This window comes from Elgaria multicarinata, chromosome 3 (assembly GCF_023053635.1).
Source record: "Elgaria multicarinata webbii isolate HBS135686 ecotype San Diego chromosome 3, rElgMul1.1.pri, whole genome shotgun sequence".
Taxonomy (NCBI): Eukaryota; Metazoa; Chordata; class Lepidosauria; order Squamata; family Anguidae; genus Elgaria; species Elgaria multicarinata.
The window spans coordinates 88,504,443-88,572,988 of record NC_086173.1 but is presented as its reverse complement, the minus strand read 5'-3'; the positions used below and the strand labels follow the sequence as shown (position 1 = coordinate 88,572,988).

At 44.1% G+C, this 68,546-nt stretch overlaps 1 protein-coding gene across 1 annotated transcript; it reads left to right on the top strand.

Moving 5' to 3' along the window:
• Positions 1 to 15,696: 15,696 nt before the first annotated feature.
• CSF1R (colony stimulating factor 1 receptor) lies at positions 15,697 to 67,503 on the top strand. Its single transcript, XM_063120856.1, has 21 exons — positions 15,697 to 15,883; positions 33,335 to 33,583; positions 35,127 to 35,405; positions 37,064 to 37,203; positions 37,789 to 37,951; positions 40,717 to 40,906; positions 43,259 to 43,374; positions 44,118 to 44,235; positions 46,897 to 47,090; positions 48,255 to 48,364; positions 49,371 to 49,497; positions 50,533 to 50,637; positions 52,877 to 52,987; positions 54,522 to 54,687; positions 55,226 to 55,308; positions 57,018 to 57,133; positions 59,519 to 59,641; positions 61,038 to 61,149; positions 61,849 to 61,948; positions 63,542 to 63,647; positions 65,757 to 67,503. The coding sequence occupies exons 1-21, from the start codon at positions 15,811 to 15,813 to the stop codon at positions 65,889 to 65,891; spliced, it is 2,916 nt and encodes a 971-aa protein (XP_062976926.1). The 5' UTR covers positions 15,697 to 15,810; the 3' UTR covers positions 65,892 to 67,503.
• Positions 67,504 to 68,546: the final 1,043 nt, after the last annotated feature.

The following is a 68,546-nucleotide window of genomic DNA, read 5'->3' as shown; positions in this document are numbered from 1 at the left end:
GGCCTTTTGCTTCCCATTCCCTGCATTTAAAAGTTATATTTTGAATAGAATTCCATGAAGTCAGCTGCAAAGTATCAGTCTATCCATGGGTAAGGTTTGTTAGCCCTGCTTTAAAGCATTTCCCTAAGTTTTAGGAAACCAGAAGTGCATTAGTCAAGCACATTTCTGCAGACTTTACAGTTAAAGTAACATACAATGAACTGGTTCTGCCTGATTAACTCTGATACCAGTGTGGCACATTTCTGCAATCGGCACCTCAGTTGATAGAAACCATTGATTTGCCATTGAGAGATAGTTTCCTCTCTGTAGAGATGATTTAGTATTTGTTCCTTCAAGTGAGTCAGTTCTCTCTGAGTTGGCACTTGTTCCTGGAAAAATAAATAAATGGAGAAATAAACTTGTTTTTAAAAATCCCCTCTGGTTAAAAACACGAGTTGGACAAGGCCTGTGAGCTTTGAGTATGACTTTCCAGAATGGTTTCCTTAACTTTCTACACTCAATTCTCAATTAGGACAATTAACAGAAGAAGTGTTCATTCATTGATTGTTTACTACATTTCTGGTTCACAAATCATCGAGTAAAATTACATTGTACAATTTCTTTGAGTACTCTTCACTGCTGCGGTGTGCATTGTTTTCAGCTTGATCCTTACCTTATTCAAACATTTCTTTGTTCCACACAAGTTTTTAGGTTGAGTGATTTCATGTGTGTGTGTAAAATGTATTATTATTATTATTATTATTATTATTATTATAATCATCATCATCATCATCATCATCATCATCATCATCATCTTTTTTTACACCTTCAAGCTATAACACAGAGATATGTCTAACATGCTGGGCTCATTTTTCATTTTCTTACTTGCTTGGTATTTCAATTGTTGCAGCCATATATGTCTTAAAGAGCCATAGGAAAACACTGGATTTTTCTGGAGGTTTTGTTTTGTTTTGTTTTGTTCTGGTGCAATGCTGTTGTTGCTGTTGCTGTTGCTGTTGTTGTTGTTGTTTTGCAGGGGAGGGGGAATGCCAGGTACTAATGACACAAATTAACAAAGTAGTCAAAGATTTCCAGCTGAGAGTCTCTGCTGACACATGCTGCTAAATGAAAAGTATATGAAGAGAATTTCAGGAGGAGTGGAATGAGCATGAAAGGCGGCAACCCTTTAGTCATTCACCTGGGAACAAAATCCATTGAACTCAATGGTGCTTATTTCTGAGCAGGCACCTCTAGGCTCGTAACTGCATGAACCCTTGTTGACCTCTGGAATGGGTTCAGCTGCCAAAGGACTTGTCATTTCTTGTGTTTGAGTTGGGATGCAGTGATGTGCTAAGGAGTCAGCCTGCTCTTGAACGTGTCAGCAGTGGATTTTCATAATATTGATAATGCCCACTTGGGTCACTCATTTGTTTCATGAACATCAGGCAGACCCAAAAGGGTCTCAGGGCCACCTTAGGGCTGGATCAGGGACCTCATTCCATGATAGTCCTAGCCAGGACTCTCTCATAACCCTAGTAGAAGTGATTTTCCATTCAAATGTTAAATGCAAAATTTAGAATCTGAAATGCAAATTTGGGGGAGGAGGAGGAGTGGGGAAAATCCAGTATTTTGGGCCAAAGTGAAACAAACCACAAGTCCCTACCAGTATACTTGAATTATTCTGCTAAACCACAGCACCACCTAGAGGTGATGTAGTGGAAAGGCAGGAAAAGAAAATAACTTCATGTAGATCTCCCATCTTAATTCTGCAATGAAACCAGAAGCAGAAGCAGCAGGTTAAACAGCCTCATCTTGGAAAGCTCATAAGCCCTATTTAGGCATTATTGCCTGAACCCGTGAAAAGTGCAGGGAGGCTGACAACCTAGTCCCACCTGCAATATCTACACATGTGTGTAGATATCTACACAATATCTACACAACCACAGCTTTTAAAGCTCAACTAAAAACTTTTCTTTTTCCTAAAGCTTTTAAAACTTGATGTTGTGCAGACTTCTACTGTTACTTTCTACTGTTAGTTTTTCCCTACCCTGTGCCTGCTTACCCTTCCCTGTACCTGTTGGCATTCTCTTCCCCTCCTTATTGTTTTACTATGATTTTATTAGATTGTAAGCCTATGCGGCAGAGTCTTGCTATTTACTGTTTTACTCTGTACAGCACCATGTACATTGATGGTGCTATATAAATAAATAATAATAATAATAATGTGCCGATTCCACCTCCAGCCTTTCTGCAATGAGTGGGACGGTCTGAGGGAGAATTCTAAGCATGTTCACATGGATGCACTTTGAATCTTCCCTGTGATCTAGAACCCTGATATCACAGGAGTCCTTATTGCAAGTTACTCATTTGGGCTTAGAGCTGGCATACACAGGGGCATTGGAGGTGGGGGTCGCATGCATGATCTGCTTGTTCCTTCAGGGGCCTAGACAGAGGCTTAGTGCTAGAGATCATTTGTACTACTGCAATATTTATGTTAGCGCATTGGATATCGCCCATTGACAAATATTTGAATATTTGGCAAATATTTGAATATTCAGAGAATATTCTTCCCTTCTGCACTCTGGAAAGTTCAGGAAGTCTGAAAGTGCCAAATGACCTGGAGACATATTACAAGCCCATCTGACTTGATATTAGAGTGGAGCATGTGACTGGACTCCTTCTAAGAAGACTGTTGCAGGAAGAAACCTTAACAATCTCAGATATGCAGATGACACCACTTTGATGGCTGAAAGCGAGGAGTAGCTGAGGAGCCTTATGACAAAGGTGAAAGAAGAAAGTGCAAAAGCTGGGTTGCAGTTAAACCTCAAAAAAACCAAGATTATGGCAACCAGCTTGATTGATAACTGGCAAATAGAGGGAGAAAACGTGGAGGCAGTGACAGACTTTGTATTTCTGGGCGCAAAGATTACTGCAGAAGCTGACTGCAGCCAGGAAATCAGAAGACGTTTACTTCTTGGGAGGAGAGCAATGACAAATCTTGATAAAATAGTTAAGAGCAGAGACACCACACTGACAACAAAGGTCTGCATAGTTAAAGCAATGGTATTCCCCGTAGTAACCTATGGCTGCGAGAGCTGGACCATAAGGAAAGCTGAGCGAAGGAAGATAGATGCTTTTGAACTGTGGTGTTGGAGGAAAATGCTGAGAGTGCCTTGGACTGCAAGAAGATCAAACCAGTCCATACTCCAGGAAATAAAGCCAGACTGCTCACACTTGAGGGAATGGTATTAAAGGCAAAACTGAAGTACTTTGGCCACATAATGAGAGTTGGAAGGGGCCTATAAGGCCATCGAGTCCAATCCCCTGCTCAATGCAGGAATCCACCCTAAAGCATCCCTGACATGTGGTTGTCCAGCTGTCTCTTGAATGCCTCTAGTGTGGGAGAGCCCACAACCTCCCTAGGTAACTGATTCCATTGTCGTACTGCTCTTGGAGGATCGAGAAGAGATCCTGGCCCTCCTCTGTGTGACAACCTTTTAAGTATTTGAAGAGTGCTATCATGTCTTCCCCCCCCTCAATCTTCTCTTCTCCAGGCTAAACATGCCCAGTTCTTTCAGTCTCTCTTCATAGGGCTTTGTTTCCAGACCCCTGATCATCCTATGTGAGCTTTCTAAGGCATCTGGTTGACCACTGTTGGAGAGAGTGCTGGACTAGAAGGACCTTTGATCTAACTGAGCAAAATGATTCTGATGTTCTTATAAAATATATACTCTTGGTTTCATTTAAAGGAGAGTAACTGGGAGATCTTTATCCAGATTCTTAAAACAAACAAACAAAATCTCTGCATAGACTGTTATGTTCATGTATAGGAACCCTTCCTCAAGTTAATCTTAAACCAAAATCCTAAGGGCACATTGTTATTAAGGCGGACTAGAGAATGCCAAGCCAGTCCTAGGTTTTTCAGGAACTTGCCTTATAAACAGAAGCCTGCAGGTAAACACTTCCTAAATTAGTTTAAGTCATGAGGCTAGTTTGCATGAGAGCTTCTGTCACTGAATATGGCAATGGGTGTGGCACATTCTTTGGAACCCATCAACAGAATGCTGTATTTTTACCAAGAAGCAAACTTGCATGCCTTCTTAAAAGGTTTCCTTAGTACCTTGACTCAGAAAAGTTCCATTTTGCCTTCAGAAGGTAGGCTAAGCTGAGGTGATTTGGATAAGGAATGTTCCTATCCTCTAGTCAGCACACATGGGACTTTGGGACTATGCATCCTCTACCTATCCAGCCCCAATCTGTTGAAGTTTCATAGGTGTGCCTATGGAATTGGCTACTTAGAGCTCTCAGAAGTAAAGGACACCACACAGGAAGCACTGGAAGTCCAACTGGAAATCCCATCATAGGTGCTTAATTGTTCATTAGCAACCATTATGCTTAGGGACCTACACCCAAAGTATGCCCACAACTTCCTCTTGTACTCTGCACCTCTTTGCACTTAATACACATGGTGAGAAGACCAGGGGCCAATCTGCATGGGTGATTTAGTGCACAACATGGTCATTCATGATGCAAGACTTTGTGGCCACTCCATAGCCACCACACAGCTTCCCTCTCAAAAAAGCAAATGTTTGCAGTGTTGTTTTAGTGCATCTTTTTTTCCTTAAACACGGCTCCTGCACGGGTCTGCTGCAGTGTGCCCCATCTCCCCAAATGAAATACTGCTTAATGGGCATGCCTAGGGCTGCGTCTGTGACCTGCCTGTCATCTGGTCAAGCGGTATTTCTCTCTTGCACTGTGGGTGGGCTGTCCCTTTTTTCCCATTCCTTTCCCCACGCACACACCATTCAGAGTAGCAGCGATCACATGTCTTGTACAGTTCAATGGAGTTCAATGGGACAGCACCCTTTAGTGGGTGTTTTAGAGTGCAACTTCACCTCCATATGGCAGGAAATCCCGTCAAATAGTGATATATCTCAGTAGTCAGGTTTTCTGAGGTTTGTTTTTTATTGCTAAAACCAGGAAAAGGGGTGGGAGACTCACAGGAGCCTGACGGCATCGTCAGAATGACCTGCAAACATCCATGAGTGGCCAGTCATGAGCGTGTTATAAAACGCTCTTTAAAGACACTCATTGTCTGCTCTACGAGGTATAAATTTGCAAGAGGGATATAGCATTGCCTTGATGGCATCGTAATGATTTGACACAAGGTGTAGATCTGGCTCTGGATAACCTATTCCTGCCACGGTACACTGTGACATTTTGTCAAAGATCACATGTCAATCAGCTAAGTGTTATGTACAATACTGTACAATTCAGAGGAATATGCAATAGGCTTCAATACACACATTCCTGGCAGAATAAGGACTCACGTGTACAAATGCAGATTTCCCCCCCCCCAATCCAGATTATAAGGCTGTGCACATACAGTCCTCTTCAAAAAGTGGTTATTTGCCTATCAGGTGTTCAGAAGGGGAATCAAAAGCTGGATTTAGTGCATGCCCTAATAGCTCGTGAACACAATTATTGCTAAAATGGACTCCATACACAGAGGTAAAGCTTTTGCACAAATGCCCGGTTAGATTATAAACAAATCTCCTTAAGGTTACTTTGAAGGAAAGCTGCTTCCCCTCCCTTACTTCCCATTTTCAACTGCTGACAAAACTGAAAGTTCACCGAGGAAGGTGAAGGGGGTTCCTGGCCTATGTTTTCCCACCCTTTCCTCCCATGTTAGCCTCTGCTTTCACCTCAGGCTGAACAGAATTCAACATAACTAATTCATTTTTTAGCCCAGGCTTTACCCAACCTGGTGACCTCTAGATGTGTTACTCCCATCATTCACAGCCAACATTGCCATTGGCAATGGTAGTCCAACACATCTGGAGGGTGCAGGTTGGGGAAGGCTGATCTATAGATCATAAGACTATAAGAAGAGCCCTGCTGGATCAGCCCAAAGGCCTATCCGACAAGCCCCACATCCCATTAATGGTTGCCTACCCTTCCCTGTCTGTCCCAAAGAATTTGTATCCAGCGATAATGACATATCCCTGGTTCTTCTCTCCATTCCACCTGGTTTCCATTACGCCTGCTATATCTATTTTCTCCTTTAAATCCAAGCTCCCCCACCTTGTCTCAGAAACTTCTATTATTAGCTTACATAACGGATACATGTGCGTAGTGCATAAGTGGATACATGTGCATTTCCCATGTCAACCTTTTGGATAGCTGTCATGTCCCACTGTACGCTCATTGCCTAGTTCTAACCCAGCCCCTTTTGGGTGATCAGAAACATTTTCATACACATTCCACAGGGATGATTCATCCTGAACCAGATGCTCCTCCACGCTTGTCGGCTTCCCCGCAGGAATCAGTTTAAAGCTCCTCTGCCACCTTTTTGATGTTCTGTGCCAGAAGTCTAGTTCCTTTCTGGTTCAAGTAGAGCTTTTGTATAGGCCTGGCTTGCTCCAAAAGATTTTCCAATACCAAACAAATCCAAACTCTTCTCAACACCATTTATTTATTTATTTATTTATTTATTACATTTTTATACCGCCAAATAGCCGAAGCTCTCTGGGCGGTTCACAAAAATTAAAACCACAATAAAACACCCAACAGGTTAAAACACAATTACGAAATACAGTATAAAAAGCGCAACCAGGATAAAACCACACAGCAAAGTTGATATAAGATTAAAATACAGAGTTAAAACAGTAAAATTTAAATTTAAGTTAAAATTAAGTGTTAAAATACTGAGTGAATAAAAAGGTCTTCAGCTGGCGACGAAAGCAGTACAGTGTAGGCGCCAGGCGGACCTCTCTGGGGAGCTCGTTCCACAACCGGGGTGCCACAGCGGAGAAAGCCCTCCTCCTAGTAGCCACCTGCCTCACTTCCTTTGGCAGGGGCTCACAGAGAAGGGTCCCTGTGGATGATCTTAAGGTCCGGGTAGGTACATATGGGAGGAGGCGTTCCTTCAGATAACCTGGCCCCAGACCGTTTAGGGCTTTAAATGTCAATACCAGCACTTTGAATTGGGCCCGGACCTGGACTGGCAGCCAATGAAGCTGGAAAAGGACTGGCATAATGTGATCTCACCGGCCAGTCCCTGTTAATAACCTTGCTGCCCTATTTTGTACCAGCTGAAGCTTCCGGACCGTTTTCAAAGGCAGCCCCACGTATAACGCATTGCAGTAATCCAAGCGAGAGGTTATCAGAGCATGGATAACTGTAGCTAGGCTATCTCTGTCCAGATAAGGGCGTAGTTGGTATATCAACCTAAGCTGATAAAAGGTGCTCTTTGCCACTGAGTTCACCTGTGCCTCAAGTGACAGTTCTGGATCCAAGAGCACCCCCAAACTATGGATCCGATCCTTTAGGGAGAGTGCAACCCCGTCCAGGACAGGGCAAACATCACCTTGCAGGACAGATGACAGTACCTCCGTCTTGTCTGGATTGAGTCTCAGTTTGTTAGCCCTCATCCAGTCCATTACCGTGCCCAGGCACTGGTTCAGAACAGCCACTGCCTCACCTGGGTTTGGTGAAAAGGAAAGGTAGAGCTGGGTATCATCCGCATATTGATGACACCTCAGTCCACATCTCCAGATAACCTCCCCCAGCGGCTTCATGTATATGTTAAACAGCATAGGGGATAAGATAGAGCCCTGCAGAACCCCATGGCTTAGGAGCCACGGCACAGAGCAATAATCCCCCAGCACCACCTTCTGGAATCGGCCATCCAAGTAGGAGCGGAACCACTGCAACGCAGTACCTCCAACTCCCAGCTCAGACAACCTATCCAGAAGGATACCATGGTCGATGGTATCGAAGGCCGCTGAGAGGTCCAGGAGAACCAACAGGGTCACACTCCCTCTGTCTCTCTCCCGACAGAGGTCATCCCACAGGGCGACCAAGGCAGTTTCCATTCCAAAACCAGGCCTGAAACCCGATTGAAATGGATCTAGATAATCCGTTTCATTCAAGAGTGCCTGGAGTTGTCCTGCAACCACCCGCTCAAGCACCTTGCCCAGGAAAGGGATATTAGCCACCGGCCTGTAGTTGTTAACATCTTCCGGGTCCAGATTAGGCTTCTTCAGGAGTGGTCTAATTGCCGCCTCTTTTAAAGAGGCCGGCACCACTCCCTCTCTCAAGGAGGCATTTACAACCTCCTGGACCCAGCCGGCGATCCCCTCCTTATTTGATGTAATGAGCCAAGAGGGGCAAGGGTCAAGCACACAGGTGGTCGACCGGACTTGGCCAAGCACCTTGTCCACATCCTCGGGCCTCAATAACTGAAACTCATCCAATAAAACTGAACCGGACGGCACTCTGAATGCCTCTACTAGTGGAGCTGCATTAAGTGTGGTGTCCAATTCATGACGAATCTGAGCGACTTTATCTTCAAAGTGGTGTGCAAACTTGTCACAGCATGCTACCGAGGGTTCCACCATCTCTCGCCCTGGCCCAGAGTGTAACAGGCCGCGAACCACTCGGAAAAGCTCCGCCGGACGACACTGAGAAGATGCAATGCTGGTGGAAAAGAACTGCCTCTTTGCCACCCTCACCGCCACAGAGTAGGCTCGATAGTGAGCTCTAACCCGTGTTCGATCAGACCCAGCATGAGTCTTCCTCCACCTGCGTTCTAGCCGTCTCCCCTCTTGCTTCATTGCCCTCAGCTCAGGTGTATACCAAGGAGCTGACCAGGCTTTGCTCAGAGGGAGAGGACGCTTGGGCGCGATCGTGTCAACCGCCCGAGTCATCTCTGTATTCCACAGAGCGACCTGGGCTTCGACAGGAGCTCCGGCCATATCAGCAGGAAAATCCCCCAGAGCCCTCTGGAATCCATCGGAGTCCATTAGCCTCTGGGGGCGGACCATTTTAATAGGCCCCCCACCCTTGCAGAGGGGAAAGGCCGCCGAGAGTCTAAACCTCAATAGGAAGTGATCTGACCATGACAAGGGGGTAGATGTTAGTTCCCCCACTTCCAGATCGCCATCCTCCTGTCCAGTCGAGAAAACCAGATCAAGCGTGTGCCCCTTTGCATGTCTCATTCATACATTCAGCTTCATCTGTCCAGCCATTTTAAAGAAAGCAATCTTAGACATCTTGGGTTTTAACTTCCTACCCAGCTGCCTAAGTTTGGCTTCCAGGACCAGACCCCTTACATTTCCCCATATCATTGGTGCCAATGTGCACCACGACTCCGAACTCTGCCCCTGAACTACCTACCACCCTATTTATAAGAAGCATGAAAACCGATACCTTTGCACCAGGAGGGCAAGTCAACATGTGGTCTACAAATCTAGGGTGACCATATGGAAACACATCTTTCAGTTCTGAATCTATTCTAGGGTAATCATATGGGAAGGAGGACAGGGTTCCTGTATCTTTAACAGTTGTATAGAAAAATGAATTTCAGCAGGTGTCATTAGTATGCATGCAGCACCTGGTGAAATTCCCTCTTCATCACAACAGTTAAAGCTGCAGGAGCCCTGTCTAGAGTAACCTGATACAAAAGAGGGCAGGGCTCTTGCAGCTTTAACTGTTGTGATGAAGGGGGAATTTCACCAGGTGCTGCATGCATACAAATGTCACCTGCTGAAATTCCCTTTTCTACACAACTGTTAAAGATACATGAGCACTGTCCTCCTTTTCAGATGGTCACCCTATAAAACCAACCACAAACCTATTTTTCATTGAGTTTCAAATGATCAAATCACCCATTACTAGGGGTGGGGGCAGCCATGGAAAGGAGGGCAAACAGATCCCAATGTAAAAGCTATGTGGTCACCAAAACAGCAGGAGCAACCAAAGTCACATGGGGGGGGGGGGTGTCAGGCAAAGAAAATGTTGCTGGGTCTTGCATATTTAGAACCTTCCCACACCCAACATCTCTCTGTTTGGTCTGCGCTATCTGGTCCTTAATAGCCAAGCAAGCATATTTAGGGAGGATGTTCTGGACTGCAGCCTCCGTGTTACTTTCTCCCCACTTCCCCAAGCGGTGAGAGATTCCAAGGGGCAGCAGAGCTGGGTTTAATTTCTTTCGGATAAGAGCGAGCGCAGTTGTAATCTGGAAACAGAATTTGAACCCAACACTTACATTCAAACATTTTTATAAGGAATAAGGTTTTTTAAAAAACAACAACAACAACTCCCTCCAAGATATAATACATGTATAATTTAATTCTTTCTGACAGGATGTGTTGACATTCTTTGTTTTGTTTTGTTTTAAACTTATTTTTATTATAAAATTTCAACAAAAGAAATGTCTATGTAGATTTGAATAGATCAATTTCAATGCAAGATAGGGAGACTAACAACAGGTATAAAAAAAAAAAATAAGCTAAACATTTCAGCTTCAGCCCTCATCAGTAGCTTTGCTTATATAGCTCTACCTATAAACAAAAAGTGTGTGTGTGTGTCACGTATGTCCGTGAAAGTTTACCCACTTCCACATGAGTTGGAAACTTGAAATTTGACACAGTGCCTAGGGTGACCAGATGAAAAGGAGGACAGGGCTCCTGTATCTTTAACAGTTGTATTGAAAAGGGAATTTCAGCAGGTGTCATTTGTATATATGGAGAACCTGGTGAAATTTCCTCTTTGTCACAACAGTTAAAGCTGCAGGTGCCCTGACATCCTTTAAGTGTGGTCTCTCTAGTATAGCTCCTGCAGCTTTAACTGTTGTGATGAAGAGGGAATTTCAACGGGTTCTCCATATAAACAAATGACACCTGCTGAAATTCCCTTTTCTATGCAACTGTTAAAGATACAGGAGCCCTGTCCTCCTTTCCATATGGTCACCTTAACGGTGCCACAACAGCATGGGAGCAACACAGGTAATGCTCCCATGCTGGTCCATGTATTGGACCCTGCTCTTCACAGTCATTTTGTCCCTTGTCACCTAGGCTGCACTGCCCCACCTCCAGACTCCACTGTTACTTCCAGCATCTGAACACAACTTCCAATTCAATCCACACAATCTCAACGACGTTTTCCCTTCCCCCTCATCGGCTTTTACCTCTCACCTCTCTTTCTCTTCTTCCCACCTTCCCAGTTTCTACAGTTTAACTTCCTCTTTCCCCAACATTCAAATCACCTTAGCAACAATGGCTGGGAACCATTGATATTCTCCTCACACCTCTCACCCTTCCTGGTTCATATTTCTTTAAGCATTTATTTCCCATTTTTCTACACCAAGAGTCTCCACAAAACAGCCCATACCAAAACCAAACTAATATACATTTTAAACCATGCCATAGAAACAATGTAAACTATAAAACACTCATGAAATATGTGAAACCAGAAACAGCAACATTGAGAAACATCCTACTTCTGTCCGGTAAAGATAAAAACACTGACAATCTGCCACACACAGCAAGTTTAGTAAGAGTGTTCAGGAATGCAGCATCAATGTTTGTTATGCTCTTCCCACTTCCCCAAGCACTGAACAGTAGGGATGTAGGGATTTTGTGAAATCCATTCCATCTGTGTTTTGCGGGTTGTCAGCCGACTTTCGGTCCCGTCATCTGATTGTTGACAGAATCGTATTTTTAAAACCAGAATTCCGTTTTACTTTCACTCATTCACATTAGCACTAATTCACATTTGTGAACTTGTGCAGGTGCACATTAGTTAATGCAAATTAGCGTCAATCACCCCAAAAAGGTTTTTTTTAAAAAAAACAGTCTGCAGAACCCACGTGTCAAAAAATAAAAGCCAGTCCAATGCAGAATCCACAGTCAAACACATCGGAATCCCAACTCATTTGAATCCATTGCAGATTTCTCTGTTACCCAAGTGAGACGTTCTGGGATAGCCCAGCCATTTCTTCTGGATGAGAGAGAGCTCAAAAATTTATTGGGGCTGTATGTGTGTGTGTTATTTATATTTCCGTGAGTTTTCTGCATAGTTTACAAAAACAGCATAATACATTATCCTCAATCTCACTTTCCTTCCTCCCCTCTATGTTCTCCCATAGGAAAAAATGGCTGTCGTCATGCAACAGTGATGGATCCCTTCTCATCGTCTTCTTCATCTCAGGAGGGCCATTGCTGTGGTAGGGTATGCCACTTTTCATTTACCAGAGAGAAAACAGTGGTTGTTTGTTTCTATACATATCAATTCATTGTTGTGCGCTATTCTGAAATGTAGTTTTTGGAATATATCAGCTGGGAGCTCCATGCCCTTAGCCTCCACACATCCAAAGGTCTCATGCGCATAGAGACTTTGCACATACTTTAAAATGTGCATGGGCTTCCATACATGTTACCTGATACCCTAGGAAATAGAGAATTCTAGCTGACTCACATGGAAGACTATTTTTGTTCAGGTGTATGCATACCACATGAACGTCATGCATGCAGGACCCTTATATATGTGGAAGTCAGGGACATGGACAGCAGACATGATTCCCCACCACCACCACCACCACCACCACCCCAGCACCAGCATTGCCTTCCATATGTTTATTTATCCCTAAATGAATACCCAAGCAATGCCATTGTTCACAAGTGATCACTTCTGATTATAAATAAAGAATGAAAGCCATGAACATGGGCAAACCTGCCCTATAACTGGCAGGAGAGTGCTGTTGCTCTCATGTCCTGCTTCTGGGTTTCCCGTGGGCAGCTGTTTGCCCACTGTGTGAACAGAATGCTGGACTAGAAAGTGTTTATCTGGTACTAAACGGGCTAAATCATCTTGCACTGAAGAGGCTGCTTCTAACTGAAGATAGTTAATTTGATCTGAGACAATTGAATGACCTGAATGAGAGTTTTAGGGAGCCATACAAGAAGACCTCAGAAACACATTAAGAAGACCTTGTACTTATATTCCAGACCCCTGGCCCAGGGGTATGAAGCCTTTGAAGTTTTGATTCTATGCCAATTGGTGTTATCTAACTAACTGTGGGCTCATCTACACCTAGCAGGATATTCCACTATGAAAGCAGTATGTATGTGATATATAAAAGGCAGGAGCCACACTACTGCTTTATAGCAGCATTAAAGTGCGCTGCAGGATCTACACCATTGCTTTATAATGGTACTGAAGTGCACTGACAATTGATGGGGCCCATGACAGCTCTACACCAAGCAGGATATAACACTATGAAAGTGGTATGAAAGCGGTCTATGGTATGTGTCATGGGCCCCAACTGTTGTCAGTGCACTTCAGTACCACTACAAAGCAGTAGTGTGGCTCCTGCCTTTTATATACTGCTTTCATAGTGGAATATCCTGCTTGGTGTAGATGAGCCCTAAGTCTCTAAGACTTACAGGATTGGCTTTGAAGAAAAGAGGGGGAAATTAAGCTGACTTTACAAGCGGCTTCACAGAGCTTGTGCTGGCAGAGTGTATGAGTGAGACAAAGTGAGCATGCTCAGATGCCCACTAAGAGGAGGAAAATCGTTGTTTTAACATTATTATTATTATTATTATTATTATTATTTATTTATTTATTTATATAGCACCATCAATGTACATGGTGCTGTACAGAGTAAAACAGTAAATAGCAAGACTCTGCCGCATAGGCTTACATTCTAATAAAATCATAATGAAACAATAAGGAGGGGAAGAGAATGCAAACAGGCACAGGGTAGGGTAAGCAGGCATAGGGTAGGGTAAAAATAACAGTATAAAGTCTGCACAACATCAAGTTTTAAAAGCTTTAGGAAAAAGAAAAGTTTTTAGTTGAGCTTGGTGTGCACCTACTGACCCTTAATCGACACTAGTTGAGCACAAGCAACAATTGGGAGGAGGTGTTCAAGCAGATAAGACCAAATATGACAAGCGATGAACCTGAATTCAAAGAAGATGTACCAGGGAGAAATGCATCAATCAATCAATCAAGATAACATGCCCAGATGGCAGACTGCTACCTATTAGGGTGACCATATGGAAAGGAAGGAAGGGTTCCTGTATCTTTAACAGTTGTACAGAAAACGGAATTTCAGCAGGTGTCATTTGTATGCATGCAACACCTGGTGAAATTCCCTCTTCATCACAACATTTAAAGCTGCAGGAGCTATGATCACCCTACTAGTAACCTTCAAATTAACCCATTGTTGGTAATTGCAGAGATATTCCAAAAAACACAGGGGATGTTGGGGAATGGGTAGTCTAATTGGAATGGGTAGTCCGATTGGATAGTGTAATCACTCATACATCCCATTCCTGGTTGGAAGATGGTGGTCTCATCACTCATTGGGGGCCCCACCTTTGACCAGAACAGGTGTATAAAAGCACAGGTAGTGAGGGCTGCAGCTGGTTTAACTCTTTTGCTGCTTCACCTCTGATCTCCTCTGGAACCACGGACCTAAGGATTTGGGTAACTATAGACCTCTTTAGACCTTCAGACTTTCGGACTTAGAATATTTTCTGAAGTTAGGATTTGGAGTTATTTCTGGCTCTTGGGTTCTTCCTTTCACCATATCTTTGACTTTTATTCTTCATATGCCTAGTCATGCTTTAGCGTAGCTTTTATATTCAAGTAATATACAGGAAGAAGAAAAAGGAGAGTTGACAATTATGTTTGAGTTTAGTTTTGTTTTAGTTTATCTTTAAACCGCTAGTAGTAAGCAGGAGAGGATAAGGAGGAGTCATTACAATGTTAAAAGCTCAAACCATTATCTTATTAGCTAAATTCATTCCAGCTGTGGCAATTGCAGTTATTTTAATTAATAAGACCATAAGAAGAGCCATCTAGTCCAGCACTCTGTTCACACAGTGGCAACCAGCTGTAGACCAGGGAACCTGCAAAGTAGGGCACAGTGCAACAGCACCCTCCCACCCATGTTCCCCAGCAACTTGTATTGGTTATTACCTTTAAAGCCCTACATAGTTTGGGTCCAGGTTACCTGTGGGATCGCCTTCTCCCGTACAATCCACCCCACAAACTCAGGTCCTCTGGGAAGAATTTACTTCAGTCAGCCAAAACTAGGCTGACAACTGTTACCCAGAGGACCTTCTCTTTTGCCGCTTCTAGACTGTGAAATGGCCTGCTGGGAGAGATTCACCAACTTAACAATCTTTCTGAATTTAAAAAAGCTATAAAGACTGATCTCTTCCAGCAGGCCTACCCAGTCGAATTTTAAGATGCCTGGCTGTTATTTTAAGAATGTATTGGTTTTTATATGTTTTTAATCTGTTTTATGTATTTTACTGTATTTCATAGTATTTTTGTATTTAATGTTGTTCCCCACCTAGATCCAAAGGGAGAAGTGGGTAAGAAATAAATATGTTGTTGTTGCCTCTGCTCCTGGAGGTAGCACATAGCCATTTGGACTAGTAGCCATTGATAGCCTTCTCCTCTCCTATCTGATATTTTTGTTGCATTCTCTTTCCCTGTGCCTACAGGGAAAGTTTTTAATGTTCCTATAACCATCATGCAACCGCTTACCTTTAATTTTGTAATTTTCTAAAATAAAATGAATAGGGATCTATTTATTTTAGAAAATTACAAAATTTGGACCCGCTTGGTTACCCACTGGGTTGTTTTGGACTCATTTGGTGTCGGTTCTGAAGTTAAACAGGACCAGATTTATAGATGGACCTTTGGTCTGATCTAGTATGACACTTCTTCTTATGCTCTTATGTTCTTATAAGAAGGGGAAGTCCTTTAAATGGGTCGCCATGCAGCTGCACCTCCCCTCCCCGTCTGTTGGTGAACTTTATGTCACATGCTGACTCCTCTTTTTTTCTTTTCTTTTTTTTGTCACTAAAAAGTTTCCTAATGTTTGTTTGTGGTCACTTGAGAAAAGAAGAAGTTAAGGAGGAGGACGTTGAGCAGCAGTATCCATCTCTTTTCGGCTGTAGAAGATCCTCTGGGCTAAGGCACTGGCATTTCTCTTGACGCCACAGCACACCTGATCTGTGCTGAATGGACCTCTTTACTCCAGGGGCAATGGGCCCAGCTGTCTTCATGCTCCTGGTCGCAGCTGAGATCTGGCATGGTAGGTCTGCTTTTTACCAATGGTAGATAGTGACAGCTAGGGAAGAGGCTAGCCCGGTCTTCCCCAACCTGGCACCCTCCTATAATGGGAGTTGCAGTCCAATACATCTGGGAAGCCCCACGTGGAGAATGCTGGGCTAGATATACCAATGATCTGAGTATAAGGTAGTTTCTTAAATCTTTTCACTAGAAAAATCTTTGTATCAGCTCCCAGTGAGTTTTTACAATGACTTTAAGGTGTCTCAAAAGAAGCCACATGATCCTGTCAGAATTTGTTGCCTTTCTTTCCCCTCAATTAAATGGGATATTGGTGCCAGTACAAATGCATCTCCTCTTTCTCTGAAGACTGCAGTTCTTTCATAGTTAGGTCATACTGACGCTTTGTGCTTGAACAGAATAATTGGTTGAATATTCAGGTGTGAAGCATAGGCTTTCTATATGATGACCATTTTTAAGAAATGTGCTATGGGAGTTTTCATATGTTTATCAGTAGGCCATATTGTGGACTTAAGATGAAGATGAACTGAACTCATGTAAGATGCAGGGCCAGCCCTTCCATGAAGCAGGGTGAGGTGCCTGCATCAGGCAGTGGAATTAGAAGAGCCAGCAGTTTTGGAACTCTGTTCTAGGAAACTCTGGGGTTCCTAAGAAGCTTAACAAGCAGTAATGGAAGATGGTAGAGTTAGGAAAATTCCATGCATGAAAAAAGCAGCCCAAAGGTGTGTGTATATTGACTATACAGAATAAAACTTACATTTCTGTTTTCTCATCTGTATAATTGGTAAAAAAAATATTGCAGTATCGAATGGCTGAAACTAGGAATGTCTTCACTCAGGCCAGATCTACACTAAGCAGAATATAACACTTTGAAAATGATTTGTGGAATTTGTCCTGCATGTGAACAGTTGTCAATACCAATATAAACCATTATAAAGCAGTAGTGTAAATCCTGCCTCAGTCTCTAGTTACCTTGCCAAATCCATCAATAGATGTCTTCCCCCACACACTATGTATTCCCCTACATTTCCTATGAATGTCTCCTTTCTTGTCCCTGTTCCAACATGCAATAAGAAAAAAAATCCCTAGTTTCAAAACTCCAGCTTCAGCAAAAGAGAAAACTACTGATCATAGAATTTAGCATATTGATTGATCATCCATTCATCTATTGCACACAATAATGTAGACATCCCCATCAGGTGGGGGGCATCAAAGGTTTGCTGCAGTGTTGTTCAGCCGGAAAACTTCAACCTGTGTAAAAACTTGATTTTGCTGGTTTAGCTTTCAAGCGTAGCAGTGGTCATAGTTCAAGATGAAGAAAGGACATGCCTAGTTTTCATGATTCTGGTGGAAGACTGAAAGAGAATGAGCTTCTAACTATAACTGAAGGCCACTATTATGCAATGTAAGAATGTGGTAAAGTCAATAGCCAGCAGTTACTGAAAGTGGTAAGGAAGTGGGTGAGAGAGTGTGCGGGTGAAAAATAATTCTGGTCAGCATTAGAAATGGGAGCAGTCGTATTCCTCCATATTTGGAAGAAACTGTGGAAGTTGGTTTTACATTCGCATTGGTGCCTGTTCACTAAATATCTATGATCTAATAATACCACTCTAGCTGAATGATAGACCTGTGCAAAATTATGCATGGTGCGGAGAATATGGATAGGGAGACATTTCTCTCTCTCTCCCTCTCTCAAAATATTATATCCCAGGGTCATCCCATGAAGCTGATTGGTGGGAGATTCAGTACAGATAAAAAGAAGTATTTCTTCACAGAGCATATTGTTCAGCTACAGAATTTGCTACTACAAGATGTAGTGATGGCCACCAATTTGGATGGCTTTAAAAGGAAGGTAGATAAATTCCTGGAGAAGAAAGCTATCAATGGCTACTAGTCCTGATAGCTATATGCTACCTACAATTGCTGATGGACATGTTGCACTCGTGTCCTGCTTGTGGGTTCCTGTTCAACAGCTGGTTGGCCACTGTGTAAATAGCCACTGTGCTGGGCTAGATGGACCTTTGGTCTGATCCAGCATGGCTCTTCTTATGTTCTTAATACCACAAATACTGCAAATATTATTGGGCTGTGTTGATACATTAATCACAGTTAACACCCTCGAAATACGAATAGTAGCAGTAAACATGAAAGAAGAGTTAAGTACATGAAAACCCAAATGCTAGACCCCACCCAACAATTCTAAGAGCTTTTCTACATGTATTGTGCACTTGTCATTCCTTATTTGTTTACGGGTTCTTTAGATGATGTTGTGACCCTCCAGTTCCACTTCTGTTTTTTAAGAGACCTTTTCTGGATTTTTGTAGTGTGGGAAAAATGGGGTATTATGGAGGTTATAATGTAACATGGAGTGGAGGAACGTAACGAGATTTACTTCAGAATAAATATGCTTAGGAATGCATTGCACACACTTATTTGGTAGGAGAATGAGGCATAGTCTGGGAAGCACAGGGAGAAGTCAGATAGCTTCCTCCTCCTAGGAGTGTCTGAACTACCAATATCATTCAGTATCATTAAGCACTGTGTAGTTAGCAGCCAAAATGACTTCATTACTGATCAAAGGAAGACCAAAATGGATCTGCCCTACTTGATGGTTAAATAAAACCAAGCTGATGGGAAAATACTCTCCAGATTTGCTGCATATGGACATGCTGTTAAGTACATGGTTGTGCAAGTGTGCTCGTGCACACTGCCACAAGTCTTCCCCACAAACTCCCATGCAATTTGGTGTCCTTTTTAAACAATCATATTTTGTTTTCATTGTTATTATTAACCTTGAGAATTAGTGTTCCCTAACTGCCCCACTACTAACAACAAGCAATTACTAGCCATCTAGAAAACCCTTCCACAATTGTAGCAAACATCAGTAGTGTTTTTCACACACACACACACACACACACACACACACGTTTGCAATCGCTTCTGAAAATTTTTTTGACCAGGACTTCTACTTATCCATCAAAGACATAGTCTAAATTTAATTTGTTCTAGCTCAGCAGTTTTGGAGCTGTGTTCTAGGAAACCCCAAAGTTCCTTAGAAGCTTAACAAACAGTAATGGCAGATGGCAGAGTTAGAAAACGTTCATGCATGAAAAAAGCAGCCCAAAGTACTGTGTATATTGACAATACAGAATAAAACTTATATTTCTGTTTTCTTATCCTTATAATCGGTAGAAAAATTATTATAATATCAAATGGCTGAAACTAGGTAAGGGAAAATATAGTAGCTGTACTTCAAGTATATGGTCTCACTCAATTCTAATAAACTTCTTCATTTGTTACCCATTCAAAATTAGACACAGCCAACAATTATAACAATGAAATACTTTTATAACCTTTACTAGCTAAATTATATTTCATCATATCATTAAAAAAGAACATTTCTTCCAAAAAAAAGTCTATATTTGTTGCCCAACAGTATTCATATTAATTGTTTCCGCTACTTTTCATCTAGCTTCCAAGCGTTCACTTACTCTTCTTCCAGTGTAAGAGTGGATGGTTCATACAATTTCTTGGCAACTAAAATTCAGAAACAAAAAATCATGGTACTCCTTCTGAACTGTGCCACCCAAATAGAAAAGGACACAAGGAAGAGGCTGATTTATCATAAATTCTCGTTAGCAATGTAGCACGTTGCCCATCTGGCACAGTATTGTCGGCACTGACCAGCCATGGCTCTCCAGAGTTTCAGGAAGCCCTACCTGGGGATGCCACAGATGAACATGGGTGCTTCTGCATGCAAAGTGTATTATGCTCTACCACTGAGCTCTGGGTCTTCCCCACAAAAGGAAATGTTATGCCCCAAACTCTTTGCTTTTGGACAGCTCCACTAGATATAAAGAAAATCAGAGTTACGTTCTATGCATTTGCCAAACCCATGCCCATTCTGCATATCTTCCTGAGGAGTTAAGGACCAGTGATGCATATCTCCCGTAGGGATTTCCTTTATCCCTACACATGGCAACCTGTGCTAGACAATTTGTATAACTTGAGTGCTGAATGTCATTGATCCCTGATGTCGTCAGCATTGCCCCCATCTTTTCTTTTAGCATCTTCAAGAGTAAGCAAAACCTGGCAGTAAACCAAATGAGGTTTTTATTGTGCAATCACACAATGACTCCATCACAGAATTTTACACAGGGCACAGACAACATTGTCTTCCACTTGTAACCATCCCGTGTTTTCCCACCGCAGCTTCTCTTTTATTTTCTTTCCAGAAAACACACACACACACACACACACACTAGGGATGTGCTCCGCTCCGATTAGGAGCGTAGAAGCAGTAGCGGATTGGCCTGCTCCGCCTTACCCAGAGGCGGAGTAGGAGCGGACCGCGGACCCCCTAGAAGCAAGGCGAAGAGAAGCGACCATTTTTCGGAGCTCCGAGTTCAGTCGGAGCGCTCCGGTCGCCATCTTGAAAACATTTCGCCATAGGATTGCATTGCGGCAAATAATCGCGCATAACTACGTTGTTTTTGAAGCTATCGTTCTGGAAATTCTTGTGCACAGAGAGTCGTGGATGGGGGTCATTTTGAGACCACTCTCACCTCTCTGCGTGCTGTGGTTCACGTGCAATATTTTTTTAAAAATCGGGTCAACCGCGGGGCTCAAACTGCGTTTCGGCTTTTCGCCCATAGGATTGCATTGAGGGAAAGAATCGGGGATAACTGGGGGGGGGTTTAAGCTATCGTTCTGAAAATTCTTGTGCACAGAGAGTCGTGGATGGGGGTCATTTTGAGACCACTCTCAACTTTCTGCGTGCTGTGGTTCACGTGCAATATTTTTTTAAAAATCGGGTTAACCGCAGGGCTCAAACGGCGTTTCGGCTTTTCGCCCATAGGATTGCATTGAGGGAAAGAATCGGGGATAACTGGGGGGGGGTTTAAGCTATCGTTCTGAAAATTCTTGTGCACAGAGAGTCGTGGATGGGGGTCATTTTGAGACCACTCTCAACTTTCTGCGTGCTGTGGTTCACGTGCAATATTTTTTTAAAAATCGGGGTTTGGGTTTTTTTTTTTTATTATTATTATTTTTTTGGAAGCGATGACAGGCACATTCAACTCCCAATCCTGATGAGAATTCATCTCCTCAGAAAGCATCCTCCTCCAATCCCAGCGTTGGAGGGGGGACTAAGGCAGACCCACCCTGAGAACTTTCTGTTTTGTGTCTCTTTGTGGGTTGGCGTTCGTGGAGGGAACACTTACTTAGCTAGTGCTCCTGCTTTGGAGATAGATTAATTTAATATAGGTTTAGTTTGGCGCGTGTGTGTGTTTGTTTGCTTCTTTCTGACTTGTAGCTTAGTTTGCCCTGTGTTTTCCCCTTACTTTGATTTAATATAAACTTTATTTTTGAATTTTGGAGTGTGTGGTTGGGTTGGTTGCCCCCCCCTTCCCTGTATTAAAGCCTGACTGTTCTGCTTTTGTGAAAGCTTTCTTTTGAAAGCATACACACACTTTTTGTCCCATTTCCCTACATTTATATTCTTAAACATATTTTATTATATTCTTTCACATAGTCCATTAGTATATATTCTCATACATATTATATTAGTATTCATATTTTGTTCTTCTTATAGTAGTGGTTGGTTCTTTTTCCCCCTCCCCTCTCTTAAATCCTGATTGTGTTTCCTTCTATCTTCTATATACCAAATATACCAAAAAAATTGGATTCTCTTTTTCTTCTCTGTGTAACTTCGACGGAGTGGGCTGCTTTTGTCAAGTTCAACAGGCAGCCACAGATTGAGCATTTTGGGGAAAGCATACGCACACCATTTCCCTATTCTTAAACATATTATTATTATATTCTTTGACATAGTCTTAGTAGTCTATTAGTATACATTCTCATACATATTAGTAGTAGTATTCATATTTTGTTCTTCTTATAGTAGTGGTTGTCCCATTTCTTGTCCCATTTCCCTACATTTATTAGTAATATTCTAAAACATATTATTATATTCTTGTAGATATTCTTAGTAGTATATTCTCATACATATTAGTAGTAGTATATTTTATTGTTCTTGTCCCATTTCCCTACATTTAAACATATTATATTCTTCTTATACATATTCTTAGTAGTACCTTATACATAGTATTAGTAGTATTAATATTTTGTTAGTCATCATGAAAAGAGAAAGCAGGCGTGCTGAAAGCAGCAAGGCTCAGTCTGCCAGCAGGGCTTCCTCTCCTCCTGTGAAACTCAAACGGGCAACTCCTTGGCTGACTGCTCCAAAACAGAAGCAGGACAAGCAGCAGGCAGAGCCACTCTCTTCTGCAACTTGTGCCCGGCGTTCTCTTTTTGAGGGTGGGAATGGGAAAAGTGCCCGTTTGCAAGAGGCACGTGGCAGCAGTGCCATTAGAGGAGGAGGAGTATCCCCAACTCCTTCATTCTCCTTTCAGCCCACGAGCCCGCTGATGGACCTAGACGAGGTCCTCAGCACAGTGGAGGGGGGGGAGGAGGAGGAGGCGGTGGGCCTCCAGGATGTGGGGGCTGAGGAGGAGCAGCAGCAGGCCGAGGCTCTCTCCCCAGTCTCATCCCACACCCCTGTTTCTGTGGCAACACCAGAGAGCTCAGGCGGGCAATTGGTGGTGTCACCACAGAAACGAAAGACAAGCATCGTGTGGGACCACTTTGAGTTGGGAGCGGATCCCCGCTTTGCTGTCTGTCGCCACTGCAAACTCAGCCTAAGCAGGGGTTCATCGACAGGGCATTATGGAACCAGCAGCATGAAGATGCATCTTCATAGGCAGCACCAGGCGATCTTGCTGGGGAAAGAGGCGGGCAAGGCGACTGGTTCCAGGGGAAAGCCGAAGGCTGCTGCTGGCACTGCCACTCTAAGCTCTCCATCTCCCATCCCCACAAGGGTTAGGCAGGCAACCCTGCAGGACATGGGGTGGGGGAAGTATTGACCCACAAGATGGCGTTTTCCAATGCCCACCCAGGGTGCTACTGTGTTGGGGCATCTGCCGGGACTGACTCCTCCCCAATACTAGATCTATGACATGTCACTCTGCCTGCCCCTCTGCTAGCCTGTCCTCCTCGGTGACCGACTCGCTGGGATGGTTTGCGTTTGCAATGCGTGACTAACTGCAATGCTGGCTTAGAAACCAGCCATCACTTCCTTGTGCCCCCAGAAATGCCCGCAGCCTGCCTGCCTGCCTGCCCGCCTCCCCCGGGGTGCTGCTGTGGTGGGGCATCTGCCAGGACTGACTCCTCGCCTACTCTGCCTGCCTCTCTGCCCGCCTGGTGCCTGGTTTGCTCCCAATCGTCCTCCTCTGTGCCCCTCAAGGCGTAACTGCTGGCTTAGAAAGAAACAACCAGCCATCTTTGCCTCACTTTGCGCCCACTTATGGGTTGGTTTGCTATGCGTTAGTGCTCAAGCCATCCTTGCGGCACTACAATGCATGCTGCCTGCCTGCTTTCCATTGATGGTGCTATATAAATAAATAATAATAATAATAATAATTCTCCCCTTCCCGCCTTGCAGCGATGGTGTATGTGTCTTGCTTTGACTCAGGGGAGAAGTCCTTCCTGCGCTCACTTAGACTTTATCAAATTCAATAATCCCTTTTTCAAATGTGCCAGAAGATTTAGGGTTATCTCGTGGCATGTTGGGATTGCCTTGGAACTGGCCCCATTGAGCTGTCTGCAATTGCAACTTTAAATCCCTGACATACTGGAGTGTTCAAATTTCAAAAGTTCCCCTAACATCAGGGGATGATGGGATTGCCTTGAAACTTGGTGTCCATGGGGACACATGGGTAAGCTGTCATGGGACCAAAGGATAGGTTTCTAACGTGCAAATTGACGTAGTTGTAGAATGGGACTTGATTTGGGGTGAGTTAAAAAGTTTAAGCCGCGCCAAAAATCAGGGGATGATGGGATTTGCTTGCAACTTGGCGTGCATGTGGACACATGGATAAGCTCTCCTGGTGCCGAGTTTGAGGTTTCTAACATGCAAATTGACGGAGCTATCCCAAGGGGTGTGAATGGGGTGCCCGATTTTCATAAATTCCCCAAAAATCAGGGGATGATGGGATTGCCTTGAAACTTGGCGTGCATGTGGACACGTGGATAAGCTATCATGGTGCTGAGTTTGAGGTTTCTAACGTGCAAATTGACGTAGTTGTAGAATGGGACAATTTGGGGTGAGTTAAGCCATGCCAAAAATCAGGGGATGATGGGATTTGCTTGCAACTTGGCGTGCATGTGGACACATGGATAAGCTCTCCTGGTGCCGAGTTTGAGGTTTCTAACATGCAAATTGACGGAGCTATCCCAAGGGGTGTGAATGGGGTGCCCGATTTTCATAAATTCCCCAAAAATCAGGGGATGATGGGATTGCCTTGAAACTTGGCGTGCATGTGGACACGTGGATAAGCTATCATGGTGCTGAGTTTGAGGTTTCTAACGTGCAAATTGACGGAGCTATCTAAAGGGGTGTGAATTAGGGTTATGGGAGGTGCGTTAGAGGGTAGAGCCGCGCCAAAAATCAGGGGATGATGGGATTTGCTTGCAACTTGGCGTGCATGTGGACACATGGATAAGCTGCCCTGGTGCCGAGTTTGAGGTTTGTAACATGCAAATTGACGGAGCTATCCCAAGGGGTGTGAATGGGGTGCCCGATTTTCAAAAATTCGCCAAAAATCAGGGGATGATGGGATTGCCTTGAAACTTGGCGTGTGTGTGTATACGCCCATGAGGTGTCATGGTGCCAAACGTGAGGTTTCTAACTTCAACGGAAAAAAAGTTGTTTACTTTTTTAGCTTTCAATGCAAGCCTATGGGGGGGCAAAAACGGAGCTCCGGATCCGATCCGGAGCTCCGAGCGGAGCGGAGCGGAAGTGGGCGGAGCGGGGGCGGGGCGGAGCGACCCGCTCCGAAAAATGGCGGATCTGCAAGTGAAGCGGAGCGGGGGGTCCGTGCACACCCCTAACACACACACACACACACACACACGAAGCAATCCTACAGACCCTAGAATAGCATCTGAGAGGCCATAGGATATTTTATTTTCCTTTATTAATCAAATGAATATCCTGCCTTTCCACTAAAAATAGTGCTCAAGGCAGTTAACGATAAAATAAGACAATACAGAGTCATAACTAAAGCATAAACATGTATAAATTAAATATATAAGTTAAAAACACATCTATTAAAACATGTTGTTGTTTATTCGTTCAGTCGTTTCCGACTCTTCGTGACTTCATGGACCAGCCCACGCCAGAGCTTTCTGTCTACAAAATCTGTCACTGCCTCCACGTTTTCTCCCTCTATTTGCCAGTTATCAATCAAGCTAGTTGCCATAATCTTGGTTTTTTTGAGGTTTAACTGCAACCCGGCTTTTGCACTTATAAACAGCACCCACCAGGTTAAAAACTACTACAGCAAAAAACAAACCCCTGCCTAAATAAAAATGTCTTTGCCTTCCAGCAGAAAAACAACGAAGATGGAGCTAATCTGTCCTCCTTTGGCAGAGAGTTCCAGAGTTTGGGAGCAGCCACTAAGAAGACCTTCTCTTGCATTCCCACCAAATTTGGCTGCAATGGTGTTGGGGCAGAGAGAAGGGCCTTTCCTGATTATCTTAAAACCTGGGCAAAGGAGAATGCAGTCTTTCAAATAGTCTGATCCCAAGTTGACTAGCAGGACGATTCTACCCATGTCAACTGAGAAGCAAGTCCCACTGAGTTCTATGGGACTTACTCTCTAGTAAGTGAGTATAGGATTGCATATGTATATGCAATGCTGTACGTGTCTACACAGGCGTAAGCACCATTAAGTTTAACCGTGTTGCAGCTGCAGTACTAAAACAATCAAATGAGAAGGGGATCAATGTTGCTTTTATGATGCCATTGCTTTGCCTCTTTCACAGAATTTTATGGGGATCCAGAGAACTTTTTTTTAATCTTTTCAGCACCAGGTTAAAACTGCCCTCTTCTCTCAAGCATTTGGCAGCATATAATGAGTTTTAATCAGATCCCAGATCGTCTTTGGCTGACGGTTTAAAAATTGTTTTCTGATACAGGATAATAATAATAATAATAATAATAATAATAATAATAATAATAATAATAATAATTTATTTCTTACCTGCCTCTCCATTTTGATCGAGGTGGGGAACAACAGTAAATATAAAATACATAAAAGTGAATTAAAACATAATATACATTGTTAAAACATCCTAAAAACGTTCTAAAAACACTTGCCTGTGTGTGCATGCTTTGTGTTTATATGTTGTTACATAATGGTTCTTGTATTTCGTATATATATATTTTTTTAAAAAAATTGTGAACCTCCCAGACAACTTTGGCTATGGGACAGTATAAAAATACAATAAATGAAATGAAATGAACTTTGTCTTCTGCTCGAAACACTCCCATGTTTCCCCCTTGCTTCTTCTGACCTTTTTCTTGCCACTGAAAATCTGTGAGGGAGAAAAAGACGGAATAGCTTCATAATCCCTTCTGATTGTTAGCGCCAGGAGCTGTCCGTCTGGAAATGTCTTAGGATGCCCTCTGTGATACCATTTCAATCAGAGCTAAGGTGCCTCCACTGAAACAAATTCTGAATTTGTTTAGTGTTGATGTGTTGTTGCTGTTTAAAAAAATGTAAGTAAAGAACATTTGTGGCATGGAGGCCCATTAGCTCTGATTCAAATGGTGTCACAGAGGGCATCCTAAGACATTTTCACAACCCCTTCAGATTGCTAACGCCAGGAGCTGTCCATCTGAAAACATCTTAGGATGCCCTCTGTGACACCATTTGAATCAGAGCTGATGTGCCTTCATGACACAAATGTTCTTTACTTACATTTTTAAAAAAACCAACACATCACAAAAACCAACACATCACACATCAACACTAAACAAAGTCGGAACTTGTTTTAGTGGATTGCCATGAACGTGCAGAGCAGATCCCCCTCCTCACCATAAAACCTTTTAGATCGCGAGTGAAGTACAAAAAGCAGAAGTGAAAGGATGGCAATTCCAAGGGGCTAAAGAGGGGAAAGAGAAAAAGGACCCACATAACCCAGAGCAGAAGCAGCAGACATCTGAAATGTGTTTCCTCTGCTCCAGAAGGGCCCTGCCGAGGTTTTTATTCGCAATCCCTTACTCAGCACATCTGAGGCACTGATTCAGTTTTCACTTCCCTATCTTCCTATTATAAATCTTTTCAGCGGTCCAAAGAAATAGCTGACAATGCAAAAAGGGAACTGCCTTCTTTCTTCGACCCAACACAGCCATTGTTTCAAATATTGTTCCTTCCTTCCTTTCTTTCCCCTTTGATTCAAGTTGAGGATTGAGTAGAAGCCAGATTTAATCCTTATAAAATAATAAAACTGCCATCTAAACCCAAAACCGGATCCATTGCAAAATTCTGCGCCTCTGAGATATTTATGGGCTACACACTGAGGCTGCAGTCCTATGGCCAATAGGCACTGTCTAAATGGCCATAGGATTTTTGTTCTCCAGCTGCCCTGCATTGGATAGATTTTGGAGGCTGCTGACTATCTCCATAGGATTGTGCCCTGAAGCACTAATTGACCACCATTTCTACTTTGGGCAAGATGAATAACAGAAATCTTCAAAAGGTTATGATACACCTGAAGATCAATCCAGGTTCTCTGGTCCTAACCCTGTGCAGGGCTCTATGATCTTCCCCAACCTCTTGCTCTCCAGGTGTGGTGGACCGCAGCTCCCATCATCGCCAACGAGTATGCCCTCAAGCCAGCTGGCTGGGGATTATAGGAGTTGTAGCCCAACACATCTGCTGGGAGGGCAGCAAATTGAGGACAGCTTCTATAGACCCGAGCCCACAACACACTTAAAGCTGATCTATTTGGTTTTCAAAAATTCTGGTACTTAAGAATATAAGACCCCTGTTGGATCAGACCAAGAGAATTTTCAGATGTGGGGGGGCAATTGTGTTTCCTTACCGTCATTCTGCTTCGTGCTTCTCTTCCACACTAGAAATGAGCATAATAACATGGGGAAGAAAGCAGTAACCACGTGGCCCATTCATTAAGTGGGAAGGAGCCCTCTAGTGGGTGTTGTATAGCACAACTTCTCCTGCACACAGCAGGAAATAGCGACAAATATAGTATAGCTCAGTTGAGTTGGATTTTTGGAGTCTTATTTTATAACAAAAAAAAAAACAGCAGAAGGAGCAAGAGGATCACTGTGTCATCCAAATGACTCGTGAACATACGAGCATGTTGTAAAACCGCTGGTCTAAAGAAGTTCCAAAGGCCTAACTAGTGCCTTATTTCGTTTCCTACAGTGGAAAACTACTGTTACAGGTATAAGATCAACCCCATAGGTCGCAATGGCTGAAGCACCATATTGCTCCACCACCTGGCACCCTGTAGCCTTGAGCTCACCTCTGGGCCAGCTCTACACCAAGCAGGATATGACACTTTGAAAACGTTTTGAAAACTGTGTATGTGGTGTGTTCTGGGCCCCAGTAGTTGCCACGACTGTTATAAACTGTTTTAAAGCAGTAGTGTAGATCCTGCCCTTAGCCCAGGAGGCAGCTGCAGAAGAACCACACTCCTGCATTCGGTAGTGTCATATGCAGTAGTGTGTGAAACAACACCCAGGGACTAAACTCAACAGTCTGGTGCCCCAGTGTGGACGCATTAGTCACACCCTTTGTCGAGTAATTGTGCACTGGAAACAAAGCTGCTGACGTTTGTGTTTTTAAATATTAAAATGTTTTATTCAAAGTATAATAACCCAGAAATTGGAACCTTGGCCCATTCACATTTCAAAGACTGGGCTTCAGTCTTTTACAAATTACCTTACTTCATGGTTTTACAGAAGAGCATCAGAAACCCAGTCTCACTTTTTTATTTCTCAGATTCCATAGTATGATCAGAAGCTTTCTGGTCTGAGTTCTAGTCTAAATGTGGCAGCATCACTATATATATATATATATATATATATATATATATATATATATGTTTTCAAATAGAAAGAGGTCTCTGGCTACTTCTTCTTTAACCACTAATTTGGATGTAAAATTCCACCTGTGCAATCTGGAACCAATTTTAGGGGACTCCTTTCAGCTGAGCTTCCATAAACCGCATATTCTTACTGTACAGATCATGCAGCCTGTGCAAGTAAGTCCTTTCCTTTCCATTCTGAATACTGGTTGTACATCAGGACTATGGGATAAGGAGTGGTCCAAAATGAGGATGAGAGGTGATGAATTTGGTATCAGTTTGTTATGCCAGCCTTTACAAACCACATTTCAGGAAAATATTGCTAATAGAGTGTATTTTGTTAAGCTCATTTGGTAGAAACAGAAGCCCTCTCAGAGTCAGACAGACAGCCTGAGTGAGCTCCAATGCCACCCATGGGTTGTCTCAGTCCTCTCAAAGTAATGCCTCCTATTTTGTCAGTTGATAAGCTTTGTAATAACTCAACCAATTTGGTATTGCCAGGTCTTTATTTATTTATATCTTAACCTGGGCTTTTCCCCCTCGTGAATAAATCTATTGAAAATGCCTTGTCAGGCTGGTAAATACCTTGGGGGCGACCATGATATATAAAACTTGGGAAAGGATGTAAGTTTAGAGAGCAGTGAAATTTAAAGTGCTTACAGATTGTCCTAACCATGAAAGATTAATTGGTTTCCATCCTTTTATTTCCTGCTGGATTTGTTCCAGGACAGGTTTGTAGTTTAACTGTAACTGGGCTAAATTTTAGGGCATGCAGATCTGTACGTCCTTAATTGATTTTGCACAGAACATTAGACCTGTCAATTTTCTAATTTATTGCAACACATAGAGTCCTGTTTTCAAACAGAGTACGTCAGACATGAAGTAATTAATTCTGAATCCTGACATTAGCCCAAATCCCCTCAATTTTCTCTTAACTTCGGGGATAGAGGTTAGTGGATCAGTAAAAAATAGAGCCACGTCATCTGCAAACAGGCGTACTTGAACCCTTCACTTTTTGCATTTCTACCCTGTGTATTTCCTAAAGGTTCCATGCATAGTGCAAACAAACGTAGGAAAAAAAGGCCTCCTTGCTTTGTGTTTCTGCAGAGAATACTTTTTTGAGAATCAACTGCATTCATCACTTTTGAGATCTGGAGTATTTAGGAGGTGACCTTAATTATTTGTTTCCTGTTGTTGTTGTTGTTGTTGATATAGCCAATCTTTTAAAGGCTTTATGTGTATCTAACCTTTAAAAGTGAGAGGTTTGTTGTTGAGCCTTCAGTAATGGAAAGTGTTACCTGTCATCTGAGAGTTGGCAGTGGAACATGAAGGCTGCTTGATATTATGTAAGATGTGATAAACATATTAATTGTAGCTGCCAAATGGCTGCATAACAGAGGATAATGGGAACTGTAGCACACAAAACCTATAATGATGTCTCCAGGTCTTGTCGCATCACTGGGCTTAGACACTTAGGACTTTGTGTGCCCTTTTAAAGTCCAGCTTTAAAGGTCTGGGGCTTGTCTTGATGAGGGATTTGCCCCGGGGTGGATCTGGAGTGGCAGCAGGTCATCTATATGATGCAGCTATCATCCCAAAGCCATCCAGGGGCAAACCCCCTAAACTCTGCTTTTAAAAAGTCAGGCACTTACCCCAACTTTTTTTTAAGTGGAGGCATGCCACAGCCGATGGTGCCCCCTGATTGGTCACCATCGGCTTGAGGGCCGGTTCGGGGGCTGCATGTCCCTCTCTTCCTTCCCCTCCAACTGCCACATTGCTTCTCCCCTTTTTAATTTTTTAATTTTTTTTTAATCTGTAGATGTGATAAACATCTACAAATTAAAAAAAATGGGGGAGGAACAGGGAAACCAGAGGGGGAGAAAGAGAGAGACGTGCAGAACCGAACCAGCTCTCTGACCTCCCTCTGGCTGCCCCCCCCCCACATTCCTCTCCCCCACCCTTTTTTTTAATCTGTAGATGTGAAGGCTCGCATCTACAGATTAAAATAAAAATAAAAATGGGGGTGGAGGAACGGGGCAACCAGAGGGAAGTCACAGAGCCAGCTGCCCCATTCCTCTTCCCTCCCCAGTGCTTGGCCTCACAGCAGCAACTCCACATTGGTGCTCCTTCCTACTCAGATGCCAGGAATGAGTGCCAGTGCAGGAGCCTGCAGCTTCGCAGCGCCAACACGGCGCCATCAAGACAGGGGCCTGGAGGCATCGGGGAAGTTTAGAAAACTATGTAGTCAAAAAGACAAATCCATCACCTCCCCTTCTCTGACTCAGGTATGCTATGGACACATACATTTATATGTCAAGTGTAATTTCCCAGCTCCTCCAAGTTTAATTTCAGGTCCACATTGGCTTTAACACACATTTTAATGCTATCCTCATGCTTGACTACACATTACATGGAAGATGCAGCTAACAACTATATTGAGTGTGTCTTTCTTTCCTTCTTTTTTATGGGGGTGGGTTTCCCAATGTTAACTGGAACATTGAGGGGAGATTTAACACTTCCCTTCCTAGCCACAATTCTACCAGTGATTCTCTCTCCGGGGCAGGGAGTGAGCGATGGGATTTAGGAGGATAAGCCTCGATTTGCTCAATTGATTTGTCCATCCCACTACAAAGCAACTCCTTAAAAAAAGAAAAGAAAAGAAGTTCATTGCACTCCAATCTTGGCAATTTCTAATGAAGTGGACTAATTGTAAAGTGAGAAGTGACTATTTGCTGATGACCCACCGACATGTTTGAAGGATATTCAGAAGTGTGTTGTGAAATCTGTTTTAAAACTGATGAAATCCTTTGCCCTCAAATCTGTTCTAATCAGCCTCATTGACCGCATGTTAAGAACCTAAATTCCACCACCTCTAAGACAAATTGTCCAGACTGATTGCAGCCACAAATGTGTGTGTGTGTGTGTGTGTGTGTGTGTGTGTGTGTAAAATTAAAGAATGCATTGCTATTTAATAGTTCTTCTTATTATTAATAATAATAATAATAATATATTTCTTACACGCCTCTCCACTTGGATCGAGGTGGGGAACTTAAATAAAGCAATCATACATTTTGGCGCATGTTGATGAAATAATAGCACACCCAACAGAGTATACAATATATCATGTATGCTAGTTAGTTAATCTGTCAGATCTGTCCTATATGGGAATCACACAGTAATACAAGGGGCAAAGAAAGGTGCTTTGCAGCATACTTGGAAGGAACATTTTTCCCTTCTCCCCCCTTTTTTATTGTGAATAATAACAAAATAGTACCAAAAAAAGAGTAGTGAAAAGAGAAAGAAAGAAAAAACATTACATACTTAAGAATATCATCACTTTTTTCATTCAAGTGTACCATTCTAAAAAAAGGGGGGGTATACATGGTTTTCAAGAAAAGCAGACCAAATATCTATATATTTATCCACTTGCAAGTTGCGTCTATATAACACCCGTTCAAATGTAGATAGCATTATTGAGTCCCCAGTCCATTGCATTATTGGAGGTGAGCATTTATCCTTTACTTGGAAGGAACATTTGCATTGGGCTTGGTCTTTCCATGAAGAGGTTCTGTTCACGAGGAGCTGCTCCAAGGACCCTTCTAAAGGGAAGACATGATTATCAAGCATTGTTTTCATCTGCTAAGGTTGAGAGACTGGAGGCTGCCTTATGCCAGGTCCATCGAGGCCTATATTACCTGTTCTGGCCAGCAGCATCTCTCTGGGATCTCAGGCAGAGGTCTTTCACATCATCTGCTACTCAATTCAGCATCAGTGGAAGAAATAATAGCACACTCAAGAGTATATACCATGCATGCTAAGTTAGCTAATCTGTCCTACCTGCCCTATTTGGGAATCACACAGTATAGGGCAAGGGAGGTGGGGAAGAATCAGAGATCTTCTACATGAAAAGCATGCTCTCTGTCACTGAGCTATGACATCTTCCTCTCTGTTATTTTTGGAACCCTGAGGACTAGAAATACGTTCTTTTTTTAAAAAAAAAAAATGAAAGCTGGGATTAAAACCTGTGATTTGCAATATGATCACAGCCACGCAATAAGCTAATGCCTTTGATTAATTTAGGACCACGATTTCTCTCTGTTTCTATCTTGCCCCACCCACTATGATGAACAACTGACAACACAGCCCTATGTCAGGGGATGAATGGATGCAGGTGGTTGTTTTATTATTGTTTTAATTTTTGTGAACTGCCCAGAGAGCTTTGGCTATTGGGCAGTATAAAAATGTAATAAATAAATAAATAAATACATGAGGAGCAGACCAGCTGCTAGAAGGATACAGAAGGCTTTGATTCTCACATGGATCTTTTTAGGTTACCCAGAGCTTTATCTGGGCCGGGATCTGGCAATGCTGAGAAGTCAGGGTACTCATATTTGGCTTACAATATTATTTCATTTTACTTGTACCAAAAGTAATAGATACAAGATTTACCAATACTACCTGAAGATAACTGGATCCTCACTCTCTTTCTTCTTTTTAGCCTCAGCATCTCCCACCATCAGCCCTAACAACTCCACTCTGATCGTGAAAAAAGGAGACCCTGTGCGCCTACATTGCTCCGGGAATTCCAGCGTGCAATGGGTCGGCATAAACACTAGGCCTAAAGTGATGGTGTATGACAACGGCACCCTCTATATACCGCAGGCCTCTTGCCAGCAGATGGGAAACTACCGCTGCGGTTATGTCAACAGTACTGAGGAACTGGCATCTGTATTTCTGCTTGTGAAAGGTAAGCAGGCTCATCTACGAATAACACTTCAACCTCTGTTCCTATTATGTGTTTTAAAGCATAATACATAATACATAAATAAAGCACCATTTGGGCCTTCAGTCTATGTGATTAACAACTGAGTGGGATGTAGGGGTGACCATACGTCCCCTCTTAGGGAGGACAGTCCTGTATTTGAAGGGCTGCCAGGGGACCATCCTCTATCTGAAGGTATTCTATATTTGAAGTTCTGTTCTATCCAATTCTGGTTTAAGCCTTGGAAGTGTTGCCCATCAGCAATTAGCCCCTGAACAGCAGACTGAACAGGTAGGCACCCAGGCTGTGGGTTGCAAGGGGCTGTCTAAATGCTTGGAAAGCCCCAGGTTGGCACGCTGCTAATTATATGACGTTGCTGCAATCGCACCAAAGCTGTCTACCAAAGCTGTGGAGAAAAAAATTCCAGAAAAAAATACCCCAACTTTTTTCTCCAAAGGGAGGCAAGGAGGCACAAGACAGCATCACAACAGCACCTTACCTTACTCCGGAGTCACAGCTAAGGTGTGGCCAGGTGGTGCCTGGTGGAAGGCGACCTGTGATTGGTCGTCTTCTACCAGGAAGAGGCCGGGGGCAACTCCAGTCCCCAAATGGCCACCCAGAAACCCCACAGTCCCTTCTCGGCATCGGGATTACCCAACGCCACCCCGGGGGAGGGAAAGTGCAGGGTTTGAGAGGGAGGTGGCGGCAACCCAGCACCATGAAGACACACACACACACCCCGCAGTCTTCCACACAATGTTTCTATTTAAATTATTTCTAAATTTGCTTCTGACAAGGAAATCTGAAAATACCCCAATGAAACCCCTCAATATTTTATGTGAATAAAAGTGCACAAGCACTCTCCCTCTAGCCCCCACTTTCATGCCACACTTATATACTTATAAAACATATGCCAAGTTCATGCACATTGCTGTCCTCATTTTGGGTGGTGCGTTTCCTCTTTTTTTGTGACTCTTAAGTGGCCCCCACTAGCAGAAGGAGACAGTGGGGCTATGCCTCCTGGCCCCGACCCCCATTGTCCATGCATTACGGGGGGATGTGTGTAAAGGAAAGCCTGCTGTGGACGGCAGGGGGCATTCCCCTCCAACACATGGACAGCAGGGGGCCAGCCCAGTGGAGGCTCAACAGCCGTGCTCTTCCCTTCCACACAATAGTTCATTGCGTGGAATGAATGCCTGAGCAGGCTTAACTGTACAATGGATTTCACCATGCATGGAATGATGTGATCAAGAGAAATTCTTTCTGTCAGTCTGTCAAATTCCCTACCAGGTGGAAAATTGGCTCAGCTGGATACACGCAGGACGTTTGTGAGATGAGTATCCCCACAGAACAAGTGGCAAAATGTTTTGAGGAGACCTCAGCTCAGCGCCTGGTCTCACAACCAAGCTGCCTAACTTGATCTTGCTTTCAACTGCTTCCAATGTTTTATTCCAAGAAACCATGTGCACAACAGCTACATGCTGGGTTCAACTTCACCATAATCCCTTAGCCTTTTCTCCCCCTGCAGATCCTAGGTCAGTATGGTGTGTCCCCTTCAGAAAGCCCACTCAGGTGACAGAAGGCAGCGATGTGTTGTTCCCGTGTCTGATCACTGACCCTGGATTCACAGGCAATGTCACCCTTCAGAGAGAAGATGAGAAGACAGTGCCCTTAGAATTCTCTTTCAGCTCTCAGGAGGGCATCCGTTTACACAGAGTACGCATGGAGCATCAAGGCTGGTACCAGTGTCAGGCCCTGGTTCAAGGACAGTGGGTGAATTCTCTAGCAATTGGACTTATTGTTAACGGTAGGTTTGTGGCTGCCGTTGCCACGGTGTGGGTATACATTTCATCACCTTTGAAGCCCTAAATGGTTTGGGTCCAGGTTACCTGCGGGATCGCCTTCTCCCATATAGTCCGCCCCGCACACTCAGGTCCTCTGGGGTGAACTTACTTCAGTCAGCTAAAACTAAGCTGACATCAGTTTCCCAGAGGACCTTTTCTTCTGTTTTCATAGGCCGCTTTAAAGACTAGCAGCTTTAAAGACTAGCCTTTTCCAGCAGGCCTATCCAGATCAATGTTAAATCATGATTTTTTAAGATGTATTGATTCCTGTTCTAATGTTGTTCCCTGCCTCGATCCAAAGGGAGAGGCGGGTAAGAAATAAAATTATTATTATTATTATTATTATTATTATTATTATTATTATTATTATTTCCAGGTTCTGGAGCACACTTTGCAGTGCTAAAGGGTGTTTAGCCTTGCCTATTCCTCTGTGGGAGCACAGAACAATAGGCAAGGATGCAGGCCTTGGGCAAGGATTTGGTGTCCAATGAAATAGTAGTGGTGGCTTATCGGTTGAATATGTGCGCTATGTGTGTGTGCTCCTCAGGAAAGGTGATGATGTGGTTGTGTGATGGCTTCAGCACATTCTTAGTTGTTATTTATTGTGCCACTGGAAAACGTTGGAAACTGAGGGTGTGGTCAAATGTGGGGCTCACAGTGAAAAATTAGGATCGCTTCATACATGTCCAGAGCACTTGAAAAGTAGAATATGGCCAGATCTATCAGGATATAATACTATGGCCCTTTCTACACCTAAGGGTGTAGAGGGATGCAGGGGAGATGAGCCCAGGATTTTTGGCTTCCGGGATTGTCGCCCTGCATCCAGATGGCTGCGCAATGTCCTGGAAGTGAAGAGGGACGTCGCACCTGTCGCTGCCACCATTTTTTAAAAAATAAATAAATAACGGGAGCCGGAGCACACTTGCGCTCCAGCGAAGGTAAGCGTGTGTGTGTTGTTGACCCTACTCCTCACCCCACCCCCGATGTCCCTGGACTGCTCCCGGCCTGGCTCCTTCCCTCTGCTGACCCCCACTATTTGTGAAGAGGAGGGAAGAAGTCAGAATGGGCACCCACACCACCAGCAGTCCTCAGAATCATCCTGGGACCACTGGAAGAATCAGGTTTTCCCAGTGTTTCTTTATCCCTGGGAAAACCCGTGCCCACCCACCCCCACCCCCTGGAGTCCCTGTGCGTCATTTGGACACACAAGGAGCACCCAGGAACAACCCCGGGGGGAAAAGTCAGTGTAGAAACGGCCTATGAAAACACTTTGAAAATGGGATAGGGTCTGTGTCAATGGGCCCCAACAGTTGTCAGTGCACTTCAATACTGTTATAAAGTAGTAGTGTAGATCCTGCCTGTCAAAGCTTGCAGAAAGTGACGGTAACAAGCAAAAGAAGCTCTCTGAGTGTTTTCAGCTAAGAGCAGAGGACAGGCATATAGTAAGAAGAGAAAGGGGCAGCTGAGTGAAATAGCAGATGGTGAAAAATGAAGAAAGCCTGGCAAATTGTGACATCTGCAAATGCTTCTATCAAAGATATGAGAGTATAAAAATGCAAGAGCACATTATCATGAATCTATCATAGCCTGAACTTAACAGACCTTTTTTGATTTGTCATAGAAAACTTCCAGCCTATATTTGTCACCACTGAAACGGAAAGCAATGTGAGAATACAAGGAGAGCCTTTCAATGCCACCTGCAGTATATACTCTCCTTCCTACATCTATAACACCAATTGGACTGTTCCTCCTACTGGAAATGTAAGTCGTAATCTCAGATCTTTCATAGGGACTGTTAGCTCGCCTTGTCTGACATGGCTGAAGTCAATGAGCCTGGACGCGGGAGAGATTTCACCATACAGGATAATTTTTGCAAGGGTTAAATTGTATGTTTTTGCACATTAGCTTTGCAGAGCTGACATGGCTGAGCATAAGTCTTAGCATTTTAAAGGAGCAAACCCATCATTTCATCTAGGCCCTGTTCCTAGCAAACTCTTTACATGATGCAGTCATTGATTCTGATCTTCAAACAGTTCTGCAGGCAAGGACCTTGTTTGTTTTAATGAGGTTTTCGCCCAGAGGACTAGAGGCCCTGGCATGAGCTTTCTGACTATTGTAATTTGTTTTGAGGGTTTTTTGTGACAAATAGTACAGTTTCATGCATCAATGTCACAACCTAGGAACTGCTGTAAACACGAATAAATGCTGCAACTCTATGTTCTCATTTACCAGGTTCTAGGAGGATCCCTAAAGTGTGGGAATGGTTAAGTGAGGATGGGGTGACAACAGAAACAGTGACTTATGTCCCAAAATGTGCCATATGATTTCTATTCTTCCTGGCTGCAGGTCATCGTGACTAAATTGGAGACATATGATCCCGTTAAAAGCTACATCACAGTCTTCGACTTCTTCATCCCTTCAGTGCAGTCACAAGACAGTGGGAAATACACCTGCTTTGGAGGTCGTTCTTCAGGATTTAGTCATTCTTCAGTTACCCTACAGGTGATAGGTGAGCAAGTCCTGGTGGACAAGGGGGAAGCCCTCCCCTTCTTTCCTGCTTTCTTCCCTGTTCCACCTAACAAAAGAATCAAACTGAGCTCTATATTGTGTTATTAATGGAGTCACCATCAGTAGGTAGTGAGAATGAAACTTGCAATGCATGGGAAGAATTTCAAGGAAGGCTATTTTGGACCATGAGAAGGTCATCAATCCCCAGCATCTCCAGGTAAGGCTGGGAAAACTCCTGCCTGAAAGCTTGGAGAGTCACTGCTGGTCAGTGTCAGCAATACTGGGCTAGATGGACCAAGGGTCTAGCTCAGTATGAGGCAGCTTCTTATGTTTGCTATGTTGATGGTGAATGTAGAGAAAGGTCTCCGGCCTTTACTCACTAGTAGACTGGATGCTGCTTCTCAAAGAAAAGGCATCACCTTGGACATAATTATCAAATTTCAGTGAAGCAATAAGCAGGGTTTTGTTTCACGGTGCTTTTAGGAAAGAAGCATGTGGGTTAGCAGGAGAACAGTGGACTTATGTAGATGCCAGTGGAGGTCACAGGTAATTAGCACTCCAGAAGTCTTTAATGTAGTAATTTAATCACACTTTCCTTCCTTCCTTGACGGAGGTAAATTCCTTAAGGATAAATGCAGAAGTAGAAATATTACAAAACAATCAAAACATCAGCCTCCTTTGAACTCACCTACCACCAAAGGCTGACGTCTTTGATGTCCCGTTTACTTGTTTATTCCTTATGCTTATGAATTCCTTATCCTGCTCAACCCATTGGGAAACTCAGAGCAGCCTCCATAGCCAGCCCAGTTGGAGCTGTCTATGGGACTGATGAAGTCCCAAACTTCTGGAGGATACCAGACTGGGGCAGGCTACCCAAGGCCCTGACCAGGTTGAGAGACTTTGCTAGTTTTAACAGTGTGCGGTCATCCTGTGCCTGCCGGCAAATCTCTTGGCCTGCCGTCATTTGGTAATTCACAGTGGAACATATTAAATACTTCCTCTGGAGAGCATGATAGGTGCTGTCAGCTGATGGGAAGTGCTGCCTATGCTATTTTTGACCTGTGACTTCAAATGCTGGCTGGCATTTATCGACGAATGACGGGCATGCAATGCTGAACAGACAGCAGCACAACTGCTCTGTCTGAGTATTGTTCTGTCTTGTGTGCTTCACAATGCCTTAAAAATATACATGCCTGCTATATCCAGCAGATACTGGCCCCGTTAGCTAGCATCCCAATAAAACATCAGCTCAGGTTCCTGAAAACCACTTCAGTGGTAGCAGACTGCCTTATCTCTCATATATATATATATATATATATGAGAGAGAGAGATATTCTCCCCTCGACACTACAAGCAGTTTCTCAGATTTAATAATAATAATAATAATAATAATAATAATAATAATAATAATAATTTTTACTCGGCTCTCCGTTTGGATCGAGGCGGGGAACAACAATAAGTATAAAATACATAAAATGGAATTAAAAACATAGTATACATTATTAAAACATCCTAAAAACATCCTAAAATTCCACTGGATAGGCCTGCTGGAATAGATGCCATCTCTGAGGATGATTAAAAGGCAGCAAGTGTTTTTAAGCAAGTTGTTTGTGGCATTAAAAGGCTACAGTTTTGCTATATGGACTCCCATTGACTGATCATTAAAGACAGGAGCGGGCTTGCAGGATCTCTTTTCTCACTTGTGGCGGTTTTTCTAGATGGACATGACGGCCTTTGCCAAGTCATGCTGTCCTTTACTGAGTCAGGAATTTCCTGACAATTCAGCGTGTTTTAAATATGACTGCTTTCTGGAAGTCGGTGTGGATGTATTTTGGTAGGCTCAATTTCTGAAGGTTTTCTGTGTAGTTTTTTGATATGGTGTCAGTGACTAATGTGACTAACGAAATAATTGTGACCTTTTTCTGTTGCATTGTTGTTGTTGTTGTTGTTGTTGTTGTTGTTGTTGTCCTAAGATACATCAAGGAGCTGGTGCTATTTTGAGTACTATAATTGAACTGAGAGCTCAGTCTTTACACACAAATCCACACCTGGTTACCCCAAGCTTTCTTCACTGCATTAATATAATTTAGGGTGGCTGGGTGGTGGGGGAGTGAATAATTTTCTTGTTAAACAGTTGGGAGCCAGAAACTCTTCCTGATCTACTGCCAAACTGTAGTGTATGTGCATTGGTTAGTGAGCAGAAATAAGCAGAGAAGCTTACAGGATCCAACCCACTAGGCTTTGTGCTTTGGTCTCGCTTCAAGGAGGAATAGGCATGCTACCAGCCTAAAGAAACTTATGGCCCTATGGAACAGCTTCTGTCTATTGTTGGGAACCCATAGATACCCAGCTTGATTAGCTGGAAGGAGGTGTGAGCTTTCTTTGCATGTATGTGTTCTGCATCCATTTTCTATCAATAAACTGTCATCTTTTTTACACAAGTGGCTTGTTTCACCTTGGCAGTCAAAAGAATCTGATTGATGACTGGGGGGTTGTCCATGTGCAGGGAAAGCCCCACGATTGCTGTGGATCTGTGTCCATTAGACGACGCAAGCGCAGCTCCACAGCCACCATGGCACTTCCCCACGATGCTGCGATGTGAAGAAGTCCTGCCCATTCCTGATACAAGGCACCAAATCCCAGCCTGGCGCACCCCCGCTGATAACAGAGTTGCACCCCCTCTCCACAAGGAAAATGACTCTTCTCTCTGTGCCCCTCCCCCACTTACCCTTCATTCTGCAACATCTTCATTCCTTTTCTTTTCAGACAAAGGATATTTGCGTTTGTCCACCGTTCAGAACAAGAGCCAGGAGAAAAGTGTGCTTGACAGCCTGAAACTCCAGGTGCTCATTGAGGCTTATCCTAGACCTCACACATATCGATGGACACACAGGAACCCATCTGGAAGTGCCATGGATGCTACGTACACTGGCCAGATGAGTTTTGGCAAAAACAGGTAAGAAATATACTGTATATATTGGGCCAGCTCTTTCCTAAATGCCTTTCCAAACTATAGTTTTAGTGCGCAGGTGTGTCAGAACAACATGGAGAGCTACTTCTTACAAATGCAGAGCTGAAGCCCCCACCGAAGGTGGAGCAGGAGGAGTGGCAAATTACATGCTCCCCCACCACCAGGAGGCTACCTCCACACACACACTCTGGGTGGGTGCTCCAGAGAGTCCTGCTGGCTACTTTCCCGCTGTGGCATTTGCCACAGTGGGAGAGCTGAGCAAATGGGGCTCTCTGGAGCGGCTGCCTGGCCTGGCCGCACAACAGCAGGTGCTCCAGAGGGCCCTGGCAGCCCTCCTCTCTCACTGCAGCAAATGCCACAGGGAGAGAGCAACCGGCAAGGCTCTCCAGAGCAGTCACCTGCCCTCTGGCTCATCCCCGAAGATCCTCTCAGGGTGATCCTGTCTGTCTGGAGAGCCATGTCAGCCATAGAAAGTGGCCTGCATGGCTCAGCCAGGCCCAAATGCCTGGGGTCCTGAGGTGTCCTTCTTTGGGGTGGGGTGGGGGGTATCTCTGGATATTACGTAGGAGGTCCCTAGGTATCTCTTGTACTGTGGGGCTAAGACAAGGTACAGGATAAGCTCTCCCACAATGCCCGGTGCTGAGAAAGGATCCCTCAGAGCCAGGCGTTTGGGCCTGGCTGTCTCTCTGCAGAGTCATTCCGCTGGTTTTTATGGCCTGCAACACTTCTGGTTTTACAGCCAACATGACTTTTCAGAGAGCAGCAACAACAAGAGCTGTGGCGGCAGCAATGGGGAGGTAGGTGGGAGATGTTAGGTGAAGCAGGGCTGGGAGGAGGGCAGACGTAGTGCACGGTGGGGGAGAGATGCGTTGGAGGCATGTATGTGCCCTCCCAGCTCAGGCAGCAGGAGAGCTTGCACCAGCCCTGTACAGATTACTTCCACGTGGACTCCAGAATACCACAATTCAAGCAGCATCCCACATATGTGTTTGTATTGTGTTCTTCCTCTGAGGCTCTCACAGCAGTGTTTCAGCCTCACCAGAAACCTTCAGGGTAGGACGGGAACTTGCCGAAGACCACACTGTGGGTTTCATAGCTGAGCAGAAATTTGAACCTAGGTTTCCCATGTAGCTGTTTGCCCATATGAATTAAAGATACCCAAACTCTGTTCAGCATCCATAATTTCCCCCTGGTCTGTATACCTTGAAAGTTCATTTGATTGGCCATTTCAAGTTGGAGCTCTAATTTGTAAGACTAGGCCAGTACACCACAATGGTGCGCCAAACTATGCGGCAGTTGAGCCTTGGGAGGTGTTCTCCATGCAACACCCGCTTTGCATGCAGAAGGTCCCAGGTTCAATCCCCATCATCTCCAGATAGGGCTTGGAAGGAATCCTGCCTGAATCCCTGGAGAGCTGTTCCTGCCAGTCACTGTTGACAATACAGGGCTAGATGGACCAATGGTCTGACTCAGTATGAGACAGCTTCCTGCATTCCCAACTTCAAGTTTGTCAACTGGCTGAAATCAGTTTGCCATCACTTTAATGCATGGTAAAACCTGTGCATCAAAGCTTTTCAAATACAGTGGCTAAGGCCGGATCTACACTACTGCTTTAAAGCGCTTTATAACAGTTATAAAGCGCTTTAACTGCTTTAAAGCGCTATAAAACTGTTATAAAGCGCTTTAAAGCAATAGTGTAGATCCGGCCCTGTACTGGATTGTAAAACTGGGACAGGTTATTCATTTAGCATTGAAGCCTGCTTTCCCCAACCTGGTACCCTCCAGATACAATAATAATAATAATTTATTTCTTACCTGCCTCTCCATTCTGATCGAGGCGGGGAACAACAGTAAATATAAAATACATAAAACTGAATTAAAACATAATATACATTGTTAAAACATCCTAAACCCATTTTAAAAACATCCTAAAATTCCACTGGATAGGCCTGCTGGAAGAGATCAGTCTTAATAGCTTTCTTAAATGCTGATAGGCTGTTAAGTTGACAAGTCTCCTCCAGCAGGCCATTCCACAGTCTGGGAGCAGCAGAAGAGAAGGTCCTCTATAGACTACAATTCCTGGCATTCATGACCATTGGCCATGCTGGCTGGGTCTGATGGTTGTTGAAGTCCAGAACATCTGGAAAGCACCCAATTGGAGAAGGCTGTGGAATGAATTATGCCTTCTTTCCCACCTCTGGAAGGTATATTTTGGAAAGCGAAATTGACCCTAAGGCATGCAAAATTACCACAGGTTGCAGGGGCTCTATGGGAACCCTCTATTCTGATTGCTCCTGAAACAACTTTACCATGCATATTTGTTCTCTCTTTTGGAAGGTACAACAATACACTGAATCTGAACTGGACAATAGAAAGTCGTAGCGGAATATATACATTTTTTGCAGATAATGGTGAAGCCAATGCATCCATTTCTTTCAACATCTTTGTGAAAAGTAAGTACTTCATCCACTTAGATTCTTCCAATATTCTTTCAAAGTTCATAAACAACACTAGAAAACTCAGCCTCAACCAACAAGTGAAATAAAGTGAAAGTTCAGGGTGATCCTGCTGCTCTTCCTGTAAGCAAATGAAGTGCTAAAACAGCAATACCAACAAAATAATCCCAAGGCAGTTTTGGTTACATTGGAAGCCAAATATCTCCAAGGCAGCCCCCAGGAGTAGCTCAGTAGCTCAGGAAAATTAAAATATTTTCATAGCAAACTGAACACTAGCCTTGACTCTTCCTTAGGTCCCCAAACAAGGGATGCCATAGCAGTTCTCAGGGGCCAAGATACACTTTGGAACTCCATCTATGTCAGAAGTAGCCTTTCCTGATGGATCTAAAACAATCTATAGACAAGGGAAATCACTTCATTCATGCCTGAATGAAGTGACTGCCAACTACAGCAGGGGTGGGCAGAAGGGAGAGCTCCAGATGTTTGGGGCTTCAGCTCCTAGAAACCCTTGCCAGCATGATCTAATGGTCAGGAATGCTGGGAGTTGAAGTCCAAAGCATCCAGAGATCTACTTTCTTCCCACCTCCAGATGGCAGAACAGCTGGGATCCAAAGGCCACATCTAATGACATTGACATGTTACTCTTTCCCATACTCCATGTCCCATTATATTTCATGAAATGAAGAGAATGTGTTTACATGGTTGCTGTACTTCACGGTTCCTTTGCATTTGCTCTTCAGCCCCACCTAAAGCTCTACTGTTGACCAATGGTTCCAACATCATTTTGTGTAAATCCACCGGTTATCCTGCTCCACGTATTGAATGGTACACATTGCCTCGCCATCAGCACACAGACAGGTGAGTTAACAGATCAATCCTATGGATATTCACTCAAAAGAAGGCCTCCAAGTAGGACTTACTCCTGGCTAAGTAAGGGCTTTGCTAGACGGAGGTTTCAGCCCGGGCTGACTCCGGGCTCACCTCTGTGTATCCAGATGACGCACAGGGGATCCTGGGATCAGCCAGAGCTGAAACCTCTTTCAGCCCAGGATAACCCGTATTAACCGTGGCCTCGGGCTGAGCCCGAGACTGCTGACGTCTAGCTCATTCCACCGCTTTTCCTGGCTATCACGCTTACTTGCCAGTAGCTGGGACAAGCGGCGGAGCCCGGGGGAGGTGGGGGGAGATTGGAGCCCGGGGGAGGTGGGGGGAAGATTGGAGGCAGGGGGAAGGGTTTGGAGCCCGGGGGAGGTGGGGCCCGGGGGAAGTGGGGGGAAGATTGGAGGAAGGGGGAAGGGGGCGGGGGGCGGGCGACGGAGCTGGTGGGGATGGGGGAGAAACGAAGCCGGCGGAAGACGGGGGACTGGCGGGTGGGCAACAGAGCTGGCAGGGATGAGGGGGAGAACAAAGCCAGCGGGAGAGGGGGGGGACTAATGGCCAAGGAGGGGGGAGCAGGGAGAAGGTTTTTTTTTAAGGGCCTTACCTAAGTGCAGGAGCGTTCCTGCGTCCGGACCCTTTAAAAAATGAAAAAAAATGGCGGACGCAATGGGGCTTTGCTTTCCCCTGTCGCATCCACGTCTAGCAAGGTGCGACAGCCCGTGCTACTTGTAGCATGGGCTCGCTGCTCCTCCTGCCCGGATTAGGTGGTAGATCTAGCAAAGCCCTAAATGTGCATGTGATTGCAACCTTAATCTGTTACACATACACAAAAACAAACACATACAGATACGGATATGGATATAATGCAGATATAGATATAGACAGTAATTCCTCTAGTCATCAGGAAATGCCTTACAGAACCATTACACCTAGTCAAAATCAGGTTGAGGTCAACCGAAAGAAATAAAAGGAGTTGGGAAAGAATGAGTTATTCAGGAAAATAGCTGAATACCAGTAAAAGTGCTGCTACTTTGTTAGCATTTGGGGCTTCCAGATCCCTATCTTTGGAAATGATCATCAAGCATGTTCCTGCATTTTTGCTATAGGTTGTTCTATGCAATCCACACCAGGACTGCTGATCATTGCTGGTCTAAATGAGCTAAGAGGATTAGTGCGGACAGCATCAGAACCAGCAATGGCAGCATTAAACCCTTGCATTAGGAGGCACCTCTTCCGTGAAGTGTCTCTTTCCCCAGTGCTATTGTCACTGGGAATGGGGCAAGGAAAGCTGCAGTCTGGACTCAGCCCACTTGGTTCATTGGCCCCACAGAAGAAGGTCCGGCAATTAACTGAGGGCATCTTACCCATCCATGTAACCGGGGTGGGTGGGTGGGGGGAGAGAGAATATTTTTGGTCCCAAAGGTCACATGTGATGCTGGGTCAGGGGCCATGTGCGCTTGCACACACACGCACACACACACACACGGCCAGACCAAGACATTTTGCTACCTGAGGTGAAGAACAGGGTGGCGCCTTCTCCCATTCTACGTACAAAAGCCAACTGCACTGGCTGTTGAGTCTTGCTTCCCTACTGGGGATGGGGCAGCACCTGAAGGCAGCAGGCTAACCTAGGGGGTGCAGAGCAGGCTGTGTGGCCAACAGCTCTCTCCTGTGCTACATTCACTGCCGCCTCCCACTGTCTCACTCTGCCTAATGGTATGGCTGACCCTGCACATACACATATGTAAACACAAGTACAAGGATACATCCCAGCAATCTGTGTGAGGATCTCTGAGGGAGGAAATAGAGACCATTCTCTCCACCCCCTCCCCCAGTGATCCTGATGCAGATTGCTCTTTCCTGACTCCAGTTGCGTCCAGTTCTGGGCTCCACAATTCAAGAAGGACGCAGACAAGCTGGAACATGTTCAGAGGAGGGCAACCAGGATGATCAGGGGTCTGGAAACAAAGCCCTATGAAGAGAGACTGAAAGAACTGGGTATGTTTAGACTGGGCATGTTTAGCCTGGAGAAGAGAAGATTGAGGGGAGACATGATAGCACTCTTCAAATACTTAAAAGGTTGTCACACAGAGGAGGGCCAGGATCTCTTCTTGATCCTCCCAGAGTGCAGGACACGGAATAACGGGCTCAAGTTAAAGGAAGCCAGACTCCAGCTGGACATCAGGAAAAACTTCCTGACTGTTAGAGCAGTGTGACAATGGAATCAGTTACCTAGGGAGGTTGTGGGCTCTCCCACACTAGAGGCATTAAAGAGGCATCTGGACAAGCATCTGTCAGGGATGCTTTAGGATGGATTCCTGCATTGAACAGGGGGTTGGACTCGATGGCCTTGTAGGCCCCTTCCAACTCTGCCATTCTATGATTCTATGATTCCTAAGAGCAGGGGGGAAGAGTGATCGATATGAAGATCTCTGGGGAGGGAGTGGGGAGTACAGGTGGTGGGGAATCTGGCAGTGATGGTGAGGTCAGAGCACCTTTGGCGGGGGACACTGTAAAGGCCTTGGGCTGAGTTGTGCACGCCTGTCATAACAGAAAGAAACATCCCAGAAACGGAAGAATGAGCCAATATTGGCAGAGGAGATTCTGCTGACATATCTCTCATCACCTTTGGTTATCTAGCAGATGCAGCCAAGACGGAATACTGCAGAAGAACGACACCAGCCCACAGATCACCCGTGCAGTTCCTTTTGAAGGCGTGTCGGTGAAGAGCACCTTGAACATTGAGGAGATGGGAGACAATGTCACGTTTTGCTGCCTAGCAGTTAATAGCGAAGGGGATGATTTCATCTTCATTCCTTCAGTTCTTGCTAATGGTGAGATAAATCCAAGTACTTCATTGGCAATGAGTTAGCTTTCCAGGGGTGCCTCACTAAATCCTGAATGTGGCTGCATTTATAGTAAAAGGTGCATACAAACAAAACACTTCTGGGTTTTCGTCTGTTTGAATTGCAGCTATTTTATTTTCACTCATTAGTAGTTCGTCCATTACATTTTTTTTTAATTCATTTCATTTCCCATTGATTTTAATGGTTGACTCAGCTAGTCTTCTGCCTATATCTTTTGGTTTTTCCATCCAAATGGAATTGTAGTAGTCAAATGCCTGAAAAATTCTGGATGGAAGACACCGAAGCTGTAGGAGCGAGAAGGTAAGCCAGGTCCCCCATTGAAGCCAATGAAAAATTAAATGGTGAAGTTAAAATGAATGCAAAACAAATGTGTTTTCATTTGGAACTCATTCATTTCAATTCCCATTAGATTTTGTAAATAAAATGAAGGAAACAATTGGGGCTTATTTGTCTTCTTTTGTTTTTGTTCCTTTTAAAACAAATGCACACCCCTAATCTCCAGTCCCCAGAGCAGTTTCTCAGTGTTACTAAAATGCATTGCTCTTTCTAAAAATAATTTAAAAAATAAAAATAAAAATTGAATTTTTATTTATTGAGTTTCTTGGTCTTTAAAAAGACCCAACGCAACTGACTTATTTTAACATATACAATATAAAATATCTAGAACAATTTCCAGTTAAATACCAAAACATATATATGAATGAATGAATGTTTAATTCAACCTTACCCAACCTGGGTCTCTCCAGATATTTTGGACTATGACTCTTGAAAGCCCCAGCCAGTGTAGCTAAAGGTTAGGGATAGTGGAAGTTGTGACATGTTTAGGAGGATCCCAGGTTGGGGAAAGCTGGTTTAATTGAATAAAGTTCATACAGAACTTAATGCAGACAGTCTTCTAGAGCCTGGATGTACCGAAGGAATCAGTAGTGGAATCAGTGTTTTACATAGCAATGGAGGAAAGCATCCGGCTTCATGCTATGGATGGGGCGTGGGGGCGCTATCTGCTGTTCTAATATTATATTTATATGCACACTAAGCTCACAAACAGGCTGAAGGATCTGATTCTCAGGAACATCCAGGAATGATGGGTGTACTTTCAACATTATCTTCTTCTTCCTCTCGTTTTTCTAGGGATAGAAAGGAACCCAAGCGATATTCCCAAGCCAGTTATTATAGCCTGTGCAGGAATAATGTTTCTTCTTCTTCTGTGTATCGCCTTCTTATTCTACAAATATAAACAGGTTAGATTTCATGTGGATTGTCTGTGTTTTGGTCCTTCCTCTTTTGGGGTGTAGGCTTAGTGTAGGGACTCAGATTTTTAGGGGCTTCAAAATCTCCGTAGGAAAAGAAATAGGGCCCGTACAAAAGCTCAACCAAGACAATTGAACTTAAATGTCAAAATATTTATTCTGACAACACTGTGCATCTCCTGCTCCATTTTCTGGTTTTAACGCTAAAATTAAACCCAAAGAAAATCCAGCCCTTTTGGAATATATCGGTATTTGTCGGGTTTTCTTGCTGTGTGCAGGCAATGTTGTGCTATAAAATGCCCACTAGAGGATGCTGTCCCATTCAATTGCATTGAGGCTGTACAAGCCATGTGGTCGCTGCTCTTTTCCTCATGTAATTACAGCTCATTGCAGAAGTGGAGGAGAAACAGGAAGGAGAGCCACAGTTAAGGGAATGTGATTTCTCCCATCTGAAGGAGCTCAAGGACACAGATGTAGGGCTGGATCCAGGATCTTCCTTCTATAAACAAAAGGGCTGGTTACAAGAAGTGTCTCCTCCTTTTCCCTGCACCACAGCATACCCCATTCGGTAGGGTTCCCCCTCCCAAACCCTCTACACAGCATCTTCAAGGAGCTGAAAGGGCCGCCGTGGGGAGGAGGAGGTGGGGAAGTCCACTTCTGCCAGCGCAGTTGCTCACGCTGAAATCCGGATCCAAAACCTACATTTTTAATTGCACACAACCAAATCTGATGACCGTACTTTAATCAGCTTGTTATGAGTTTGCTTTAAATCTGTGGGTCTCAGTTTATAAATTCATGGGCCTCCACAAAACTAAATCTGGGCTTGGATTGATAATATCACTCACAACATCTGCGGAGCAAGCTATTGGGAGTTTTACAGTCCAGTCCTAAGCACAGTGGGACTTAGGGTGCAATAATGGGCTCTCCTTCTAAAACCATGCAAAAATGCTATGAAATCATGTATGTTTGATTAATCTATATTTTGGCTTATTTACAGAAACCGAAGTACCAAGTCCATTGGAAGATTATTGAGGGCTGTGAAGGAAACAATTACACCTTTATTGACCCCACCCAGCTTCCTTACAATAAGAAATGGGAGTTTCCTAGAAACAATTTGCAATTTGGTGAGAAACAATGCTAATCTACTACTGGCCGCTCATCAGTAATTCATCCTGTCCACCCAAATTGGGCAACATTCCAAATTATTGACATGCTATAACAGTCTTAGCTTTGTGTTGGATTGCAGCATTTATTTCCTTGCAAAACTTGGGAGTTTGCAGAATTAGGAAAATTATGTAAAATAAAAATGAAGTCTTGATTCCAAGCTAGCAGTAGAAGATGGCTGCATTCAGACAACACTTTAGTCAATGGTGGGTTAATAGTCAACTCATAGTTGGTTATTTTGCAGGTTCTCCCCACACAACATGTTCCTACACAACTGTGGAGTTGTTGGGGCTGGTGTTGACAAATTGTCAACCCGGCATTTGACAGACACAGTCCCCACCCCCCTCCTTCCTCAGTCCTGGTGCTATCCCAGCAGCCTCTGCGAGTTGTGCTGGCTGAAGCAGAGTGGCTGGCATGATTTGGGCCAGTCTTGCCCAGGAACTCTGTAGCCAGCCAAAACAGTCCACTCAACCCTGCAAAATAGTCCACTGAGCCCGAAAGACAACACTGTAACCAACTGTTGTACAGATAGTCAACTCTGCTGAATGTTATTTTGGGAGTCAACTGTGGGGTGGTTTTTCCCCTGACAGACAACACAATAACCAACCATTGGCCACTCAACTGATGGTTGACTACTTCAACCACCATCGGTTATCATGTTGTCTGAACCCAGCCAATGTTGGTCTGTCGGGGGGGGGGGGGCACCCAAAAAATCAAGGCTAGGAATAATGGAGAAATAACAGGAAACTGTTCAAGGCATAGAAACTGCTTCCTGTTGTTCACTGCAAACCTTGCCGTGGCACACTCTGGCTTATTCACCCTTAGGAGATGCTGCTCACATGCTTTCAAATCTGTGTGTATGTGTGTGTGTCTGCGTGCGTGTGTGCACAAGCGCTCACACAAACACATGTATATGTAAAGAGCTTACTGAATCAATGTCAAAAATCCTTCTCTTAATTCTGTTGTGCTTCTAAGCAATGTATTTGCTTTCACAGGGAAGATCCTGGGAGCTGGAGCTTTTGGGAAGGTGATTGAAGCCACAGCGTTCGGGTTGGGGAAAGAAAATTCCAGCCTGAAGGTGGCTGTGAAAATGCTAAAATGTAAGTGCCGAGTTGGTAGAAAAGGGTCCTATGGAGAGGAGAGGGTGAAAGATTCTATACCTAAGAAGAAAGGTCCCCTTGAGATATAGAAAGGATGCCCCAGAATTTTCAAAGGCAATTTACGCCATGGGATTTCTCCTCTGCAGGAGTGGAGAGTTTCACTCAACCAGAGTACAGCTCCCAAGGTCAATGCAATTGTACATAGCATTACCAGGTGACCAAGTGAAAGCTGTACTTAATACACACCTTGGTTCCCTACTTTATAATTATGCAGAAGTCATGATATACTCCTTTAGGGTCTCAAGGTTTAGATCCAGAGGTCCTATAACTTTAAGGCTAGTCTTTATTTATTTATTAAATTTATATACCGCCCCATAGCCAACGCTCTCTGGGCGGTTTACAAAAGTTAAAACAGTGAACATTAAAAAGTATACAGTTTGCCAGGTACAATATTTTTCATTGCAGTGACAGGAGAAGCTACAGGTGGCTAAACAGACACACACAGCCTCCTCTATGGAGCCCTTAGGCACATTCTGCCATGCCCGGCCAAGCCTGGGCATGGGGAGGGTTTTGTGGGCGGGGCAAGACTGAGACGTGGCCACCCTGCATTGGCAGGGCCTCTGGGGACTGGGAGGGGTTGGGCACCTTTATCAAGGGACGCTTGACCCCTCCAAGCCCTCTTGCCCTCGTGCTCCGCGGCTCCCTCCCTCCCTGCCTGTAGACAGTGTGTTCTTTGGGTCGCCTTTATGGGGCCGAGTAGGAATTTTTTGCTCCCGCCCTGAATTGGACGTGAGTTGTTTCGCCTACTCCACACTGTAAGACATCGGGGGAGTTTAACTAGGTCAATTTGGCTGCTAGCGATTTGGTCACCTAGTTCAAGGCAGGTAGAGAAGGCATCCAGAGGGAATATAATGGCGAGATTCCAAGGCACTGTTTCAGTGATTGGTGGCTCCCGGTGTTGAGCCCTGTGGCCAGGCCGGGGGATAAGGACCACCTTTGAGGCCGACCTCGCTCACCCACCTTGAGCCCGCGGGGGCAGGGGTTGGGGGTGACAAGGGAAGGTCTCCCTATCCCTGGTTGGGGATGGACAGCGGGGTGGCGAAACCAAGCGCCACCTGCTGGACCAGGAAAGCTCGCCCGTTCACTTAGGAAGGCCTGCACGCAGGCCTGGCTGGATGCCTGAGGAGAACCCCCTTTGCAGATCTTGAATAAATGTGGCCCAGTTTAACTCCATCACTTGTGTCGTCTCTTATTTCTTGCGTCCCTCCCACAAAAGGCTTAAAGGCACAGAAGTCCTCTCAAGGTTTAGTGCTGACAAATTTTATGCTTGTTCCATTATTCAGAGCTGAAGTTTGGGCTCACAGGAATCTGATTAACATAGACTTTGCTTAATTAAAGACATTTTATTTTTCTATATTTAATACATTTAATATTTAATACAACAAATGGAGTTTTCTTTGACCATTCAAATGTGCAGTAGAAAAATAAAGTCCAACTTTCCACAATCAAAACATTGGTGATAGGTTAAAAGCTTGTTTTATTGTCCAAACATTTCATTGTTAATACAACATTCTCATTACCAGAGCCCCTGGGCTGCTTCACTCATTGAAATAAGGTTTGAAATAGATCCCAGGAAGCTTCCAGGATCCAACTATAAACTTAACACACAACATTGTCTATTAAAGAGGCATTCTCTAGAAAATTACACAGGCCAGTTCACATGTAGGATGAATGATCCTTTTAATATGGTTGTTGTCGGTGAAATAAAAGATGTTGTTCGAAGTACTCTGATACAGAATAGTTGCCATGTTGGTCTCAAAGAAGTAGCAATACATTATAGATAAAATATGTATCTTCCACGTGTTACAGGGCTCTTAATTGTGCAGTTAAATCTTTTGGATACAATCCCAAGTATTTCTCCCTAAGCACAAACTCCTAGCATGAGACTGATCTTACAGGGACAACACTTCTTTCCATGCCCCCATTGCCTGGAGGAATCCAGGAAGGTTCCATGAGCCAGGTGAGGAAGCTCCATGGGTCAGAGGAACACCGCCCCTGTTCTAAGGTGTGCTGACACTCTAGGCATAGTGATTCTAAGTGACTACTCCCTAGAGTTCTTTTTATCCTCTTTCATCTCATCTATTCAATTTTCCCCTGTATACCCATGTTTCTCTCTTTCTTTCCTACACCCATCCCCATGTTAGATTTTGGATGTAACTCTTCTCATTGTTTGTTTCAGCAACAGCACATACTGATGAACAAGAAGCACTCATGTCAGAGCTGAAGATCATGAGCCATTTAGGCCACCATGAGAACATTGTCAACCTGCTGGGAGCATGTACTCATGGAGGTAACAAGATGTCATGGCAGCACAATATTCCCCATCACTTCCATTTTGGTTCTCCTGTGTTTTGTTTTCCCCATTTCCTTTTCTTGAAAATCTATGTCCCTTTCATTATGGTAAAGATGCATTTCAGCAACATCTTTACCATAGTGGAAGCGATATAGATTTTTCAAGTCAAGATCACAATCACCAACAAATTAAATATTTCTTCTTTGAAAATGCCAGACCACCTGCTGAATATTAAGATCCCAAACCTAAAGATATACGGGCATCAGGAAATTAAATGACAGCATGCCAGATATTTGGCATGACCTTAACTGAGTGAGCACAAGCTAGAACTAGTTAGAACTGGGATACTTCAGTGGGGTAGAGTGGGGAACTTTTCCTTTGACCAAAACTGGCATGCCTTTTCTCTTCCTCCTCCATCAGTAGAACCCTGGGGTGGGGGGATCTACACTACTGCTTTGAAAGCGCTTTAAAGCACTTTGAAAATGTTTTGAAACCTGTATATGCAGTGTGTCCTGGGCCCCAACAGTTGTCAAAACTGTTATAAAGCGCTTTAAAGCAGTAGTGTAGATCCCCCCATATAATCTAGTTTTTGCTAAACTCACTGTGCCACTACAGTCTGTGGGTAGAGCAGGGATGGTGAATCCTTTTTCAGCTCAAGGGCCAAATTAAGTTTTGGAGAAGCTCTCAGAGGCTGCATTCCAGGGGTGGACAGGACCAAAGGCAAAGGGACAGAGCCAAAGGGGGTGGGGCCAAAAAAACATGAGCATACTGTAGCTTAAAGCTCTTACTGCTTGTAACTAAGCCTTAGGGAGAGGCATTTCAACTAGGGCTGTGCAAACCTTGGATTCAGAACTCCAAAGCCTTGGCAGCCATTTCATGATGAAACCGCCATATTAGTGCACAACCCTAGGACTCTGCCTTGTGGAAAGAACCTACAACTCCCAGCATGCACTGCCTGGGAGGGAGGTACTTACCAGGCCCAGGAACAGCAGTCACTCGTGGCCTCATTGCCATGATATCCTGCCTACCGGTGCGATCGCCCAGGATATGCAATTATCCAGGATATGCAAGTCCCTGGAGGGGTCATCGAATGACCCACGAGTGCTCCAGAGTTGCCTGCTTCTAGAAACGGCTGGGCAGTTTCATTATGAAATGGCTGCTGAGGCTTCAGAGATCCATATCTGAGGCTTGCACAGCTCTACTTAAAATTCCTTTTCCAAAGAAGAAAGAATAACTTGAGTAATAAGTGATTTTGAACAGAAGGTAGGGAAGCTAAAGGAGAAAGGGTTAAGCAGCCATTCCTTCCCACCCCCCATCATTCCTCCACTCAGTCTTGTATCCCACCGGCAGCTTTTTGTAATAATAATAATAAAAAATAGGGAGAAATAATGTGGAATATGAAGAACCAAACTAGATGTTACATGCCAACTCTAAGACTACATCAAATAGCCTTGCCTGATTGATCAGTTCTAGCTATTATCTTTCAGAAATTGTGTACACTTTCTGCTAGTTTTTATTTTCTGCTTTCTAGGCCCTGTACTTGTCATTACTGAGTATTGTCCTTATGGAGACTTGCTGAATTTCCTGCGAAAGAAAGCTGAGTGTCTTATGATCCAGGATGCATTTTTTGAGTCCTCTCTGGACAGCATGGCAACTGACTATAAAAATATCTACCTTGGGAAGAAATACATCCGAAGGTAATATCTGAAGCCAACCATCACTCATAATCAATCCACCACTTGTTAAGAATTTCCAAGCAAAATCAGAGGTTTTTTTGTTTTGTTTTTTGTGACAACTTTGAACTTGGCCATTTCTATTAGATCCTCTATGATTACTTGTTTTTTTAATAGCTAACTGTACACTCAGTCCTTTTGTATGTAACTTTTGTTGGAATGAACTATTGACTGCGATAAAATTGTTGAAGAAAGCATTTGATAGAGTGGAGTGGCTCTTTCTATTTGAGATTATTAATAGACTTAAGCTGGGTGAACAGTTTAGCAGATGAAATAAAATGTACAATAGCATCTCTAAAGCTAAGATAATGAACTTAAGTCCCAGTCCAATCAACATGGGCTGAGTAAAAGTGTTTTTTTTTATTTCTCTCACTGCTCTTGCTTTATCTGCACAAACTGAACTCTGGTAATGTATTTGCTATTCAGCTGGCTGGGCTTGTCCTGGAAGCAGATAGATGCTAGACTGTTAATAACTTTTCCTCCTCTGTTCTCTCTGGTTCAGTGACAGTGGATTTGGAAGCCAATGTGTGGAGAACTATCTGGAAATGAGACCAGTGGCAGTGTCTACTTCTATGCCAGCAAAAGGTAAATAATCAAGGATCACTTCCAGCAGTAATGGGGGTTAGTTGTGGAGGTTTAGAGCTATTGCCACTATTTTGTGGGCTTATAGGTGTGAAGCAGCTGACAACAGAAAGGAAACACAATGCTATCAACATGTGAAACTGAACAAAATATCAAAAGCCATATCTGAAAATTAAGGTCAGATTTTTAACTCAATTTTATTATGCAGTTCTATTATGGTGTTGTATAGAACGTTGGCAAAGTAATTGCTACTTCGCATTCAAACAATCTGCTCGTAACATAATTCAGGAGTGTTAAACCTGTTTCAGCTTGAGGACCGGTTTGGAGAAGCTCTTCGGGGGGAGGGGGGACATTCCAGTGGTGGGCGGGGGCAAAAGCAAAAGGGATGGGGGGGGGGGAAATGCCAGCCTATTTTTGCGTAAAGCTCCTACTGCCAGTAACTAAGCCCTAGGAGAGGCATTTCAACCTTTGAGAATGGGGGGAAACACTGTGCAAAAGCTGAAAAACCACCAGCACTCAGGGGAAAGGCAGTGGGGACAGGGGAAGGGGAAATGGCCTTCTAGGAAACTCCGGAGGGCCTGCTAAGACCTCCAGGTGGACTGGATTTGGCCCCAAGGCCTAAGGTTCAACACTCCTGGCTTAATACATGCATTATTCTCATAGGATTACTCATGGGCCCTGTTCAGAAGACACCTTAAACCATGGCTTTAACCACAATAATTAAGCCAGAAAGCTGGGTTGTGTTGAGAAGACACCTTAAACCATGGCTTTAACCATGGTGAATAAAGCAAAAAGCCTTATTCACCTTGGTTAAAGCCATGGTTTAAGGTGTCTTCTGAACACGGCCTGGCTTTCTGGCTTAACCATCATGGTTAAAGCCATGGTTTAAGGTGTCTTCTGAATGGGCCCACTGTATCCTAAACTTATGCACTACACATTGTTTATCCACCAAGTCAGCTGCACAACCTCCAGGATCAGACTCTTGTATCTTATCAAAATATTTTGTGTCAACATTCACAGGCAGTATTTGAATTGTGATGGGAAGTCAATTTTTAGATGCGCAGATTCACCACCCTTGAATTCTATAAGAAACCAATCCCCAAGTATTAAAAAAAAATCACATAAAAAGCATTGTTTGTGAAGTATAAATGGTAGCTTTTGCCTAAAAAGTACATGTTGACAGGTGTTCAATCCATTCCTATTTGCCAGTTGTGCATATTCTATAAACACAATTATATTCAAATACATATACGTGAGTGACCATCATAAATAATGCTATATGCAAGTATTTTGTACTCAAGAATCCACTCCCAAGTACAGTATTACAGAATGTTCCTCTAAGTTGTAGGGACTTGAAATAACCTGCATACATAGGCCAACCATGGTTGAACAAAGAGAACTGGACCATTGATTCTGCTTCTACTAAAAAGTTCCATTTCAATCCTATACACATCTACTCAAAAATAAACCTCATTAAGTTTGGTGAGACCTACATGTAGGATTGTAGCCTTCATTTTATATTGGTAGTTTCAAACTCAAAAGATCGGCTCTTTCCTTTCTCTTTTCTTGTTAACCATGATTCCATTTTAATGCCCCTACTGTTAGACTTCCTTCATCCCTCTGTGTTGGTGCTGTAGTTCAGCTTGAGCATTTACTTTATCCTGCTGCAGAGGTGCCCTGTATTGATCACCATGAGCTTTCCCCTATTCCAGGGAGGAGTTCAGTATCAGGGGAAGAAACAGATGGCAGCCATCTTCTTCATGTGCATGACTTGCTGCTGTTCTCCAATCAGGTGGCTCAGGGAATGAACTTCCTTGCTTCAAAAAATGTGAGTGTGCTCCCCCACTGATAAACACCATCCCTTTTAGAATGTGATTCTAGGATCAACTGGCAAGAAAATAATAGGTAGTAATGCTATGATAAATAGACCCAAGTGCAGAAGTTAAGGTGGATTTTTTCATTGCCACATAGGAAACAATTATTTGCATCTTGAACTAAAGGATAAATATATCCAGTTGTCTCTCTTGGGCTTGATGTGCCATAATATTTATTATTGGAAGATATAGAAGCAAAAGATGAAAGGAGTGTGTGGGTCTGCCCAGCAATATGAGAGGAGGTCTCACAGAAAAAGGAGAACATCCCAAAGACCTCATCTCGCATGGCTGGGCAAACCCACACTCCCTTCACCTTTTGCTTCAATAACTTTCAATCATAATTATTATTTATTATGGAACATCAACCTCAAGAGAGACAACTGGAGTGGACTTTGTATGCAACCTTAGACTAAGAACCTGCTCTCAAGAAAGTCACATGGAGAGGGGGTAAGAAGGGGAGGGAGGAGGAAGCTGGCATTTATATGGATTATTCCAATGATTTAAAATACACATATTTATGGCTTTTGACAGAAATGAATCCATATGAGAATAAAGAGCTCGAGCCGCACTGAAAGGGGGGAATCTTAAATAAATAAATCACAGGTTTGTCACTGGAATTCAGTGAGAAACCATTTCATAGCATTCTATAGTGCTAAAACAAATTTAGCTGTTTTATTTTGGTTTGGTTTGTTTCAGGGTGTGTCAGAAGGCAACAGGGCTGCCTCAAGGATGCAGGGGAGCAGATGTAGCTCCCTAAGCGGTGTTTTGCTCACCCTGATATAGCTGTAGGGGTGTTGTAGAATAATATAAACATTGGTTCTTCAGCATGTGCCTTCCCCTCTTCCCTAAGTAGCACAAGTAGTACTATTTACACATCTCTTCCTATCTGAATTGTGCACATTTGTTTAGTGGTTTAAGTTCTAGAAGGGGGGCACAAAGCCAATCAAGGGTGTTATTTTTTTCCTCCCACCCCTTCCAGTAATAAGGAACTGAAAATGACAGTTGGGTTTCCTGCCCCATCATGTTATAAATATAATTGGCAAGAACAATCTCTGTGGCTCTTCATCATAACATAAATTGTAATGAACTGCAGTCAGCGGTGGAACCTGAAGGCAGGGGGCTTCTACAAAAGAATGCCTCTTCTTTTTAATTCTGTAGAGTTCAAAGGATTGTATGAGTGTTATGCCATTGAGTGGGACACGCCGCATATGACATTCTCTAATTTGAAAAGATTTGACAAGCATTAAAGAATTAATCTTGTGAGAGAGTGGGAGATTAGGCTCAACATTACAGAAAAGGGAAACACAGACTATATTTATTCATCATAGTTAGACATTTTAATGCCACCTTTCAGGGGAGAAAAGGCCTCTCAATGCAGCTCACAAAAATAACATAAAAATCTTTTTTTAAAAAATATAACACATATAAAATATTAAAGCTAAAACCAGCAGCTGAAAACACAAGCCCAGACCAGCAATCCACAGAAAACTGACTTAGCATGCAAATATCCAGTTGTGTTGCCCTGTGTGGTGGACTGTTTTAACCTATTCAGACAGAACCACTTCTGTGTCTGGTGGCTTGATGAAACTCTTAGAGTTTGGCCACTGCAGACACGTTGGGCAGCACAGCAAATGACTGGTCTTCTGCCTGCCCTGTCCAAAATGCAGCATCTTCTCATCTGTATCACTGCTGTAAGTCTGTGCAATGAATAACTGCTGGCATTTGGCACCTGAGGCCACAATACATAAATGAGAAAGCTGTGAAAGAAATACTATAGAGCAGGGTAGGCAACCTGATGCCCCCCAGATGGTTTAGACTACAACTCCCATGATCCCTGACCATTGGCCATGATTGGGGCTTATGAGAGTTGTCATCCAAAGCATTAGGGCAGGATCTACACTACTGATTTGAAACGGTTTATAACAGTAGTGACAACTGTTGGGGCCCAGGACACACTCCATAGACAGTTTTCAAAACGTTTTCAAAGTGTTTTATCCTGCTTGGTGAAGACCTGGCCCAGAAGGGCACCGTTACCTAACCCAGCTCTAGAGAGTCTACCCTTACCATACAGTCTGATGAATCCAGGTTGGCTGCCCAGATAGATAGATACCATGCTGAGAATTACCTGACCTAAATACATATCAAACGTGGCTGAGTCTGGCACCTTCGCTATCTCACAGGATTAATCCTTTAATGCTTGTCAAATCTTTTCAAACTATAGAACAGTTAGGCTGAGCATGGCACCAATCAAGCTACATTTCACATCTCTGTGGCCATATGTTGAAAGAAAAGCAGGAAAAAGCAGATGTGCCATTTATTCTGCTCTCTGTTCAATCCAGTGCATCCACCGAGATTTGGCAGCAAGAAATGTGCTCGTGGCTGATGGCCGAGTGGCCAAGATCTGCGACTTCGGCCTGGCGAGAGACATCATGAATGATACAAACTATGTTGTCAAAGGCAATGTAAGTAGCTGGGTTGACAACTGTGGGTTGGAGGTGCACATGGCTTACATACATCAAGTATGTAAGTCCATCTAACTCAGTATTATCTGTACCGACTGGCGGCACGGTCCTTTCCTAGCCTTACCTGGGGGGGATCTACACTACTGCTTTAAAGCACTTTATAACAGTTTTGACAACTGTTGGGGCCCAGGACACACTGCATATACAGGTTTCAAAACGTTTTCAAAGTGCTTTAAAGCGCTTTAAAAGCAATAGTGTAGATCCCCCCCGCCCCGGAGATGCCAGGGATTGAAACTGGGACCTTCTGCGTGCAGTGCAAGTGTCCTACCACAGAGCCACTGCACTTACAGCAAGATCAGCGGAGTTATAGTGGGAATCTACACTGGCGTTATTCTAACGTTTTGAATGGGTTACTGTGACGCACAGCGTCACGTGACCCTGGGTCTCCAACGTTGTAAATGAGTCGTACTTACAGGTTCTATTTCTTAGTTCCAGCGTTGCTACAGATTCATGTGCCTCGTTCTACCAGTAATTTTCCTCTCCCAACCCAGAGCTGCTGGGTTTGCTCCGCCCACTTCCTGTTCTCCTTCCTTCGCCCCGTTTGCTATCTTATCTGCTACAGCAGATAAATCACACCAGCGTTATACTGTGCAGTCACTGACAATTGCATGCAAAGGACTCGGAAGTTTTCCACCTTAGAATCTGCTTTTATTGTGAAGGACTCCCATGCACCCTGCCTTAAAATTTGAATCAAATTGGGTCATCGGTTGATTTTTTATGATTTTTTTTAACATTTCCCCCCTCTTTGCAAAGGAGCTGAGGAGCGCTCAAAGGATCGCTGTAGCTCCGTGCAGGAAAATTAACAAGGGTCTCTTGGTCCCAGTCCCAAACTCATGACCAGTGGGGCTTAAATGCGGCTGCTGCTAAAACTTTTCAATTTGGTCTCCCATCCAAACCCTGACCTGCTTAGCTTCAGCAAAGTGGCTGGCTCCTATGCACGCAAGCTATTCCCTGGGACCTGCAGTAAGATGTTTTGGGAGCAGGTTTGTGTGTGTGCTTATGACTATTGCCCTGCACTGCTGGCTAGGAATGAGGCAGGCAGTGGGCGGAGCAAACCCAGCAACTCTGCTACGCTCAGAGGGAGGGAGAACAAGAAAGGATTTAACAATGTGCCCTGCAGTAACGTTACAGCTAAACGTAAGTAACGCTAGTGTGCCCCGTGATACAGAGAACCATGTTAGAAAGGGACACTAGCAACGTTATAAGACTAGTGTAGATCCGGCCATATTTAAATTCTGGTGGAAGCTACTGAGCAGAAAACAAGAGTCAGGGCACAATACAGATATTCCAGGTTAAGGAGCTGTTTCCGATCTCAATGAAGATGTTGTCCTTCCAGGCTCGCCTGCCAGTGAAGTGGATGGCCCCAGAGAGCATCTTCGAATGTGTTTACACGGTGCAGAGCGATGTGTGGTCTTATGGCATCCTTCTCTGGGAGATCTTCTCCCTAGGTATGGGAAGATCCGTTTGTCTCTCCATCTCCACATTTTGCACGGAAAGGCCTTAGTCAGAAATGGGGTTAGAGAGAAAATTGGATTGCGGAAACCAGACCAGCATTGGCTGCAATGCAGATTTTCAACAAGACCCTCCCCGCCACTTTGCCAAAACAAACCTCAGACTTATGGAGAAAAAAATGCTAGACTGTTTAAAAATATGGCTGGTCTGGCAGCAGAAATTGAGGTGCGGGGACACCCACTATGTCTCAGAAGGGAGCATGGCATCTTCAGAACCCTGGAGGCCAGATTGAGACTGCAGGTAGTGAGATTTGGCTCGTGAATCTGAGGTTTAATCCCCCTGTCTCACACCCAACGCTAAAGCTAGATCAATTAAGGGGCTCACCCACCAAGAGCCAACACTACCGTCTAAAGGCCTGGATAGAGGCCCACCCGCAGTGTTGCTGACCTTTGTCAGCCCAGTGTGAGGCAGGATCCCCAATCCCCTGTGCTAGTTAGTCTAAAAGCCCCTGGGATAGTCTTCCCTTGCAAACTACGCCCCTTGAACCCTCCCCCACCTGCATCCAAACAGTTCTGGGGTTTGTTCTCACAGGTCACATTGGCCTCGAAGAAGCTAGCGTTTGCCCTGTGTGATAGCACAGCACAGTGCTCAGTCTCTGCTCTAATGAAGTGTTGTGCTTCTTCTTACAATTACAGGCAGGAGCCCCTATCCTGGCATGAAAGTGAACAGCAAGTTTTATAGCCTGGTAAAAGAGGGATACCACATGGGCAGGCCGGATTTTGCTCCAGAAGAGGTGTAAGTAACCCCAGCATTCCAAACACTGCAACTAGCGACACACTGAGAGCATTTGAGGGATGTTTGGTATGCATCAAGACATTGTCCTAGAGCTCCAGTTCCATCTTTTGTGATGATGAATATAGCTTGCTGCTATAGGTACCACAGCGATGTTTAGATTCAATTCTGCTAAAATATGCTCAGTATTGGCATAGACCCCAACCTCACACCCTTGGCCATGCTGGCTGGGAGGTGATGAGAATTGTAGTTCTCATCTGGATATTGTCAGGTTGGGGAAGTCTGGCTTAGAGGCTCATCAGGCGAGCATTTTATCGCCTGCTCGTTACTGGCCACTCATGGTTTTTCATGGGTCCTTTTGATGACAATGTCCGCCTCCCACTCCATCTGGTCTTTTTTCCGTCATAAAATAAGACAGAGAAAATCCAGTTTGGGGGGCTATAGCAAATATTGTCACCATTTCCTGCTGTGTGCAGGAGAAGCAGCTCTCGATAAAAATACCCACTGAATGGGCCACTTGGTTGTTGTTGTTTGCGTCCTCTTTCTTCCCCGTGTGAAGGAAGAGGAAGTTGTTCATCCCTACTGTGGGACAGCAGGAGGAAAAGCACCAGTAGGGAAACAGGATCCCCCTCCCCATCTGATGACACTCTTAGACTTACGACACATTCTAAACATTCTCCCAGTCAAAGGTGACTTAACTGTATTTGGATTTCATGCACTGGGAGAAATGTGTAAAAATGATCCAGAAAGAACAATTTATATCAATCGAAAGGTATGCATTTTTATAAAAGCAGTAAATTTAGCAGAGAGGGAGATTAATATATGATGAACAAATCTAGATATTGGGCCAGTACAGATTTGGCCAGATGACTGTGGCAGCCATCTTACAAAATAACTACCCAAGGCGATTGCTTTAATTGACTAAATATTGATTATTTTATAAAATTGTTTAAACTTATAATGAAAAAAAATATGCAACACCACAAATTAAATGCGTAAGAACATAAGAAGTGTCATGCTGGATCAGTTCCATAATTTAACTATGTGCTGTGTGAAGAAATACTTCCTTTTATTTGTCCTGAATCTCCCACCAATCAGCTTCATGGGATGACCCCGGGTTCTAGTATTTTGAAAGAGGGAGAAAAATGTGCCCCTATACATGTAACCTAAACTAACATAGCCTAGAATTGATATATCTCACCAAAGTGTAACTGAACACTTTTGGGGGTTCACAATGCTTCCTAATGGGTGTTTTTATCAGGCCTTATGCAACCTCTACGAGATCTGTAAGTATACAGTTATCAAGAAGAAAACACTGAACTTTGCTAGTCTTTAAGATGCCACAAGACTTTTCGTTTTTCTCAAAACTGACAATGTGTTCCTATGTATGTCTACTCAGAAGTAGGCCCCATTGGGCTCAATGGGACTTCCTTCCATATAAGTGCATATAGGATTGTAGCCTGAAGATCATTGTAGAATCTGAATTGATCCCTTTGCAATAATAAACATAGGCCAGTAACTATCCAAACAGTTTTTACATGTAACACTGCAAGTCACTGCTGAATGTGTGATACACAGATTTTCTCCCACCCTCAGGTACCATCTCTTGACCGCCTGCTGGAACCTGGAGCCCACTAAAAGGCCTACCTTTAATCAGATTTGTACTTTCCTTCAAAAGCAGCTGGATGCTAGCAAGGAAAAGGTAAGATGCTTAAATAGCTAAGGGGGAAAGGAAGATGAAGAGAGTTCATAGGTGTGTGATTAGTTTCCTCAGAAACTGCAATCTCTCACTTATCTTTTTACATACTTGTGTTACATCTGGTAGAAACTACAATGAAAAAAATGTCCTTGGAGGAGAATGTCTTATTGTCCTTCAGGACAGCATTGGGAAATTTGGCTCTCCAGATGTTCTGGCCTACAGCTCCCATGATTTTCACCAATGGCTACACTGGCTAGGGCTGACGGAGGTGTAGGCCAAAACATCTGGAGGATCACAAGTGGCCCATCCCTGCTTTAATATTATTGAACATTAGTACTTACTCAAGGCCAGATATTGGCTATAAAAATATATAATTATCTTGACATTCAACCTATTGAGCATGTAGTTCAGGGATGGGGTATCTATGGCCCTCCAGACGTTGAGTCTATAACTCTCAATACTCCTAATCATTGGCCATGCTGGCTGGGGCTGATGGGAGTTGGATTCTCACAACATCTGGAGCAAGGGTTGGCAACGCAGTAGCTGTGATGACCTCGCTGTGTTCTTTCTATACCCCTCATGACAGTGGCAGCAATGGTAGTGGGAAAGGGTTACAGTGGTGGGGGACGGAGAGGGAATTTAGGATGGGAGGCAGTAGAAGATATGAACATGGCAGTGGGAAGGGCCATTCAGGTTGGGGAGAAAGGAGGTGAGTGCAGTGACAGCAGGGAGGACATTTCAGGCAGAGAAGGCAGGAGGAAGGGCAGGAAAAGAGGAAGTCCAACAAACCCAGGGCAGGGAACGCAAGAAGAGACAGTGTCCAACAAATGGGGTGGGAGTAAGGAAAGAGACAATCCAAGAATTAAATGTCTGCAGGTACAAATGACTGTGAGAAGTGTGCCCTCGGGCCAGGAAAGAAATGACAAATGTGCGGGCAGGGCTGAAAAGGTGGCTTATCCCTGATCTCTAGGGCCACCGTTGTTGTTCCTCCACTACCACCACCCTTCTCAATTAAGGCTTTCACCAATGAGCATTATAATTTCCATAGTACTGAGTATACATTCAAACAATGTATGTGTAAATCCAACAAAAGGCATTTTCTCCAGCCATTGAAATGTGCTGTAGAAATGCTAAGCTCACTTTTCTACTACACAGTTTGATTTTCCTTTTGTTGGATTAACAAGCTACAAGGATTTGTAGAATGCAATGTGTTTGCCGAATTACTAATCTATCTATACACACACACGTACGTGTGTGTGTGTGTGTGTGTGTGTGTGTAGCAAGCAAAATCAAAAGGAGACCAAGAGCAGCAAGCAACACATACAGTTTGGGAGGTTCTAAATAAATAAAATATTGCAGCATTTCCCTCAAGGCCCCTTGGGTAAGAGTTAGGGGTGTGCACGGACCCCCCACTCCGCTTCACTTTAAGATCCGCCATTTTCGGATCGGCCCGCTCCACCCCGCCCCCACTCTGCCTGTACCCGCTCCGCTCGGAGCTCCGGATCCGGATCGGAGCTCCGGTCCCCCCCCCCATAGGGGGGGTTACCGGGCCCTGCCGCCATCGCCGCCCATGCGGCAACGGCGGCAGAGCCTGGTAAGGGACCAAGGGGGAGGGGGGCCTTACCTGCCTCCGTCCGCGGTCCGTCACCGTCTTCAATTGAGCCCGTGGTTCCACCAGGAAGTCTGGGCCGCAAGTGCGGCCCAGACTTCCTGCTGGAACCACGGGCTCAATTGGAGACGCTGACGGACCGCGGACGGAGGCAGGTAAGGGAGAGGAGGGCGGGGGGCGTTACCGGGCCCTGCTGCCGTCGCCGCATGGGCGACAGCGACAGCGGCAGGGCCCGGTAAACCCCACTTACCTTTCCGGCGGAGCTCCGGATCGAGGCGAAGGATCCGCCTTCACCTCGATCCTCTTTGCCACGCTCCGCCGGCCCCCCAATCCTCTTTGCCTCCGCCTTAAGGGCAGGTGAAGCCCCCCGCTCCGCTACTGCTTCTCCGGGCCGATTAGAAGCGGAGCACATCCCTAGTAAGAGTGTTTTAGCTTCAGGTGATGGTACTATTCCCCAGGCGCTGACATGCATATGTGTCATTCTTTTTTGCTTTCCTGTGAAGGATTATAAAAACTTGCCCTGTGCTACAGAAGAAGAAGACAGTGGATGTGAGCCCTCCAGCTACTGTGAGGAGTCGTGCGAGTCTGGAGAGAGTGGGCAGCCCCTTTTGAACAGCAATAATTACCAGTTCTGCTAAAGGCTGTATGTGATCATGGCCTTCTTGTCCATTCAGTTCCAGCTGAGATGCCATCCCTTTGGGGATATTTCATCCATACGTCACAGGTTGTGGCCATGTCATGGCCTGGCAGCAGAGTTCAGAATATTAAATGTTGCCTGTGACTACATCTTTTTTCCCCTTGCCACAAACAGCTGGCACAATATCTTCATATCTTGCTTAGCTTGGGAGTATTTAATAAGCTTGGCCAGAATCAACATATCCAGTCCGCAGATTGGCATAGCCTGTTGTATCTAGGCATGCTTGGGAGAGTGAGGACACGGGTGCCACTTAGAAACCAAGCTATGTTTCAGATGCAACTCACTGGCCCTCAGTTGATGTTGCTTAAAAAAGGAAGACGGACTCTTTTCCTTATCTTTATGCACACTTCTTTCTTCTGCATGCAATAGTACCTAGGAATTTATCAGCCAAAAGGAAAACTGATAGACCCTGCCCAGTTCTGCTCTGGTTCAGGGACTGGGCAGGACTGAAGGTGTGAGGAGAAAGAACCACAATCATTCTCCATCTGTGAAATGTCATTAGTCACTTCCTAGAGGGGAAATTACCTCAGCTGGAAAAAAGTTCTAATTCTCCTCAGAAAAGGAACTTCAAACAAGGAAGGAATAGCAACTCTTTTTTCCCCACTGCACAATGTATGAATCACTGAACAATGTGTTAATCAAGTAAATAAAAAATGTGATTTTTTCAGTGCTACAATCAATGCATTAGCTAAGAATTAAGCCCTACTAAATTCACCTTAATCCTAGGTGAGTGAGTGAAGAACTGCAGTCTTAATTACTTCACTGACTTTTAATATATTCAACCAATTTATTATGAGAGATTAAGAAATACATGCAAATTACTTCAGTCCAGATTTCTTTTCCACTGGGAGGTGAAAATCCACACACACACACACTAGATTAAACTTCAGGAGGGCTGATGAGGTGGCTGATTCCCCCATCACACACATTTTTTCTGTAGAAGCAGAGGTTTGAATCTACCTGTAGTTGGAGCTCCAAGCCTCCAGCATACTGAAGCAGAGAGAGCTGGCACACCTCGTCTTGCTGGCGGTATGCTACAGGAGGAGAATGGAGCCATTTCTTTTTGTCCCTGGCTTTGCACTGTTTTCCAAAGATACAACTCAACATCAAAGATGAGAGTGAAGCTGTGGGGTGGGGGCAGGAAGACTCTAGATCTGTTTCCTCCACCTCCTGGTTGACTTTCCCCGTGGGTCAACAATTCTCCTCAAAGCAAAGATTCCCTATCCGTGGTTCCTGCAGGTTAGGATTCAGATGACTGAACTCTACAAGTAGAAATAATTCTGTTCAGTTCCATAAAAAATTAGGAGCTTGATCCACAATGGTGCTGCACTGCCCGTACCTGGCATCCAGCAAATCACCAGGGCTGTTTTTCCACACACAACTAGGAAGCAGAGGAGCAGTTTTAACATCATAGCTCCTGGCCAGGGACTGTTATAACCGCCTCTCAAATTCGCTGGAGACATTCCTGGAAAGAGTGTAACAGTGGGCCTGGGCCCCAAGTATGGCTGTAGGTAACGTGTCTGCCTACCAAACTTGCCTGTGTTTGCAAGAATAGAGAGTATTTGCACACTGCTCTGTAGTGCTGGTAAGACACAGCTTTGTTGTGGATTTGACTTTTAAAAGTGCTACTGAAAATACTGATGCAGCTAGAATCAAGCTAATCTCTAAATACCATGTGAACAAGATTGGTTGTTTTTAATATGGAATGTTATAAAATTAAGCTAATAGTGCACATGTGCATTAAGCATTAGAGTAATGAATTGGCTGATAAACTGAAGCTTAAGCTAGACAAGATGGAGATTCTATTTCTGGGCACTCTTGTCTAACCGGAGAAAGTGGTTTTCAGCCTGTTCTCAGTGGGGTTTGTGCTCCCACCCGAGAACAAGGTTCGCAGTCTGGAGGTGCTGATAAAACTCACACTGCCACTGGAGACCCAAGTGGCATCCAAGTCATTTCAGTGCCTTCCACCAGTTAAGACTGGGGCACCAATTGCAACCTCTCTGGGAAAGAAATTGCCTGATCATCCATGCTCTGGTAGCAACCGTGGTAGCAGTGTGTTATATGTGAAACTGCCTTTGAAGTCTTAATGGAAACTTCAATTAGTCCAAAATACAGCTACTAGGACTGCTTTTAGAGAACATCTTGCCAGTTCTAAAACAGCTGTATAAGCTACTTGTCATTTCTGGCACAAATCAAAGTGCTGATATTTTCCTTCAAAGATCCACTTGCATTGGTACCTGAAGGAATGCCTTCTATTGTATGAGTCTGCCTGAATCCTACTTTCATTATCAGAGGCCCTCTGCTGAATCTCTCAATCCCCCACCCCCCAAAACTTTCAACATTAGGCAAGGAGAGAGCTTTTTGCAATCCCAAGAAGCATGTCTGGCACTAAAAGTGATGTATTATTTTCCAATGCCAGTGTCTGCTGTTTAATTGTTCTACTGTTCTGTTGGCTTTTATCACTTTGTCATGTCTTGTTGCTTTGTGGTTTTTAATACTGAGTTTTTATTGTACTGCTCATATGTAAGCTGCCCCGAGTGGTTTATACTGGAGGGTGGAATATGAATAAATCGTTACAATGTACTAATTTCTGAAA

Coding starts and splice junctions, on each gene's coding strand:
- CSF1R (XM_063120856.1), top strand. CDS start 15,811: ATGGACCTCTTTACTCCAGGGGCAATGGGCCCAGCTGTCTTCATGCTC. Junction 61,150..61,848: donor CTGGGAGATCTTCTCCCTAG/GTATGGGAAGAT, acceptor TTACAATTACAG/GCAGGAGCCCCTATCCTGGC. Junction 63,648..65,756: donor TGGATGCTAGCAAGGAAAAG/GTAAGATGCTTA, acceptor TTTCCTGTGAAG/GATTATAAAAACTTGCCCTG.